At 42.7% G+C, this 63,583-nt stretch overlaps 2 protein-coding genes and 1 long non-coding RNA gene across 4 annotated transcripts; 1 reads left to right on the top strand and 2 right to left on the bottom strand.

Annotated features, from left to right (window-relative positions):
• Positions 1-804: 804 nt before the first annotated feature.
• On the bottom strand, positions 805-4,906 carry LOC139536957 (ubiquitin-conjugating enzyme E2 D2). The gene is made up of 7 exons (XM_071337723.1): positions 4,594-4,906; positions 3,351-3,414; positions 3,041-3,072; positions 2,870-2,947; positions 2,571-2,676; positions 2,281-2,374; positions 805-2,191 (listed from the first exon to the last, which is right to left on the bottom strand). Exons 1-7 carry the CDS (start codon positions 4,615-4,617, stop codon positions 2,146-2,148), a joined length of 444 nt encoding a protein of 147 aa, XP_071193824.1. The 5' UTR covers positions 4,618-4,906; the 3' UTR covers positions 805-2,145.
• A 2,727-nt stretch (positions 4,907-7,633) lies between these two features.
• On the top strand, positions 7,634-60,408 carry LOC139536958 (protein phosphatase 3 catalytic subunit alpha-like). 2 transcript variants are annotated; one of them, XM_071337724.1, is made up of 14 exons: positions 7,634-7,995; positions 31,778-31,978; positions 44,481-44,605; positions 46,029-46,140; positions 47,045-47,190; positions 47,416-47,555; positions 51,364-51,441; positions 51,567-51,661; positions 53,091-53,216; positions 53,621-53,704; positions 55,945-56,029; positions 56,148-56,245; positions 56,843-56,893; positions 58,475-60,408. In XM_071337724.1, exons 1-14 carry the CDS (start codon positions 7,941-7,943, stop codon positions 58,657-58,659), a joined length of 1,581 nt encoding a protein of 526 aa, XP_071193825.1. In that variant the 5' UTR covers positions 7,634-7,940; the 3' UTR covers positions 58,660-60,408. The 2 variants fall into 2 exon arrangements, with proteins under 2 accessions (XP_071193825.1, XP_071193826.1); XM_071337725.1 differs by lacking the exon at positions 56,843-56,893.
• LOC139536660 (uncharacterized) lies at positions 21,185-24,811 on the bottom strand. Its single transcript, XR_011667370.1, has 2 exons — positions 24,596-24,811; positions 21,185-21,425 (listed from the first exon to the last, which is right to left on the bottom strand). It is a non-coding gene; the product is annotated as an uncharacterized lncRNA (long non-coding RNA).
• Positions 60,409-63,583: the final 3,175 nt, after the last annotated feature.

The following is a 63,583-nucleotide window of genomic DNA, read 5'->3' on the forward strand; positions in this document are numbered from 1 at the left end:
AGTGGCTAGCTGATTGTGGCCCTCAAATGAATGGCACAAGCCGTTAAACCTACATTATGAAAAATCGAACTAACATTAGAGCCAAAACCAATGATAGAGCGCCATCTAGTGGGAGAATAAAAATAATCTAAAATAGACACCTTTATTTGTATATTGTACACAAGGTCTAACCCCTCCTAAATACATACTATAATTGAGCATCATGGTGAGACAGCTGAATTGGTGTAAGTATATTATGCGGCTCTAGGCCCAGCTTTGTCCTTAAAATTCAGGACAGCGTTGTACAGTAGTCTCACAAATCAGACAGTTGTTTCTGAAATATTCCATACAACTTTTGGAGCAGCGTAGCACAAATATACAAGACTGGAATTCGGGTCCAGTGTAGTTGCAGGTCCTGTAACTTTGCTTCAAATAATGTCATAAGTAATTGATTGAATTGGCTGGCAGTAATAAGAAGAGCCAGGTCCCTAAATGTTCATGTAAAGTTTGCTGTAAAAGGGACCTGAGTGAGACAACATGATGGTGGGAATCAGGTGGAATAATAGGAAGGCAAAATGTTCCACAGTTGTATTAAAAAGGTTCATTTCGTAGGTTTCATTGTTGCTATCAAAACATCAGCAAAAACCTCAGACATGAATAGGGCACGTGAAAGACTCGCCTAGCTAAATAAAAGGTTCAATCAATAAAAAAAATACTAAAACAAACCGTACAAGACATTCATCTTTTCAAATTGACAAAGCATTCAGATAAAATTGTAAAAGCACACATTTGAGCAAGGATATGAAATAAAACAGTGAAACCCACAACTTTAATAATCATGTTTATTACACAGTTTAATTAACACAAGCTCCATGAGCTCCCGGGTAATTAAATATACAGAAGTTTGTCGGTCTGGAACTCAAGTCCTTGAGTCCAGGGTTCTGAGATCCAGCCAATGAGTCATTGGAGCTAAGTCAACAATGGCAGCTCAAATATATAAAGTGTGAATACAGAATAATGAGTTCACTTTGTTTGTTTTTCTATGAAAATAACTGAAAATACACCCCAATCAGATCGTTTCCTTCAACTTAGCCCACTTGAGGGTAGACCGTTCAACTCTTACCATATTCGTCTAGTCTAGTGCTACTGTTGCTTAAAACATTTTAGAGCGTGTCTTGTGAAGTTGCCTTCAAACATGATTTATTACTAATGTCAAAACTTTGTCCTTTCAGGCTAGATCAAATGGACGATCAAGCTGGATTAATACCATTTCAGTCACAAACTACTTGTACCCCCAACTTATCTGCCTAACATTGGCTGTTTCCAAATCAGACCTACACCAAAAAGAAAGATTTGCCACCATTGAGAGAAAAATTATATAATGAAGGCTCAAAGGGCAATCTAAAAGGGTACTATTTTTATTCTTTAGCAAAAACAACAAGGAGTATACCATTTGACTAAGTTGAGGGAAAACAGTAATTTGGAAGTTATATTCAGATATTCCTATCAATAGATCGCTGTCTCATTATTCTATTTTCCCACTTCATACAGTGCGGATGGGTCCACGGGTACTTAACTATCATCTTAATGACAGTGATTAATATTGTGGTGGGGCTGAGGCAGGCTCCTGGGCATACCGTAGCCAAACAGAAAAAGTCCCCTAGAGGTTTCCAGAACCATAGTGACAGATTGAAAGCCATTTCTTATCATAGCCAAAAACACTCTCCGAGTCCCATCTCTCCCCACCCATACCATCATCTCACAGGATAGCTGGAAGCACAGAGGGAGGAAAAAATAATAAAAAATAAAAAGACAAAAAGACAAAAATCCCTCAACCTTGGGAAAGCAAACCTTGGGTTCATAGAAAATGATAAGGAATGCTTCTTGGAATCAAATAAGAGTGGTCCTACATGGGTGCCGGTGGACATAGTGGCAGAAACAGACAGCGGGGTATACAATATGCAATCTGAAATATGTACAACACCGCAGCTGGACAGGTTTTGAAGGGGGTGAGGCAGGAGGATGGAGGTGAAGTGCGTAGGGAGAGGGAGGGTGTGGCTCAAAGAAATCACTCCAATGGAAACCAACAAGACTTTTTTCCTCTTTTCGTTCAAAGCTCCATGCCTTCGAATATAAAGGCAGATTCTCTGCTGTTATGCCTTGCGACTACATTGCATATTTCTGTGTCCATTCCCGGGCTATTCTGTTGTATCTGGAATGACAGGAGGATACAAATCACTTTCCTTGTAGCAGACAGGTTATACAAAAATGTGTTGAATGTTGAAAATGTGTAAGACCTACTTTTCCCTGTCTGTCTTGTAGATGCGGGCGATCTCAGGAACTAGTGGGTCGTCTGGGTTTGGGTCACAGAGAAGTGAGCAGATGGACAGGAGGACTGTAGGACGACCAACAACAAGAGTCACCACAGTTCTGACAATCAACGTAAATCTCGGACCTCTTCCTGAGCATAATTCGGGACATACTTACCAGAATCTGTTGTGAAAACTCAAACCATACTGGTTCAAGCCAACCAAAACAAATGATCTAGACCCACACACAAACATAAACCAAGAGCGCAATTTTGGATTTACCTTTGGAGATGGTGAGTGCTGGCGACCACTGCGACCTCAGGATGTCCAAGCAGATGCTGCCATTGCTGTTGATGTTTGGGTGGTAGATTCTTGTGGTGAATGCAACCTATAGAGAGGACATGTTTTTTTTCCTGTATCTTGCAAATGTATTACATTTACACCATCTCCTTTACCGCAATGACGAGACGTTGCATGCACTGAAACCAAACAGTCATGCGTGACGGAATTTTATGATCAATGTAGATCTAGCTCATAGCTACATTAAAAGTCTGCCCACAAGTTCCAGGATACGTCCTTACCTTTGGTGGTTTGAAGGGATAGTCAGTGGGGAAGTGAATGGTCAAGAAGAACACGCCACCCTGATACGGACTGTCATTCTGCAGAAAGGAAAATAGATGGTTACTATATGACCCAGAGTAAAGGCTGTGAACCCCTAAACTTTAAAGAGCAGAACAGGGGGGTATACTTACAGGTCCCATTATTGTAGCCTGCCAGTGAAACACTAGGTAAGAGAGGAGAAAACTGTTTTAATACACTAAGAGCACCATTACAAGTAAATAGTGTTTCAATTAGATTTCCGTGCCAATATACAAATGACAACTGGTGTCATTGATGAATACCAGCATCAATCTTTATTGGCTCCCATCTATAGGCTACATTTCATCAACAGTAATCTTGGAGTCAAATACTGTTTTCTGTGATTAAAGATATGAACCATTAAGAATATTGACTGAAATTTGCAGGTGGTGGTGTTGTGTGATAGAGGTTGAGGTGACTTACTGTCATCTCCCACTGGTCCTGCGGAGCACTGTGCTGGAGGGTCACGAGCCAAATCATTTAACTCCTAGGAGAAAAAATAAAAAAATAAAATAGAGTTCTGATTTCTTCCAAAAAGTATAATAGTTCCATGAACAATGCCTGTATTGTATTAGTAATTCAGTTAAACTGCATACAATGTCTCCAATGCTGAATGTGGGCTGGTATGTAGTAGACTAGGCTCAGATTTGTTGCCAGAAGATAAAGACCTATCAAAATGTGACTCATTTCAAGGACTACAAACAACATTGTGGTCAGACCTGTCCTGTACGGGTTAGCGGGATTCATGTTTACTACTGAGCATCGTTTCCGCCACAGCCATAACTGAAAGTAAGTCAGTTAAATGTCCTCAATGAAACAGAAATAGTACTAGATTTAGAATTGCATGGACGGATAAATATTTTCCTTTCAAAGTCTAACAATCTGTCAACTTCAATCGTTTTCATGAATCATTGATCAGCCAGTGTCAGATGAAGGCAACAGAGCAACTTCATTTTGATACTGAAGACAATGCTGGTAAAACTATTTTATAGCTAATTACAGTAACTAACTGGTTTGTTCAAGTCAAGTTGCTTAAGTAACTACTGGCATTAGACAGGTCAGGACCATGGGAGTTATGCCAAACGTGATTTTTGTTGGGGTGTAAACGATACCAGCAGCTGATGTTCATTTGTTTACTACAAGGAAGTAACGTTAGTAGGTAGTACTAACTAGGAAGGACTTTCCCGAAAAACGTTAGCTAACGTTAGCTAGTTACACTTGGCAAGCTATGATTAAAGCTAGCTAACTATTTAGCCAAACTAACTAGCTACCACTGCCAGTATGCCAACTACCTAATTAACTAACTAACTAGCTAGCTAATCAAATTAGTTAACGTCGTTGCCTAGCTAGCTAGTAGCCAATAACTCATAGTTAACGTTAGTTACCTTGTTAGCTAGCATAGCGCACTGTTATCGATGTCATCTGCCGCTAAACTGTGCTAGCTAACTGCCTAGTAGCCAGCTAGCTAACGCTAGTTAATAACAAAAGCAAATTAATCTGATCAGAAGTTAGCCACTGACCAGACGGCAGATGAGGAAAGCGGTCTAAATGTGGGCTAGCAAGCCGTTTTGCTTTAGTAGCCTAGCTCGTAATTGTGCCAAAAAGCGAAGGCCAAAAGGGGCTAGCTATTAGCTAGCACGGAAGTAAGATAACGTTACTTCCTTACCTTATGAATTCTTTTCAGGGCCATTGTTGTGTTCGTGCCGCTGTCAATGTATGGTCGGTTTACTTCTGCGAAACAACGATTATTGCCTCTCCACACAGATTTTACCCCCCGAGTTAAAATGATCTAGCTACGTTTTTTAATTGTTGTCTTACAGTACAATGCGGCGACTGACTATCGGAGTAGCCTAGCGAAACTGAAATACAGTGCGCTTCACCCGGCTCCTCCTAGCAGCTGTGGGCAGTGGGCACCGCATCACTTCTCGGTAGACTGTGACGCAATCGTCTGCTTGCGACACGCTACATCCGCTGGAAACCGTGGGACAGGTTAGAGCTATGCAACTGACATAAGTCTTTAGGCTACATAACTCCACTAGTTCCTCCCATATGACTCCATGATTTTATTAATTTGTGCTATATTTTCTAATGATTAGCTAGATGTATAAATAGGGTAGCCCACTTGTATCCATAATTAGGCCTACCCATGTCATGGTCAACTTTATATTCATATACAATAACTTTGGAACCATATGTGTAAGAGATGGACCTGCAACCTCATAGCTGTCAAAATGAAATAGGCCTACAGAGATTGTTTCACTGTTTTCAGAGCTTTATTTTGTTCATGTAATATGCATAAGGTTACATCATAGAACATTTAGCCAAGCACACACATTTCTACAGTCATCACAAAGTCCAAGCCCCGTCATGCCTACAAAATTCAGATGAAGAGAAGACCCACCAATCCGCGACTTCTATTGTAGCCATAGGTCTACATGGGAATGAGCGGTGGTGGAAAAAGTACCCAATCGTCATACTTGAGTAAAAGTAAAGATACCTTAATAGAAAAGGCCTCAAGTAAAAGTTAAAGTCACAGAGTAAAATACTACCTTTGTAAAAGTATTTGGTGTGAAATATACTTAAGTATCAAAAGTTAAAGTATAAATAATTTCAAATTCCTTATATTAAACAAACCAGACAGCACAATTTTCTTGTTTTTTAACAAATGTACTGATACCCACGGGCACACTCCAAAACTCAGACCTCATTTACAAACGAAGCATTTGTGTTTAGTGAGTCCACCAGATCAGACGCATTAGGGGAGATGACCAGGTTCGTTCTATTGATAAGTGCATGAATTTGAGAATTTTCCTGCCCTGCTAAGCATTCAAAATGTAACGGCTACATTTGGGTGTCATGGAAAATGTATGCAGTAAAAAGAAAAGTATTCTCTTTAGGAATGTAGCGAAGTAAAAGTTGTGAAAAATATATAAATAGTTAAGTACAGATACCCCCCCCAAAACGACTTAAGTAGTACTTTAAAGTAGTCGTGCTTTTAAGTACTTTATACGTAAGTACTTTACCCCACTGGGAATGAGTAAGGCATCCCAGCCTAGTTGTTTGAGCTAAGTCATCAAAATTCGTTTCATTAGATGGATTCTTATGAGTTACAAATTGTAGAAATTACTAGAACAAAAATAAAATGTCATGGCCAATTAGGCCACATTATAGGCTGCACTGTATGTCTACCACCTGCCTATAATGTAAATTGTAAATGGTATTGTAAAGCGTATCCCCAATATACAGGTAGGTCTCTATAGGCTAAATTAAGATAGACCTACAATGTTCATGATCGCATCATAAGCTACCTGTTTTTGGCCTGCTAAAAAGATACATAAAAATAGTCTTCCAAGTGCTTGTGACACCACAGCACAGTATGTTGTTGAGGTGGCAAAACAAGTTGTCTGTAACTTACATTTTAGAATCCGCAGTGAATCTAGCCTACGGGAAGATGCCCTACCTGCGCGCAAACATTCAGCACTACGCACAGCGCTGCGATGAGCGCGGACTGACTGGTCGCTGGTTTCAGAACCACGGACACTGAACAGCGCCGCGTTCTGGCAGTTCATATAATGAGAATATTCATTCAAAGCACCTGTTATGGGCCTGTGGCTGTGTAACGGATGTGAAATGGCTAGCTAGTTAGCGGGTACGCGCTAGTAGCATTTCAATCAGTTACGTCACTTGCTCTGAAACCAATATGTAGTGTTGCCCCTTGCTCTGCAAGGGCCGCGGCTTTTGTGGAGCGATGGGTAACGATGCTTCGTGGGTGTCAGTTGTTGATGTGTGCAGAGGGTCCCTGGTTCGCGCCCGTGTAGGGGCGAGGGGACGTACTAAAGTTATACTGTTACATTGATGCTGTTGACCCGGATCACTGGTTGCTGCGGAAAAGGAGGAGGTTGAAAGGGGGGTGAGTGTAACGGATGTGAAATGGCTAGCTAGTTAGCGGGTACGCGCTAGTAGCATTTCAATCAGTTACGTCACTTGCTCTGAAACCAATATGTAGTGTTGCCCCTTGCTCTGCAAGGGCCGCGGCTTTTGTGGAGCGATGGGTAACGATGCTTCGTGGGTGTCAGTTGTTGATGTGTGCAGAGGGTCCCTGGTTCGCGCCCGTGTCGGGGCGAGGGGACGTACTAAAGTTATACTGTTACAGCTGCAGGAAAACCTTCTGCTGTTAAGACTTCCACTTTCCTCTAATAGGCCTACTGATCCAAGATGGCTTTGGCATCCAGACACATTTGGTCTGAGAGGCAGAACAGTTTGCGCAACCACATGCCGTGGTTATTTGAACATTTCCAGGAAATGTGCTGTGTTGATTGGTTAGGTATTCAATGTGTTCTTGTCACACACACACACACACACACACACATATTTTGGCCTTGTCATCTCCTCTACGGATGCCACTTGTTCTCCCATAGGTCTCTCTGAATATTTGAAAATGTTGGAGAAATAACAAAAAATCAATGGCACAATGTTTTACCCCAGGAACCTTCACTGATACAACCATACTAAATACAGTAGGCGACAGACCTATGCGTCTCAGGCCACATCCCCACCCCATTCAGCAAGCGCATAGAATACAAAAACATGGCGCGTGCGTGTTTTTGGGAAACCCCGGCTTTGCCTCCACCTGATGGCAGCATCAGGCAGCCCCGTGAAACATTTGCGTAGGAGTTCCCCTCAACGCCATGTCGGGGTGGTGCAGCGCGCAGTGAGGATCTCCTGAGCAGAGCTCTCTCTCTCCCACTCTCTCTCTCTCTCTTCCACCCCCTCCTAATTCGTTCCCTCCATCCTCCCCCACACGACAGCTTAGCACAGCACCCTCCTCAGCAGCATCCACCCTAACTGGGTAGCAGTAGTCATCCCCAGCGCAGGCAGTGATACACTGAGGGACGTATCCAAGTGATGCCACTGCACCAACCAAATCTCGCAACCGCGAAAACACACCGAGAATAAACAGTCACTTCCGCAAGGAGGACTAAAAACGAGTTTGCCTCAAGAGCGCAACTGCCCATGAAGATGTCTAACGTTGACATGGTCTTAAACGCCACCGATCGGGTAGTAAAAAGTGAGTGCATTTTCTTTGTTTTTTAAATTATTTTATAGGCTATTAAGAGCTATACGCTATTAATTGTGAGCCGTTTAAGATCTCGTTTAGGGTTGGGTATTGCGTCATGTGGATGTCTGATGTGCTATATAAATAATTGTATTTTGCTCGGGACCTGTGATGTTGATAAACAGTGAAAGGCAGTGACTGTGTTTAAAGCTATAGCCTACAGACTGTGTGTGTGTGTGGGGGGGGGGGGGGGGACTCTTCCTAATCGTGTCACGGCAATATGTTTTCACTGTCCCAATGTGATTGAATTTAGTCATGGACAGGCAGAAGAAGAGACTAAATGAGGCCGTGTTGCCGTGGAGGTCTTTGCTGTTGAGGCAGTGATGCAGCATGATTTCGCTGGCGCTGTGATAGAGGGCGCTTGGTGAATACGTGGATCTACGTACTCACTTGGGGGATGGGGTGGGTTGTAATCTATATTGGAATTGTATGTGGCAGTTTTCACTGTCGATGAGTAAAACATATAGGTTATCTTTGCTTGGATCTTGAGTTTGGAACTACGCACTCGTTTCGATTAGGCCTATATTCACGTTTCTTTGGCACGTGTGCCAATAACGTCAATGCTGCTATGATGTAGGCTATTAGTATGCATATCATAGAAAATATAACATAATGTAGACCTGTAGTCTTTTCTTTCAATAGCCCTATTGTCTCTGCAATATCATTTTCTGGCGTCAAAAGTGCTGTAGTCTGCAATGATGTATAGGGGCTATGCCACAAGTAAAATAGTGTCGACTGAGCTTCAATAATACGTCACTGTCTTTGCCGTCTCGTTCATGTTAAATGGCGTTTTATTATAAATGTGCCATCCCGTGGGATTTATGACAGTTTTAGTCATTTTACGGTGGTGCGTCAGGGCTCCTCCTTGGGGTTGCCGCTTTCCAATATTGGAATAGTTTATTTCTGACGCATTTTATTTACAATTCGTGTCTCAATTGCACCCTCAACCCCGTGGCACTTGTCTGCAATCATATTGCACTTGTCTGCAATCGCATGTTTAATCTAATGTAAACCCGAGTTCGGTACTGCAGCTATCCAGGCCCGGACAGCAGCATTGTGATATATTGAATATGCATTGTTTAAAATAAAAATACTATAGCACTTGATTGAAAATAGGGCTATACATCTACTCTTCGGTTTATCGTAATGTAAGGGTGGGAACCTTATGTGGTCCGTGTTTCATAGGGGACTCTAATCTCTTGCAGAACATGTGCAAAGTATCAAATCAAGACGATCACTGCCTGCTAGACCCACCAAGCCCCTGACAACTGTCACATACAGGTCGCGTGCACCTGCTCAGAAGTTGCATGCATCAACCAATGGCTGGGTGTCACGTCATCGACTGTTCTGCCAGGCACCAGATTGCTATAACATGTGGTTAGTTTATAAGTAAAATAACTATCTGGCATGCACTAATCTGTTGTGGAAAGATTCTGTTTGTAAACCAAGATAATCTGTTTGGATTTAATGGGATGCTAGGATAAGGAGCAGCACTAGTTCCCGTGTTTTGCTTGTCTTCACTGGTTATTTGGACAAATCACGATTTCGAAGGTGATACAGCCTGACTACACCGCTCGCGTGTGCGAGCGTTGCAAAAGAAATGTAGAAATCAATATTATTCAATTATTGCACCCACACTGCTCGCGCGCACCAACGAGCGTTTGCGTTGCCAAGGGCTAAAATAGAAGTCAGTTCTATTTGTGACGCAGATCGCCCTGCCTCTCCCATCTCCTCATTGGTTTATAGAAGCAGGTACCCACGTGCCTGCCTCTCCCATCTCCTCATTGGTTATACGCACGTGGGTGACTGAAAGACGAACGAGGTCAGTGGTGGTAATGCACTTAATTTATGAAAGTTGCCAATCGCAATATAAAGTCAAGAGAAGAAAAAGCCTGGAAGGAAGAGAGACTAGAAACGATTCGGTTGACCGTTTTATTTGTGGATTAATTGGCGGTGTAGAGGACCTTGTGCATTTCAGGTAAAATAACTCAATGTTTATATCCCAGGACAAATTAGCAACAGCAATCTAGCTAAATAGGACAAATTAGCTAGCAAGTGCAAGCTAACTAGCTAAATTGCCATAAATGTTTAATGCTTTTCGACCTGTCCCCAAATTAATATAATTGGTTCAGATTTGTTTTGATATTTTAACCTGCGTGTCGTGATCGCGTTTGGTGTGGGGGGACAAAATACATTTATGCACGATGGAGCACGCGCGCAACCGGTTTGGGTTCCGTGTTAGCATCTTTCGAAATTTGGGAAGGGGAGGTGGCGCATAACTTGCAAAGAGAGAAGGTGGAGCTCCTCATTCTAACATTTCTTCATCTCTTCTCTTAACATGTATGGACTTCTTTTTTTCAAAAGGGGTGGATCAGCTTAATATTGCGGAAAGATTGTTGCTTCCATCAATGTAATTGTCTGCATCATTTCCAATCCCCCATATGTATACATATACACATATATACATACACATACCTATATAGACATACTTTTTTTTTTAGAATATACTTTTATTATTCCCCGCAAACCCTACCACCCTTCCCCCAATTGGAGTAAACCAATAAACAACAACACTTAGGCTTCTACCTTCAGTCCATACATCTTATACACATTTTACAGACAATCTATTTTACAACAGTTATATCTTGTTTGTTTTTAGTCCTTCCTCTCTTTCTGATATCCATCCGGTTTGATTTCTATTTGTAACTGTGCTATTTCACAACATTTCTGAACCCATATACATTTTACAGACCCCGTATGTTTTACATTGGTTATCTTGATATTAGTCCCACCCTTCAGCTCCATTCAACCCCTCCCATCTCTCTCTCAACACCATCCATTTTGGATTTCTATTTGCCATATATTTTTCAACTGTGCTGTGATGCTTCACAAAAGTACTGGACCTTCCTATTCTCATAGCTTCTACAGATTGTAAATTAAAAATAAACATTTTTGCTAAAATAATTATTATATTACTGATTGATTGACTATGACTTTTCAAATCATCCAGTATTGCTATCTGCAGCGTTAGTTCTAGGAAAATGTTGCAATTCTTCAGCCATTCCTGGACCTGTGACCAAAAACGAGCTACATATGGACAATACCAAAATAAATGATCTAATGACTCTGCCTCCTCACAGCAAATCTTCAGAGCTGGGAAGATTGTATCCCCCATATATATAACATTCTATTGGTTGCAAGAATTTTGTATAGTAATTTAAATTGAAAAATTAGAAGTTTTGAATCCGGTGTTGTTTTGCGTATCAGTTCATAAACCATGTGCCATGGAATGAATACATCAAAAATATCTTCCCAACTATTTTGCAATTTATATGGCACAACTGTCAGTTTTTGGTCCTTAAATGAAATTGGTATATGTTTTTATTTATCACACTTTCTTTAACCATTTATGTTCTTTAATACAGGGCCGACATACAAGTTCCTTACTTTTTCCCCTTCTACTTGCCTCTTCCATTTTTGTGGTAATGCTGCAATTAGTTGGTTGTAATTTTGGGTAGAGCAGACATTTCCATATGTCTGTGTTAGCTGCATGTGTGACATAACTCCACCAGTCCTATTTATGATATCATTCACAAAAATTATACTTAAAAAAAAAAAAAAAATCTTCAAAAAATATGTTTTTTTAATCAATTAGTATATTTGAGTTTAACCACAATATTTGTTGTATTATTTGTTCTGTCTTTTCAGGTGGATTAAACTGAAATTGCAACCAACTCTCTAAGGCTTGTTTAAAAAATAACGATATTTTGGAGATTGTCAAGATTTCCGTTGGAAGCATACTCGGACCAACGCGCAGCGTGATATGGGTTCACATGTTTATTGAATGAAACGCACAAAAACAATAAAGAACGAACGAAACCTGAAGCTCATGCAGTGCTCACAGGCAACTACACAGAAACAAGATCCCACAAAACACAGTGGGGAAATGGCTGCCTAAATATGATCCCCAATCAGGGACAATGATAAACAGCTGCCTCTGATTGGGAACCATACCAGGCCAACATAAAAATTAACTACCTAGATAGGAACACCCCCCCTAGTCACACCCCGACCTAACCCAAAATAGAGAATAAAAAGGCTCTCTATGGTCAGGGCGTGACAATTATTTCCTTTTCAAACAACCGAAAGTGAGCAGGTGTAATCTGAATAAAGGGAAAAAGGCCATTCTTGAACATAGGATGAGACATTCCTACCAATTTACTAGAGAACCAGTTTAGATTTAAGCATAACTTTTGTATGACTGATGCCTTTAGTGAGAGGTCTTATGTTTTAATATTTAATCATTTCTGCCCTCCGAATTCATATTCGTTATATAAATAGGCCCTTTTAATTTTGTCTGGCTTGCCATTCCAAATAAAATTGAATATTTTTTGTTCATATAATTTAAATAGCAGGTCACTAGGTGTAGGCAAAACCATAAGCAAATAGGTCAACTGTGATATGACTAAAGAGTTAATCAAGGTGATTTTTCCACAAATAGACAGGTATTTTCCTTTCCATGGTAGCAAGATCTTATCTATTTTGCTAACTTTCTATAAACATTTATTGGAGTGAGATCATTTCTTTCTTTTGGGATTTGTATACCGAGTATGTCCACATCTCCGTCAGACCATTTAATTGGTAAACTACACAGTAATGTAAAATGTGAATTTTTTAGTGATTCAATATTGAATATAGTAAGTACACTTATCATAATTTGGTTTTAATCCAGAGAGGATAGCAAAAGTATCTAGATCCTCTAAAAGGCCGTGGATAGATTCTAATTGTGGTTTTAAAAGAAAACATGAATCATCAGCTTACAATGACACCTTAGTTTTTAAGCCACGGATTTCTAATTCCTTAATATTATTGTTTGATCTAATTTTAACAGCTAACATTTCGATGGCAATAATAAATAGATATATTCTAGGCATTTATATATAAACTCCAGTCGTACTTTTTCAAAAGCCTTTTCAAAATCAGCTATGAAAACCAGGCCTTGTTTCCCCGATATTTCATAGTATTCTATTGTTTCCAGTACTTGTCTTATATTATCTCCAATGTATCGTCCATGTAAAAAACCTGTCTGATTAGGATGAATAATATCTGACAATACTTTAATTCTATGCACCAAGCATTTTGCTAGGATTTTTGCATCACAACACTGAAGTGTAAGAGGTCTCCAATTTTTTTTATGGACTAGATCTTTATATATATATATACACACACTCATACATACATCACTTGGGTTCTGTTTCAGTAATAATGATATCAGAGCTTCTTGTTGCATGTCTGATAATCTACCATTTATATAGGAGTGGTTAAAACATGCTAATAATGGTCCTCTGAGTATATAAAAAAAAGTTACTTCCACAGGTATGCCATCCAGCCTTGGAGTTCCCAGCCTTAAAGGATTTAATTGCATCAAGAAGTTCCTCTGTAATTTGGCCTTCACATGAGTCTTTCTGTACAGATGTTAATTTTACATTATTAGGAGAGAAAAAAATCCATACAATTAGTTTCAGTTAGTGGAGATGAAGACTGAAACGAAAACATTCTTAAAGTACTTTACTTCCCCTTTCAAAATATCATTCGGTGATTCATGCGTGACTACATTTGTAACAAGTTATCACATTTTTGGTAGCTTTTCTATATTGAAGATTGAAAAAGAATTTGGTGCATTTTTCCCCATATTCCATCCAATTCGCTTTATTTTTATAATATATTACACTGGGTCTTTCTTGAATAAGTTCCTCCATTTCTTTGTTTTTCCTCTAACGTATTCAGTGCCTCTATGGTACAGCTTAAGTTCTGGACTCAGAACTTAAGCAGCTGACCAATTACATGAGACTTTAGTTCTGGGTTAACCGAGAGTACATAAAAACCAGAGGCTGGTGGGAGGAGCTATAGGAGGACAGGCTCATTGTAATGGCTGTACTGGATTAAATAGAACTGTATCAAACATATTGAAACCACATTTGACTCAGTTCCATAAATTACATTCCAGCCATTACAATGAGCCCGTTCTGCTATAGCTTCTCCCACCAGCCTCCTCTGATATAAACTGATAGGCCTATACAACATGGGAATATTTTACAGTCTTGGATCTCGCCTCGGTTTGCTCTCCTAATGCAGGATTGGTAGGCGTAGGGTTTCGATTTGTTTCAGAATGAGCGAGCTCTTCAAATTGTCCCAGTGCGCCTACAGTACTACGATGGGCAGGGCAACATGATTTGATGATGCTATGGTGGGACCATCCCCACATCCAATAGGTCAAAGCTACAAGAACACAGATGGAGCCTATAATATGTCATACAGGCTCAGGCCTATACAGTTTAGATCGCTCCCACACATTAATATTGCCTACAGGTACTTGGGAAAAAATTGCATATATCATGACACAAGGTGAGACCCAGATGCAGATGGTTGGAGTCTTAATGTTTATTTATCCAAAAGGAGTAGGCAAGAGAATGGTCGTGGACAGGCAAAAGGTCAAAACTAGATCAGAGTCCAGGAGGTATAGAGTGGCAGACAGGCTTGTGGTCAAGACAGGCACAGAGTCCAGAAACAGGCAAGGGTCAAAACTGGGAAGACTAGAAAAAGGAGAATAGCAAAAAGCAGGAAAACGGGAAAACCACTGTCTGACTTGGCACATACAAGACAAACTGGCACAGAGACAGGAAACACAGGGGTAAATACACTGGGGAAAACAAGCGACACCTGGAGGGGGTGGAGACAATAGCGAGGACAGGTGAAACTGATCAGGGTGTTACACATATATGACTGGTATTGGATATATCAACTTTTAGGGTGAATATGCATAGGCTGTCTTCTTGTAATGTGTTCCTGCATACTATCTAACTTCTTGTTAGTACAGTAAGTAACCAGTTCCATTGAAGACATCATTTATTTGTCATATGTTTAATCTTTTTGGGGCTATAGCCAATAGGGGAATTTAATAATAATCGCTTCAGAAGCAGAGCATATTTAAGTTGTAATGAGTTAGCAAAAGAATGTGCTGCAGGATCGTAAGTCAGCAAGCATTGCAAGGATGGATCCCTTCGTACTCAATTCCATTCTGAGAGGCCCTAGCTACATAGTTTTGGAAAGGGACTGTTTTGAACAGGTGACAATACAGAGACAGCAGACAGCTGTGTGTTTTCTGTGCTGCATCTCAACGAGTTTCTGCAGAGAGGACGAAGGGTTGACAGTGGAATGGGTTCACTCAAAGTTGACTGTAGTTGTTAATACAGAGCACAATTCTCTCCAAGGAACATCCCGTCTTCTGTGGGTCAGTTGCATCGTAAGGGAGGAGGGATATGCTGGATGAACCACTGCAACTGTGTATTGAATGTGAAGGGATTTCAGGATGACCACACCCAGATCAATGCCTGTGCCATCCCTGGCAGGACTGGTAAATGCAGCAATCTCATAGCACTAGAAATTCATTAACCGATCAATCAATTTGAGTAATATCTTCATGCTGCTCACAAAAACATCTCTTTTGAGGTGGTTGAAGATTGATGAATTGTGGTACTACTTGGTGCTTGTTTAGAGATCCTAATACTCTACACAGCTACAGCTGTGGCAAATACAGTACCAGTCAAAAGTTTGGCCGCACCTACTCATTTTATATTTGAGATTCGTGTGTCTCTTGTAGATTATTCTGACGTTTTTCATATGATGTACCCAATGACTAATGAACTTGCTATGTCCTCATTGAGATTATACAGAAGTGTTCAATACGCCTTATTTATACACTTTTGTAATATTTATGAAATGCACATTGTTATATTTGGTAGCACTTATTTATTTTCCTTTGCCTCCAACCCCCTTCGATGTGTAGAACGGATGTGGGTGGGGCCAGGTCTACATAAGGGTGCAACTTTCAAAAAATCCCAAAAGCTCTGACGAAGGCCGTGTGGCCGATACGTAAGCTTATTAAATATCGGTGATACTATCAAGAGCAGGGTGCGGTTTCCTTTTTCCTTCATATTTGAGATTCTTCAAAGTAGCCACCCTTTGCCTTGATGACAGCTTTGCACACTCTTGGCATTCTCTCAAACAGCTTCATGAGGTAGTCACCTGGAATGCATTTCAATTAACAGGTATGCCCTGTGAAATAGTGGAATTTCTTTCCTTCTTAATGCGTTTGAGCCAATCAGTTGTGTTGTGACAAGGTAGGGGTGGTAAAAGACCAAGTCCACATTATGGCAAGAACAGCTGAAATAAGCAAAGAGAAACGACAGTCCATCATAAATGTTCCTGATTGACTGACCTTCAGTCAATCAGGAAAATGTCAAGTAACAGACACATCTCAACATCAATTGTTCAGAGGAGACTGTGTAAATTAGGCCTTCATGGTCGAATTGGTGCAAATAAACAACTACTAAAGGACACCAATAATAATAAGAGACTTGCTTGGGCCAAGAAACATGTGCGTGGAACATTAGACTCATGGAAATCTGTCCTTTGGTCTGATGAGTCCAAATTTGAGATTTTTGGTTCCAACCGCCGGGTCTTTGTGAGACGCAGAGTAGGTGAACGGATGATCTCCGCATGTGTGGTTCCCATCGTGAAGCATGGAGGAGGAGGTGTGATGGTGTGGGGGCGCTTTGCTGGTAACACTGTCAGTGATTTATTTAGAATTCAAGTCACACTTAACCAGCATGGCTACCACAGCATTCTGCAGCGATACGCCATCCCATCTGGTTTGCGCTTAGTGGGACTATCATTTGTTTTTCAACAGGACAATGACCCAACACACACCTCCAGACTGTGTAAGGGCTATTTGACCAAAAAGGAGAGTGATGGAGTGCTGCATCAGATGACCTGGCATCCACAATCGCCCGACCTCAACCCAATTGAGATGGTTTGGGATGAGTTGGACCGCAGAGTAAAGGAAAAGCAGCCAACAAGTGCTCAGCATATGTGGGAACTCCTTCAAGACTGTTGGAAAATAATTCCAGGTGATGCTGGTTGAGAGAATGCCAAGAGTGTGCAAAGCTGTCATCAAGGCAAAGGGTGGCTACTTTGAAGAATCTAAAGTATAAAATTTATTTTGATTTGTTTAACACTTTTTTTTGGTTACTACATGATTCCATATGTGTTATTTCATAGTTTTGATGTCTTCACTATTATTCTACAAATAAAGAAAAGCTTACTTCATTGTTTTATTTTTATTATTTTCACTGCATCAGGGATAGCGTGCAGGGTGCTGATTTCACACTAGAGTAGAGTACAGTATAATTGACGGTATTGTACTTTACTGTATTTTATACTGTACTGAACTATACTCTATTGTACTTTATCTACTGTATACTGTGCTGTACTGTGATGTCCAAACTTGTGAAACATAGATGTCTATGATTGGTAAAGAGTTGGTCCACTCCGGACCAACCAAATCTTGATTTGATCTGGTCTTGTTTGGGTGGGGAGCTCATTAGAATAATAGCCAGTGTGTAAAAATAATATCCAAACACTTATTGTAGTACAATAACCAAAACAGATTTTTTTTTTAAAGTCACGATGTCATAGCTGACACCCCATTCTTTCTACTGACATCTTGGAATCTTAATTCGGAGTAGATATTTAACAAAGTTTTTGAAAAACACAGTCGCATAAAAATCGGAGGATAATTTGATTGTCATTCTGTTACCGAACCTTACATCTGCAGGTTCTCCTAGTAAATGTGTTTTAAAATTTTCGGGGGAAATTGTTCAAAGTAGTTCTTGTGCGTAGAGTTGTATGGTTCGTTTAACTTTGCAACCAATGGTTTTTGTGTGGCAAAGTGTTAAAGTGAAAAATGGGAGTCTGCGTCATTCAGTTAACATGGAATTGCCCTGAAGCAAAGCTTAGCACACAGCTAAACATACTGGCCTATAAATGACTCACCTGTGTTTAAGCGTTTGTTTTCCTGTTTGATTTTACTCAGCGTTTATTTTTACAATGTCAAACTTACTCTTATGTTCTCTTACGGTTAGTTATATTTCAGGTGGTTAGATGTTAACCTCTGATTTTGTCACATAATTTCACTCTGGTACTCAGTGATGGATACTATCATATGTCCACTTGCTACATCCTCCCACGTAACAGGACAGCGTCACAATGGCATGTGCTACATTCACAGTGGCATGAGTACTGTTTCATTGGTTCAAGGAGAGCCCTCTATTTACAAGTAGGGTCTCGGGAGTGTGTATTGACCTCGCTCTTCAGCACTGTGATACATGATTGGCCCACACAGGAAATGTAACAGAGGGAAGAGGGTTCATTGAAAAAGCTGTCCTAGGTGCTGTTCTTCTGTCAATCAGCTGGACTACTGTATCTTCTCTGTGTCGGAGGGTGGGTGGCCACCAGGGATCATGGTGATTTTAGTCTTGGTATAGAGGAATGAGGATATTAGTGATGCCTATGAGTAGGGTTGTTGTGACCAGGACATGAACTGGCTATTGGAGGAGAGGAGACTGTCTGTCTGCCACTTGGCCTGGTCCCATGTCAGGGCATGTCTGGAGAGTGTGAACAAGCTAGGCTCAGAGCGGCCTACTTTCTCATAGAGTGATTCTAGGACATTATAGGTGTTAGTTCTGGTGGGGCTCGGTAAATCACTGTGGATTTTAAATCACGAATGCCTTTTGTCTGAGAGCGGGAACCCTCACAATACCAGATTTATTTTCAGAACAAAACGGAGACAATCATGGAAAGGGCTGACCTATCAGTAGAGGCACTTCTGGATTTAGACAGCCAGTCAGTAAGCACACAGGGGGAATCTCTCTTCTGAAATATGATTATGACATATGCAGTCGCTCAGTTTTTCTCTCCCAAAGCTTAGGCTGGATGGAGATCTTTCTAAAAATGGTGACCATCCTTTGGACATCCATATTTACAATAAACATTCAGCTGTTTCTGATCCGTTTCTCTACACCCACAATTAGATTTCTGACATTCACTGTGAAAATGCACAGCTAGTTGTTGTGTGTTTTGTGTTCCCACTGTTTGTGAAAGTAGTGGGATAGTGTGTTTTGGGTCAGATCGGGTTCACGTATAAGGGTCTGTGGGAGACGAGGCCATTCACCATTCTGCTATGCCTATGCTTGAGAAATGAGATTCACTTTTAGATGTCGTATAATGTTGGTATGATTCTGCTAGGTGTCTGTATCCATGGAAATGTGTCACTCTTTGTTGAATTACTTTCTGTGGATTTATTAATATTTATTTTGGTGACGTGTCCTGTTCTCATAAGCGTTTGTGTGTTTTATTACTATCATGGTGTCACGCCCTGGCCTTAGTTATCTTTGTTTTCTTTATTATTTTAGTTAGGTCAGGGTGTGACATGGGGGAAGTATGTGTTTTGTATTGTCTAGGGTTTTTTGTATGTTTATGGGGCAGTGTTTAGTCTAGGTGTATGTATGTCTATGGTTGCCTAGATTGGTTCTCAATTAGAGACAGCTGTCTATTGTTGTCTCTGATTGGGAGCCATATTTAGGCAACCATAGTCATTAGGTAGTTTGTGGGTGATTGTCTATGTGTAAGTTGCCTGTGTCTGCACTTGTCATTATATAGCTTCACGTTTGTCGTTTTGTTGAGTTTGTAAGTGTTCTTCGTCTTCGTTGATTAAATATGTGTTCATTTCACGCTGCGCCTTGGTCCTCCTCTCTTTCACGTAACGACGATCGTGACACATGGATGCTATATAAGAGGGTGTGTGTGCGTTTTGTTTGTTTTTGAGAACAATATCAGTGACATGGTGGCTCATTGGCCAGACAGCGTAGAGCCCACCCCCTGAGATGTGTGGGCGTGGACGTGGTGGATCTTGATGGTGTGATACCCTGCGCCCAGCTCGCCCCCCTCGGAAGGCTATCTGCATGCACGATACTCACAAGCTTTATTTGGCAGTGTGGGTGAATTATTTAAGGATTGGTTTGCAGCAGTGTTTTACTGCACACAGGCCTCTTACATAATGAAACTTCCCTGAGGTCTAGCAATGAGAGGGGGTAGAGGAGGGAGATGGAGTCAGAGAGAGTAGTGTAGTGGAGAGGACAAATCTAAAGGATAGAGTAGGGGGGGGGGGTTGGAGGAGAGACACTCGCACATGATTGCACACACGCATGAGAGCTCTTACAGTAGCAACAGTCATCAACAAGTTTATTTTATTTTATCCATCAGATATTGACTGAATTATGGCACATAAAACATTTTACTGGCACGTACAAATAATGAATGGAGTTAAAGGATTTTGGTGGGAATTTAGGTGTTCAATTTCCTGTCAAATTTCACTTTTGTTCATAGAATGTACTTATATAAGGTTTATATAAGATATACGTTGTGTCGTTTGTTTTAGATTTTGTGTTAAAATAAAGAAAATTATATGTTCTTAATTTGCATAAATATACGGTGTGTATTTGCATATACTGTATGAATTCATTAACGTAAAGGGGTGGAACATGGCTGCAAACACCAAAAATTGGGTAGGTGCACCCGATTCAGCTGCCCTGCACACGCCGGGTAGGCGACGTGTTCCCATTTTGAACCATTTAATACCTTCTTTTTTTTTCACCCCAATTTCGTGATATTCAATTGGTAGTTACAGTCTTGTCCCATCGCTGCAACTGCCGTATGGACTTGGGAGAGGTGAATGTCGAGAGTCATGCGTAGGTCAAGAGTCAACACGACCCCGCCAAGCCGCACTGCTTCTTGACACACTGCTCGCTTAACCCGGAAGCCAGCCACACCAATGTGTCAGAGGAAACACCATACAGCTTGGCGACCGAAGTCAGCGTGCATGTGCCCAGGAGCAAATAAAATGCACTGTAGGCCTACCAATGGACAATCGGATGGCTCAGATTACCGTGTCTGCAGTAACGTAGCAGGCGTAAAAGAAAGCTACAGCACAATTGAGACTGAAATTTCTAAACTTTTAAAATCATGACTAAGAAGAGACTGTTAACGAATACAGCAAAGAGCTGCCATAAAATGTGCGTTCTACCTACTTCCACTCATGCTACAACCAGCAGTGAAGTTGCACTGAATGAGTAGGAACGTGTATGGATAGGTTTACCTTGTTATTATTGGGTCTTTTTTTAATACTTTGGAATATTTCACTTTGTCAAGGCTCAGGCTAAGATCCAGATGCAGACACAGGAGGTGGATAATATGAGTCTCAGACTTTATTACAGTACAAGGGGCAGGCAATCGGTAGGTCAAGGCAGGCAAAGAGTCGTAATCCAAATCAGAGTCAGGCAGGTACAGGATGGCAGGCAGGGTCAGGACAGGCAGAAAGGTCCCAACTGGGAAGACTAGAAAAAGCAAAAACTAAAGCACAGGAAACACGGGATCACGCTGGTAGGACTTGGCGGGACAAGCCCGAAAACGGTAATGGGAGACACCTGGTGGGGGTTGGAGACAATCACAAGACAGGTGAAATAGATCAGGGTGTGACATTCTCTGGTCATATCAGTAACAACATGAATTTGTGCACGAGGCAGAAATTGCGGTGTGTCTCGAGTTTCGCCATCAGCTTGAAGACGGTGTCCCTTTTTGGTCAGTGTCAGTGGAGGAAAGGGAGAGCAGAGGGACGTTGAGAGGCGGACCCTCAGTCTGCTCCCCATGAAGAGTTCAATTGGGGCCTGCAATTCGGCGGCGTTCCTGCATGTGGGTGTTCCTGCATCTCCGCTAACCCCTCTTTATACTTCTATTGGTAACTTTTTAAACTAGGACAGGCAGGAGGTGGTGGTGCTCCAGTACAGTAGGTGGCGTCAATGCACAATAATGTTGGATGCCAGTCGCCAATAAACCCACAGAAGCAGAAGGAGCGAGGGCGACAACGGTACTTGGCTAGCTGTACACCAGTACTGTTTTTTAGCTAGCTGTCAGGCTCTGTTTTCCGGCAGTTCTGGTAATGATGGCGATGGCAGGTGGGAGCGAAGGACACTATGTTCTAGCTTAGCCAGCCAGTCCGATACACACCAGGCGGGAGGCGTGGCGACACCGGGTACTGGCTAGATTGCTAGTTTGCACACGGTGTCCCTAACTAGCAAGTTAGCTAGCACACAGTGTCTCCCCATCCTCCCACCTGCTGTGCTACCGGTAGGCAGGGGCGACACCGGTAGACCGTGTCCTTTGCCCCACCTGTCAGGCACTGTTTTCCCACAGTTCTAGTAATGACGGTAAGTGCGGGTGTCCCGCTAGGTAGCAAGGAGGACTCCGGCAGGCGGGATCGAAAAACTCATGCAGGAACCAATGGGATGCTCGGGGGGGGTTCATGAAGGAACCAATGGGATGCTCGGGGAGGGGTTCATGAAGGAACCAATGGGATGCATGCAGGAACACCCCGAATTGCAGACTGCAGTTGCACACTATTGCTGCCCTCTCCCTCCACTGAGACAGACCATCAGATGCAGACTCCATCAGCCCAGTAAGATTTTTAAAAAGCTAATTATTAACATTTCTTCTCACTCAGCTGTGCCCGACAAGTAATACAGCAACTGGTGTGATCATGTAGCTTACCTCAAATATTGAAATGTATACAGTACCAGTCAAAGGTTGACACACCTACTCATTCAAGGGTTTTTCTTTGTTTATATTATTTTATACATTGTAGAATAGTGAAGACATCAAAACTATGAAAAAACACATATGGAATCACGTAGTAACCAAAAAAAGTGTTAAACAAATCAAAATAGATTTAATATTTGAGATTCTTCAAAGTAGCCACCCTTTGCCTTGATGACAGCTTTGCACACTATTGGTATTCTCTCATCCAGCTTGACCTGGAATGCTTTTCCAACATTCTTGAAGGAGTTCCCACATATGCTGAGCACTTGTTGGCTGCTTTTCCTTCACTCTGCGGTCCAACTCATCCCAAACCATCTTAATTGGATTGAGGTTGGGTGATTGTGGAGGCAGGTCATCTGATGCAGCACTCCATCACTCCCCTTCTTGGTCAAATAGCCCTTACACAGCCTGGAGGTGTGTTGGGTCATTGTCCTGTTGAGAAACAAATGATAGTCCCACTAAGCGCAAACCAGATGGGATGGCATATCGCTGCAGAATGCTGTGGTAGCCATGCTGGTTAAGTGTGCCTTGAATTCTAAATAAATCCCAGACAATGTCACCAGCAAAGCACCATCACACCTCCTCCATGCTTCACAGTGGGAACCACGCATGCGGAGATCGAATTGCAGCAATTCGACCATGAAGGCCTGATTCACTCAGTCTCCTCTGAACAGTTGATGTTGAGATGTGTCTGTTACTTGAACTCTGTGAAGCATTTATTTGGGCTGCAATATATGAGGCTGGTAACTCGAATAACTCATCCTCTGCAGCAGAGGTAACTCTGGGTCTTCCATTCCTGTGGCAGTCCTCATGAGAGCCAGTTTCATCATAGTGAGTGATGGTTTTTGCGACTCCACTTGAAGAAACTTTCAAAGTTCTTGAAATGTTCCTGATTGACTGACCTTCATATCTTAAAGTAATGATGGACTGTCGTTTCTCTTTGCTTATTTGAGCTGTTCTTGCCATAATATGGACTTGTCTTTTACCAAATAGGGCTATCTTCTGTATACCACCCCTACCTTGTCACAACACAACTGATTGGCTCAAACGCATTAAGAAGGAAAGAAATTGCACAAATTAACAAGGAACACCTGTTAATTTAAATGCATTCCAGGTGTCTAACTGATTGTGCAAAGCTGTCATCAAGGCAAAGGGTGTCTAGTTTGAAGAATCTCAACAACAACAAAAAATGTGGTTACTACATTTATTTAACCCTTATTTGACCAGGTAAGTTGACTGAGAACACTTTCTCATTTACAGCAACAACCTGGGGAATAGTTAGAAGGTAGAGGAGGGAGGATGAATGAAACAATTGTAAGCTGGGGATGATTAGGTGACCGTGATGGTATGAGGGCCAGCTTGGGAATTTAGCCAGGACACCAGGGTTAACACCCCTACTCTTATAATAAGTGCCATGGGATCTTTAATGACCACAGAGTCAGGACACCTATTTAAATTCCCATCTGAAAGACAGCACCCTACACAGGGCAATGTCCCCAACCACTGCCCGGGGGTATTGGGATATTTTTCTTTAGACCAGAGGAAAGGGTGCCTCCTACTGGCCATCCAACACCACTTCCAGCAGCATCTGGTCTCCGGTTGAGGGACCGACCAGGACCAACCCTGCTTAGATTCAGAAGCAAGCCAGCAGTAGGATTCCATATGTTATTTCATAGTTTATTCTACAATGTAGAAAATAGTAAAAATAAAGAAAAACCTTGGAATGAGTAGGTGTGTTCAAACTTTTGACTGGTACTGTATATTTTGAAATGGTCTGAGATTTAACAACAATGCATTGGCAGGGCGATTCAAGCACAGCCAATATGTGGTGATAATGGACATACCTCATTACTACAGAACTGTTTTTAATAGATTCATGTTGCATATGCTAATATTTTTTAAGTCATGTAAAAAAAAATCTGAACAATAGATATCGCTTGCATTTTGAAAGTCCTCTTGACTCAGAAACGGTTGGTGTCCATTGATCTAGAGCTAGGCCTACCTGTGTCATGTAAAAAATCTTCCCAGCGTGAAATAATTCCACGTCGTTCTGATCGTTCGGTGTTCTGGTTGTGACGTCATGCTGTAAAACTTCTCCCAGCGTGAATATGTTCCCAGTTCAATAATTGGACGCGCAGCTCTTTATGTGGATGGCTGAGCTCGTGCGGATTTTTCTCGCACACCCTCCTTCGACCTAGGAAAATTGTTCTGTGGCCATGCGCATTTGCTTCACACGTCTGCCAATTAATGGTGGCCAGGAGTATTGACTCTGACCAATCAGAAGCTTGTTGAGGCATGAGGTCAGCATATAAATACCCAGACTCGCGCGTCGAAGTGCAGAGGGTTGATGTGAATGATTGTAAAGATATGGGCGTTTACGATTGATTGACTGTGTGTGTGTGTGTGTGTGTGTGTGTGTGTGTGTGTGTGTGTGTGTGTGTGTGTGTGTGTGTGTGTGTGTGTGTGTATATATATATGAGGTATGTGCATTATCACCACATATTGGCTGTGCTTGAATTGCCCTGCCAATGCATTGTTGTTAAATCTCAGACCATTTCAAAATATACAGTACCAGTCAAAAGTTTGGACACACATATATATATATATATGAATGAATAAAATGTTTGTTAGCTATCCAAACAAGTTAAAATTGCACACTTCTGAGAACAAGCCATTAAGACCAGTTTACAGCTAATTATGCTAGTTAGCTAGCAAGGGCGAGGGGGTGTGAGAAAAACATCTGCACGAGCTCAGCCATCCACACAAACGCGCGTGCAATTATTTTCACGCTGTGAAAATGTTTACAACATGACGTCACAATCAGAACAATTGGTAACTATTTCACACCGGGAAGATATTAACAGGACAACCTGCCCTCACCTGCGCTGTCTAGACTGCTGCATTAATTACTGTTGTTGTCACGTTCTGTTGCATTATTCAACAAGTGTGTCAATAGCAGGATACCCTCGGATTAAAAATCAACAATCTTGGCTCCAGATTACACCTATCTATACATACTTTACATTGTTTGTAAAATCACACATAATATCACTATAATCCAAGTGTTCCTTTTGGGAGGTTGCTTTCATTTCAGCGCATCTCATTTGGAAACATTTAAACTGTATTATATATATATTTTGCACAAAAAATGAACATCCCAAATAATCTTTCTTTCTTGTGATGCAAGAGTCGAGACAATACGTTACACCCCCGACAAAGTGTTAGCATTCTTATAAATGTAACGGAAAAACAACGTATTTAATTGAGCCCATTTCAGCCATTACCAGGATGTGTTTGATAAGCATTTCCACGGTCGCAATGTTTATTTAAAAAATGGCAGGCACAAGCAAGAGTATGAAAGAGTCTCAGGAGTAAAATCAAAGCAATCAATCCAGTGAAATGTAAGTGACAAGTGGACCCCTCAAACACAGGAAATAGATGGCTGAAATGTGCTACTTAAAGTATACAGTTTGGAGGGGGAGACAGCCTACCCTACGTGGTTTAGTAGGGGACAGAACACTAACGGAACACCTAGAACATAGCACCTAGAACATAGCACCTAGAAGATGGGTCATAGAACCAACTCCTATAACCATTACGGGGTGTTGACAAAAAGAGACATGAACCGATGACTGAGTTCTGCCATTTTGTGAATGTCCAAATGTATGCTCTGTGCATAATTGAGCTGAGTTTACCTGTTGTGGTTTTGGGACATTATCATCAGTATTGTAGACTGGTCAAACAAACACTGCCTAGTGTCTACCCTGGCTGCTCTGTTCAGATCCCCGCTAACATGGCTTCCTCCTTGGCTCCTTCTCTTCCCAGTCTTTAGCATATTGGGTTTTCATGCATGGGCTGATCTGTGGGCCGCCAGCTGCCATACGGCCTGGCAGACTCCGTGCATGCAGGCGGAATGCACTTTAGGGCTCTGCACATTTGGGGTTTTGCACAGGAAAGAAACCGGGTCAACGTAGGTCCAATCAGTGAACACACTCATTTAGACATTTCAAACATTCGCATCACAGGCTTTTGAGTGCTATGATAACAAACCCTTCAGTTATCCCAACAGCACACAGTCCCAATTATATGGAGTACGGTGATGATCACAACAATAATAACAGACTAAACAAAATAGATGGAACGTCAACATTGGTATTGAATGGACTCTTTAAAGGTCAGAGTTATTCACAGTGCACACAGGTACCGAACGCAACATCTTGTCACCCAAGTGATCAGGCAACATTGTTTGCCATGTTATTTACAATATCTCCACGTGTCTCTAGTCTTGTCTATTGAGTCAAATACAAGCTTGCTGGCAACACTGCATATGGCTTCGGCAGGAATCTGTACTTAGGTAGTAAATTCTACTCTTAGTTATGTGCAATGTCCCTTTACAAAGTTAGGATGACATAAACCACAAGAGCCCGAGTCCTGGAGCAACTTCCCTCCCTGCCGCATATTCCTGTGTGGTAATGAAGACAGTCACAGGCCCAGATAGAGGGGGGACAGCAGGTTTGGTAGAAGCAGGGCTGAGACAAGTGACCGGTGCAGCTAGCTAACACAAACCTGGGCGAGAGACCTGACAGACAGACAGACAGACAGACAGACAGACAGACAGACAGACAGACAGACAGGTGCACATAGATCCAGATGGACAGTAGCTACACACCTAGAGGATGAGTAGTGTGCTGTACGTGTGGACAGATTGACAGGATGCCAGGGCTGGATGGAGAGTATTCAGTGCTGCTGTTGTATTAGTTAGGTAGAAACCTGGGCAGTGTTCGACCAACAGTTCCCCCGTCTCTCTCTCTGCAGCATCCAGCCTGGCAATGTTTCATGACAGCTGGACAGGTTGGTATACAGTAGTGGCTGTTAAAAAAGGACCTAGGCAATAAGGCATACATTACCATTTATTAATGAAGGTACAGTACATGTGTCTGGTGGTAATTAGTGTAGGCTGTGCAATGATGATAAGTCCATGGAATAGCAGAATGGGTGAAAAGCTATATGTGTTTTGTCAGTCTCCTGTTTATTGAAATCCTTCCTCAATTATTAAGCTCCCTGCCCTTTCTGCATTGTCTTGGGGAAATTGTGCTTCATAAAAGGAGAGAACGAGAGAACGTCTCTGATCCTCCCATGCAAATCGCAGTATTTCGCGCTGACACTGGCTGTACTCCAAAAGTTAGCTGCTGTTGCCCGGCAACATACACCACAGTTCAACTTAGCTTGGGCGCCCAGTCGAAGTGAGCTGTCTCCCATCTGAACCCCCCCTCTCTCTTTCTCTCTTGTGTGTTTTCACCATGCCTGGTGCTCTCTCCCTCTAAATCCTCCCTCCTTTTTTCTGTTTCGTTATCTCTTGCTCCCTTCTACACTCTCATCTCTCTCCCTCTCGCCCTCTTTCTCGCCCCCTCTCTAATGTCCACCAGTAATCTCCCTGACTTCTCAGTCTTTTAGCGTTGGAGAGTATTAGAAGGACAGTACTGTCTGTTGTGTAAAAAAACACACTGAAGGAAATGATGCACACTCTCAAACACATACAGCCATGTCTACAAACATACAGGACATGCAGTATCTCTAGTCTCTTTATTAGGCACAGTACCTACCACTGCAGTTCTACCATTTAGGGCTGTTTTGAGTGTATTATAGTGGCTGTTTAGTGACGTCTGTAGGTAAGACTGAGATATAAACACACCAGACAGGCCACTGAGATTGTGACACGTTCTTTTGATCACCCAGCTCTGCCTCATCTCGCTCCTGCGATCTGTGACAACACAATCTGGTTTATAGCGTTGAGGGGGGAACTTTATTTGCTCCGAGTAGTTGCACAAACTCGTACATACACCGAGTGTACAAAACATTAAGAACACCTTCCTAATATTGAGTTGCACCCCCCTTATGCCCTCAGAACAGCCTCAATTCGTCGGGGCATGGACTCTACATGGTGTCGAAAGCATTCCACAGGGATGCTGGCCCATGTTGAATGATTCCCACAGTTGTGTCAAGTTGGCTGGATGTCCTTTGGGTGGTGAACCATTCTTGATATACACGGGAAAGTATTGAGTGTGAAGAACCCAGCAGCGTTGCAGTTCTTGACACACTCAAACCGGTGCGCCTGGCATCTACTACAGTACCATACCCCGTTCAAAGGCACTTAAATATTTTGTCTTGCCCATTCACACATACACAATCCATGTCTCTGTTGTCTCAAGGCTTAAAAATCCTTCTTTAACCTGTCTCCTCCCCTTCATCTACACTGACTGAAGTGGATTCAACAAGTGACATCAATAAGGGATCATAACTTTCACCTGGTCAATCTAGGTCATCGAGTGTTTTGTACACTCAGTGTATATTTGGAAACACAATACAGTCAGGTATACACACCTACTGTATATGTAAGCACAGAGACAAGCACGTTAACATGCACCGTTCAGGCAAATACACAAGCCCAAAACATACGCACATAGACATATACTAACATGGACTTTCACACACAGACACATGCACAGATAAAACACAAACACACTGTTGAATGGGATTAATTTAACCTCAGTGAAAATCTCATGCCAGGCCTGGGCTCATTATCCCAGCAGCAGGAACATGAGATTTCTCTCTTTTCCCCCTCTAGTCAAGCATCCATTATTTAACAGCATGTTGATCACGTTGAGCCTCAGCTCGGAGAGCTCTCTGCTCTCCTATTCCCCCAGTGCTCCGCTCAGCAGCTCCCCATCGCCACATGCACTGAGCAACACAACTCTCTAGCCGACAAACTTGGCCATATTGCTATATTGCTCTGTGTGCGTGCGTGTGTGCGTGTTTGCACGTCTCAGACAACCATATTGCAGGGGCTGGAGCACCACTCTGCTTTATGTCATGGTATCAGCTGGTTTTTATTATGACTTTTCAGTCAGCAACAGGTTTAGAGCTGAGACACTGGTGAGGGAATCACTATCCAATCAAATACTTTTTTGTAGGTTTTTACAGTAGTGTTATTGGCCGATGGAAACAATCAAGACCCCCAGGCCTATATAGTTGTGAGTTCACAGGTGCATTGTCCTGTGGGTCAAAGGACCTGCCTGATGTGTGCTGTTTTCATTCTAACTGGTCTGTCACGTTCTGACCTTAGTTCCTTTGTTTTGTCTTTTGTTTTTGTTGGTCAGGGCGTGAGTTGGGTGGGTAATCTATGTTTTCTATTTCTGTGTTGGTTTTCTGTGTTTGGCCTGATATGGTTCTCAATCAGAGGCAGCTGTCAATCGTTGTCCCTGATTGGGAACCATATTTAGGTAGCCTGTTTTCTGTTGGGTTTTGTGGGTGGTTGTTTTCAGTCTTTGTGTGTCTGCACCAGATAGAACTGTTTCGGTTTTCACTTTTGTTGTTTTGTATTTGAAGTGTTCTGTTTTTTTTTGGATTTATTATTAAATTAAGATGAACACTAATCACGCTGCGCTTTGGTCCTCTCCTTCCACCGACGAAAGCCGTTACATGGTCTGTGATATAAGAGCACAATGGTGTTGGATTTAGTATCCAATCTGAATCAAACATAATTGTCCATGACCGGTTGATTGGAATGCAAACCTGCTTTCATAGTAAGGCCACAGGTCCAGCAGTGAGAAAGGCTGCTGCATCAGTAAGCGTGGCTACATGACCTTTTTGTATTATGCAGCACGCAAAGCCAACACCAAAGTCTTTCGACCACTGACACAGATAGATTAGCTTCAGTGCAGAAAATTCCCTTTGTTGCTCCCAAAGCAATGGGTGTGATGTTGGATGGGATGTTTTCAGAGGATGTCTGGCAGACAGGCGCTGTCTTATTCATGGGTTTAGATTTGTATTAACGACCCAGTGAAGTTATTCCTTCAGACTAAAGTTTTGTTCCCTGTCGTATTACAGTATTATTGGCTTTCTCATCAGGAATGACTGCACCCCCTGGTTGGAACACAACACAATCAGTTCTCTCTTTTTAAGGATCGGAGATACATACAGTAATTACTCGGATAGAGGGCTTCATTTGCCACCGCTATGTTCAGCAGACTTTTGTTAAGCTGTTTATACATACTGGATTGTTGACTCTCACTAAAAAAGAGGTTGTGTTATCTGGGGAAAATCACGTGGATATTTTTATTCCACACATCCGATTGTACATTTACAGCGATTCATAAATTTATAATATACTGTGGAAGCATCCATAATTAAAGTAGGCCACATTTTGGAAGAATTTGTTGACAGAACTTTTCCCCTCTGCAATTTCTGCATAAAGAAAAAAAAGTTTGACTTTCTTTTAGGTGTCTTGAAGGGCGGGGTTAGCTTTATGCATATAAGCACCATAATTGAACTGGCTGAGCAGTTTTAACCAAAGTATTGGAGGATAGAGTATCTGTTTTAGGCATTAGTTGTAACATGAATTGTAGAAGCCGGTACAATGAAGACATCTAACTAGCCTGCGGCAATCCCTTGTTGTGTCCTTATAGTGGTACACAAACGTTCAGCACCAGCACGAACTAAAACAAGAGGGGCTGGTCGCCGATTCAGCACCACGGCCGTTAAACAGCGCCAGGCAGCTCATAATGAAATGTTTCAACGCACCTGTGTTGTGCTCTGTGCAGGTCTGCTGATAGACACTCTGCGACGCTTTTATTGCCATACTGCTCTCAGACTATTTGGAATCCGGCATCTGAGGATGTCTAGCGGTTTCCCCCTGTGAGCTGGCTGTACAACTGATGCTCTGTGTTCAACTGATATACAGTGTGAGGGTCTCTAAGTGGAGTGGTCTTTGTTCCCTGTCTCATGATGGTTTGATGGGTCTGTTTCCTCTTCTCATTGGCTCTCATCTGCCCCGCCCCCTATATCTGGGGCCCTCAGCGATTGGATTGTACATGAAGTCATGTTCCCTGGTACAATACATCCCGCAGAGGGAACTAATGTCATAGGAAGGACAAGCTAGCCAATGTAGAATAAACCTCTGCACCATCAATCTGGCCCAGAGTTAAAGTAGCTTGCAAACATTATCACAAAGTAATTGGCCAGCTATTATTATAAACAAAACATTATGCGATTAGAATTCTCTGGGATCTTTCCCCCGTGCTTAACTTTAAGTCTGAAGTATTTGTGTCCTAGTCTCAGAGCAGGTGATCACGGACTGTCTTGACGTCCCATTGGGGTGTGTTGTCTCACTGTGTTGTCTCCACAGCCGTGCCCTTCCCCCTGAGTCATCGCCTCACATTGAAGGAGGTTTTTGACAGTGAGGGGAAGCCCAGGGTGGACCTGCTCAAAGCCCACCTCACCAAGGAGGGCCGCGTGGAGGAAGCCGTGGCACTACGCATCGTCAACGAGGGCGCCGCCATCTTGCGCCAGGAGAAAACCATGCTGGACATAGAAGCACCAGTCACAGGTGAGGAAAAGAGATCACCTTTACCTTTTTGACTTTGGTGAAACAAACGTTGACTAACATTCACAGCGTTCATATCACGGTCCAACAGGAAGGAAGGAAGGGAGTCATATCAAAATGTTGAAGACAGACCTGTCAGAATAGATATGATTTCTTCTGGTCATTTGATCCAGTGGCGAGTGAGAAAGAGTATTATGAGTGACTAGGTTGCTGTGAGAGTGGGTCTGTGGGTCTAAAGTGCTTCAGACTGAGGGACTCTTTTATAAGCAGGTTAGCGTGAGAGTGAGTCTGAGCTCTGGAGTAAACCTGCACTGTAGAGAAGTTGGTATTTTGGCTATCTTGGAGAATGTACTTTCGTTTGATGTATAAATGTATGTGTGTGAAGGTGTCTTACTGTACTATGTCTGTAAGCAAATATTTGTGGGCAAGTAGAGTGTTTGAAAGTGAAACAGGAAGACAAGCATAGAGAGACTGGGAGTGAGTGTGCAAATTAATGACCTGAAATACAAAAATAAACTCCAAAGCACCTGACTGGAGTTGAAATGAAGATGAAAAGTAGAGACAGCAAAGCAGGACTCTCTATATGCAGAGTCCCATAGCAGGTAGCTGTCACTTTCAAGTATTATAGTCATGTAAGAATAATATATTTCTCAAGCGCTCTGTATCTCTCTTTATCTTTCTTTTCAAGTATCAGAGCATCAATGTTGAGTGTTGTTTGAAGATACCTCTCAGACAGGCACTTATACATGATGAGGACCAGAGTATACTGAGGCTTGTTCAACCAATCATAGAAGTACAGCGGTTTGTCACCTCACCTGCATATAAAGGGTTTGATTCCAAAACGCAATAAACACACATTTTTCAAATTTAGCATTTTTTAAAATCTGAAATGAATTGTCCCTTTCTATGAACATTTACTTTAGATGTGCTTTAGAATGTGTTTTGTTGCAAAACGCAATATCGGACACTATGCGCTGTGCCCTGAGCCATGTGTTTAGACAGTTGGGACATTGAGGTTTCTGCATTATGATGCATTTACATGACACTACAACATTCTATGGCAGCCATGTTAGCTCCCGTTAACAGAATGAGAATTATGATGCCTTTAGCCTACATGACACTTCAAACACTTCAGCCATGGTAGCGCCCCGTTAACATCACACATGGAGTTTAGTAAAAAAACAAAAACAACATTACAACAATATTACGAATTCAAAAAGTTGGCCAAACTCTCTAAATATATAGCTCTGGCTATATCCACTGTCCAGATGCATGGAACATTCCATATGTTTCTTGTCACTAGCGTAAAAGTTAATCATTTAGCGAATAATTTCCATTATATTTGTCTGTTCAGTCATAAGTTAGTTTTCTTTAAATATCTTTTCCACACTTAGGAACGTAATCGTATGACAGTTTTTTATTTATTTTTACAATCGCTAGGACCCAGTTCTCAATACTTAGGTCACTTTTTCAAAACTCTTCACACAGTTCTCCTAACCAACTTTCAGTTGGCACAGCAGTTAATTTCACACCCAAAATGCACTAAAACTACCAAAACACTTCATACATGTCTCAAATCAACTCATTCTTCCATAACACCAGCAAAGGTTGTCACCCAACAAGCACACTGTCACTCATAAAACAACGACCTAAAAAACACTAACAACAGGTCGCATTACACAATGTTTTCTTTTGTCAAATTTCTTTACAAAACAAGAATGACACCTCTCCACTGTTTAGAATTCATTGCAGTATATGTTACAGGAATGAATCAGACATGATGCAATATGTTATGTCATTATTTGGCATTGAGTGATTCCAAAATACAAGATTTTGTATATACACCATCTACCGGATACAGTAGCAATGCTGGTCAACCCAGTCTTCTGCATTTGGCCACAGGTTCTCATCCACATCACATCTTATGTCATCTTGGGCAATACACCTAGGAAAGAATATTTTGGCATGCCTGGTCCATCCCTGGCAATCTTCCTCTGTCAGCCACTTCTCTATCCCCGGCTGGGTCCATGTTTACATTACAGTACAGCATTATTCCTAACATGTTCCCTTTTGTCTAGATGGTAATGAAATTGAAAGACAAACACCTGTGTAGGTGTTCAGCTACAATGGGAATCAGCTGTGGTTGGTCTAATTGATTTTATAGTATTTCATTTTTTATATGTGGAATATATTTCAATACAGTATTGAAATATAGAAATAGAAATGTAGAAATGTAGCAAATTGCTGTCTTATTCAATGTTGTGTTATGTTAGGTTTTGAACTTAAGTTTAACAGTTTTGAAAAGAGTATGTAAAAATGTGCAAATTGGCCTGTAGGTACATAGAGTTTTGGTGGTGCTCGTGAGGGAGAAAATAATTCATGAAATTTGAAAGATGTAGTCATTGAATGCATTTTGTGCCAAAGCAATGAACAACGATCGACAGTTTAGCCCACATAGACTGCTGTTGTACTCACTGTGTGAAGAGTTTTGAAAAAGTGACCTAAGTATTGAGAAATGGGTCCTAGTGATTATTAAAAAGCAAACAAATTTAGGCTAACCACTGGCTTAGTCATCCAGATGCGGCGATAGACAGCTGTCACTCTCAGCTGTTAGCCAGCTGGCTACCTAGCATTACATTAGCTTTCAGCTCTTCGCTTTGCTCACACTTTCGCTGCTATTGCAGTCGGTGCACACCAGAGATTGTTTCACGTTCATAGATCTGAAGGATGCGTATTTTCATGTGGCTATACATCCTCCCCACAGAAAGTTTCGGGGGTTTCATTTCAAAGGTGTGGCCAACGAGTTTCTGGTCCTGGCTTTCGGGCTCTCCCTATCACCCCGCACCTTTTCTATGGTAGTGGAGGTGGCTTTGACACCGGTGCGGTGACAGGGGATCAGCGTATTGGCCTATCTGGAGCTCCACACTGCTGCGGTGATTTCCCAAATTAAGTCTCAGAGGTTCATAGCGAATCAAGAGAAAAGTTGTTAGACTCTGGCTCAGCACTTTCAGTTTCTGGGTCTCATTCTGGACTCGGTTCTGAATCATGTGTTTTTGTCCCAACAGAGGAGAGTTGCATACTGGCTCTATCTGGCACGGTTTCAGCTGGGGCTTTTCACTTGTGCCAGTGATTATTGGGTCTGATGGCCAGTATGATAGCTGTGGTGCCTCTGGGACAGCTGTTGATGCGTCTGTGTCAGCGCTGGGTGATTGCTATGCATCTCGACAGAGCCATCGGCTGCTCAACGTATCCCTGTCTTGTCTAAGGGTGTTGACTCCTTGGAAGGACCCGTGTTGGTGGTGGCGTGCATCAACAGGTAGGGACGGATGCGGTCTAAGGTCTTCACGTTTTCCACAGACGCGAAATTCAGAGATCTGACCTGGGATCCGGGTCCTATATTCAGACTTTTGTCTCGGATCTGGGTCAGGTCTGAGTCTCGGGCATGTGCAATTAATATTGATTTACCGACTGGACCCGATTGGAACTGTCCTCTGTTAATTTTGTGTGTTGAGAACTGCGCAAATGTGTTATCTGTGTCAGCCAATTGAAACTCAATAAAACGTATAGCTTATGTCCAGCTGAAACTGGTTCCGGCTGCTCATCTCACTTACGCCTGCTGCTGAAGAGATAGAGCGAGAGAGAAGGTGTGTAAAAAGAGCCTTGGTCTAGGCTACTGTTGATTGTGAAGATGGAGTCCTTTTTTGTTGAAGTTAAACAGAAGTTAGAGGAGAAAGAGTATAGTGAAAAGATGCCGAGTAGGAGAATGTTTTTATATTGTAGTGGACAAAGATGAGAAGAACGTTGGAGCGGCCAAATGGACTGTGTGCAACTCACTATTGAGGTTGGAAGCAATTTTCTACTTATTTTCGTATTTGTTATCAATTCTTTAGTCATTATTATCATTGTAATTATTATTGTAGGCCTATTTAATCATCTAAACCAGTTATTTAAATAGCCTGTGCAAAAAGTGTTTTGTTTGATTTTGTTGAGACATTTTTCTTGGCTAAATTAAGTTCCAAAGGCAGTGCGCACCGGCACACAAAACATTTTTTGATCATTTGTTTTTGTTTTTAAGGACACGTAACTGTGGATCATTTGGCCAATATCGCTTGTTAATTGATGGCGCTGGCAGGGCCCAGTTGTAGTTTTACAGTTGTTGTTTTTCTCCTCTCGGATCTGAACCAGACCCAAACGGGTCTGTTTGGGTCTGTTTTCCACGGTCCTTGTTGGAACGGGGCTGACTGTCCTGGGGTCTATTTGGAACGTGTCTATGTTTTATTTTATTTTTTTAATCTATGCATATGGGGGATCCATTTCCATCTTTTTAGACCCGTGAAGACCTCTAACTGGTATCTCTCTCTCCTAAACCTGGCCCATTATCTGCTCGCATGGAGCAGTGCGCATTTCCTATCTCTCAGGTTGACGTATCTTCCCAGGTCTCTCAACATGGATGCAGATATACGTTCCGGGGGGCATTGTCATGCTAAAAGAGGAAAGGGCCTTCCCCAAACTGTTGCCACAACGTTGGAAGCATAGAATCGTCTAGAATGTCATTGTATGCTGTAGCGTTACGATTTCCCTTCACTGGAACTAAGGGGCCAAGCCCGAACCATGAAAAACAGCCCCAGATCATTATTCCTCCTCCACCAAACTTTACAGTATGCACTATGCATTCGGGCAGGTAGCGTTCTCCTGGCATCCACCAAACCCAGATTCATCTGTCGGACTGCCAGGTGGTGAAGCGTGATTCATCACTCCAGAGAACGCGTTTCTACTGATCCAGAGTCCAATGGCGGCGAGCTTTACACCACTCCAGCCGACGCTTGGCATTGCACATGGTGATCTTAGGCTTGTGTGCGGTTGCTCGGCCATGGAAACCCATTTCATAAAGACATTGCTTCCAGAGGCAGTTTGGAAATCGGTAGTGAGTGTTGCAACCGAGAACAGACCATTTTTAGGCTCTACGCACTTGAGCACTCAGCGGTCCGTTCTGTGAGCTTGTGTTGCCTACGACTATGCGGCTGAACCATTGTTGCTCCTAGACGTTTCCACTTCACAATAACAGCACTTTCAGTTGACCGGGGTAGCTCTAGCAGGGCAGAACTTTGACGAACTGACTTGTTGGAAAGGTGGCATCTTATAACTGTTCCACGTTGAAAGTCACTGAGCTCTTCAGTAAGGCCATTCTACTGCCAATGTTTGTCTATGGAGATTGCATGGCTGTATACACCTGTCAGCAACGGGTGTGACTGAAATAGCCGAATCCACTCATTTGAAGGGGGTGTCCACATACTGTTGTGTATATATAGTGTATACGGATAGGACCAAGGATATCTGCATTGTGAGCAGCTTTTGTATTTCTTTTTTTCTAATCCAGCTCGGTGTAGGGCGCTTTCTAAGCCGCGTCTCTCTCATTGCATCGTGGAGGCTATGTCCCTGGCATATGACACCAAAGAATAATGGTTGCCTAGCGATATGCATACTCACTGACAGCTCCTTGGGCATTGTTCAGGAGCATGACAATTGGTGATACCTGTGCTGCAGCAAGTTGGGGTTCCCCACATACCTTTTGTGAGGTTTTATCACTTGGATGTAACTGCTCCTAGTGTGGATCATAGTGTTCTTATGGCTGGGTCTGGGAGTGGGTGTTAGGCAGCGCGCAGGTTGTGCATTTCTCTGGGTTACCACAGTTTCCTATGTGTTTGAGCCTTGGGCTGCCTGTGGGAGCGGCAGCGTGTAAATTGCGCATTATCAGGGTTACCACAGTTTCCTTTGGGATTGCGCCTTGAGCTGCCGTGGCAGTGCGCGAGTATACAAGTTACTGCAGGTTTCCTGTGGGCTTGAGCCTCCAGCTGCCGTGGTTCATCGGCTCTGGTCGATGCTAGGCAGAGCACGTGTGCGCTATACCGAGTCACGACAGGTGTTCTGTTTTTTTGGGACTTGCGATTCCTTGTACGAGTTCTGACATTTCAGGCTCACAAGGTAAGTATTGTTCTTGGAACCGTGGGGTCTGTGGACTTAGGCTGTAGTGGCAGCGTGTCAGTACACATAGCCAAGTTGCAGCAGGTTCTTGTTCCCTATATGGGGCTCTGACAGTTCAGTCCTCATCAGGCTCTGACAGTTCAGGCTTCTCCGGTAAGTATTAGGGAAAAGGGTGGCTTCCGTAACCCCTTTTTGGAGTTGGTGAAACGTGTGTGTGCTTGGGCTGCCATGGGCCTCCTAGTTTGGTACCATCTGAGCCGGCTTGTGGCGTGATTGTATATCCCTTAGTATGTTATTCCGAGTGACCGATTGAAAGGGAACGTACGGTTATGAATATAATTACTGTTCCCTGAAGGAGGGAACGAGGTATAACATATGTTGGTCCAACATATTTGGGGTCACTGAATTGAGGAAATGAACGGCAGCCCCAGTATTATAGACAGGAAGGCGGGGCTTCCGAGGGCGGGCTCAGCATCCATTGGTCCGTTGGGCGTGATTTCAGTTTTCTTCAGGTGAAAATGATTGGTCGTTGTTTTTCCATAGTATGTTATACCTCGTTCCCTCCTTCAGGGAACAATAGTTATATTCATAAGTGTTCATTCTCTTGTACAGTGACTCCACTCAGCCCACAGCGATGGTAGAGCTGGACAGTCCAGACAAATCCACAGCACTGAGCATGAGCACATCCCAGCGAAAGCTGCTTGGCTGCTAGAGCACCCAGGTGGTTCAAATGGACTAAGATACCCTTTCAAAACACTAGGCACCTTTTGGATATTGTAAATATGAGAAGCAATTGCGAGAGACGGAGAGCGTTTACGTGAGTGTGCATGCCTGTGTTTGTTGTAGATAGATATGTGAAATAGCTTTCTGGTAGTACTGGAGAACAATAATACAAGTAATAGTATTGACCATTACGTCTAATCACATAGCATATAATGTATACCTATTTACCATTACGTCTAATCACATAGCAGGTCGACCTATTTACCATTACATCTAATCACATAGCATATAATGTAGACCTATTTACCATTACATCTAATCACATAGCATATAATGTATACCTATTTACCATTACGTCTAATCACATAGCATATAATGTATACCTATTTACCATTACATCTAATCACATAGCAGGTAGACCTATTTACCATTACATCTAATCACATAGCATATAATGTATACCTATTTACCATTACATCTAATCACATAGTATATAATGTATACCTATTTACCATTACGTCTAATCACATAGCATATAATGTATACCTATTTACCATTACATCTAATCACATAGCAGGTAGACCTATTTACCATTACATCTAATCACATAGCATATAATGTATACCTATTTACCATTACGTCTAATCACATAGCATATAATGTATACCTAATTACAATTACGTCTAATCACATAGCAGGTAGACCTATTTACCATTACGTCTAATCACATATCAAGTAGACCTATTTACCATCAAATCAAATTTATTTATATAGCCCTTCGTACATCAGCTGATATCTCAAAGTGCTGTACAGAAACCCAGCCTAAAACCCCAAACAGCAAGCAATGCAGGTGTAGAAGCACGGAGGCTAGGAAAAACTCCCTAGAAAGGCCAAAACCTAGGAAGAAACCTAGAGAGGAACCAGGCTATGAGGGGTGGGCCAGTCCTCTTCTGGCTGTGCCGGGTGGAGATTATAACAGAACATGGCCAAGATGTTCAAATGTTCATAAATGACCAGCATGGTCAAATAATAATAATCACAGTAGTTGTCGAGGGTGCAGCAAGTCAGCACCTCAGTAGTAAATGTCAGTTGGCTTTACCATGACATCTAATCACATAGCATATAATGTATACCTATTTACCATTACTTCTAACCACATAGCAGGTAGACCTATTTACCATTACATCTAATCACATAACATATAATGTAGACCTCTTTACCATTACATCTAATCACATAGCATATAATGTATACCTATTTACCATTACATATAATCACATAGCATATAATGTAGACCTATTTACCATTACATCTAATCACATAGCATATAATGTATACCTATTTACCATTACATCTAATCACATAGCATATATTGTATACCTATTTACCATTACATCTAATCACATAGCATATAATGTATACCTATTTACCATTACATCTAATCACACAGCATATAATGTATACCTATTTACCATTACGTCTAATCACATAGCATATAATGTAGACCTATTTACCATTACATCTAATCACATAGCAGGTAGACCTATTTACCATTACATCTAATCACATAGCATATAATGTATACCTATTTACCATTACTTCTAATCACATAGCATATAATGTATACCTATTTACCATTACTTCTAATCACATAGCAGGTATACCTATTTACCATTACGTCTAATCACATAGCAGGTAGACCTATTTACCATTACATCTAATCACATAGCATATAATGTATACCTATTTACCATTACTTCTAATCACATAGCAGGTAGACCTATTTACCATTACATCTAATCACATAGCATATAATGTATACCTATTTACCATGACTTCTAATCACATAGCAGGTAGACCTATTTACCATTACATCTAATCACATAGCAAGTAGACCTATTTAACATTACGTCTAATCACATAGCAAGTAGACCTATTTACCATTACATCTAATCACATAGCAAGTAGACCTATTTACCATTACATCTAATGACATAGCAAGTAGACCTATTTACCATTACATCTAATCACATAGCAAGTAGACCTATTTACCATTACGTCTAATCACATAGCAAGTAGACCTATTTACCATTACATATAATCACATAGCAAGTAGACCTATTTATCATTACGTCTAATCACATAGCAGGTAGACCTATCTACCATAAGCATTCTCAAAGCTACTTGTTTATTTGATACGGACTTGACATTAATAATAGACCATTTTCACGCATACTTTATTCATCTTCGTTTTGGCTTATCTTACCAAGTCATTATGAACAGATAGGGTTATACTAACTCACAACACGTGCACAAAAACAACCAGCACACAAAGCCGCTTACTGTACAAACACTCCCATATGCACGAGTCTCACGCACGCACGCATACACAAACCTGCAAACACAACAGCACAGCAAAAGCACACTCACACTCATTGGACATTGCTGGTTCACTCATATACACATCCATATCGGATTTAGTCTGGCCTCTGTCATTAAGACCAGCATTCATGGGATGCTAGATGCAGACTAACTTACATAATACTTCCTCAGCGAGAGAGAGAGACGAGGTTATCTTCTGTACACATCAGCCTTTTCTACTCTTCCCCCATGTCTGAATCCCCCGTCATACTATGGCCATGGAGGGAGAGGAAGGCTGGAGTGAGGCAGTAGAGGACACAGGAACTCACAGTGTACCGTATTACATCAGCAGCTGGTGTCCACTTAGACTGGGCTGTAATGTGAGTCCCGACCCATTTGCTTTGTCAGATAACTGCCTATTTATCCTGTGTTTATACAGGTGATTACATTGAGATTAGAAATCTATTTGTACGGGGGTGCCTGCCTGTCCTTGTTCGTGTGCTATAATTGAGTTAAAAATAGGCACACTGTGTGTCACCGACATTAGGGGCCATAGGTTCTTCTAATTCTAGTTATTTCATTTGGTATTAGTACCCATTTTCATTTCATTCCTGCTCTGAAAAAGGCATTGGTTACCATTGTGCAGCATGTGTTACCAAGGTATACTAGGAGTTGTGAACATGATGAATAGACATAGCCCAATGTACAGATGGCTCCTCCCCTGGCACTGAGTGATTGATTGGTGGGAGATGGTAAATGGAGACGGGATACCTTAGTTACAGTACAGGGGTAGTCCTTCGACCCTCTGGTGAACAAGCGCCACAAACATGAGGGTCATATGCTTCATTTGTTGAGCATGAAATTTGGATGATGTGTGTATCAGTGCAAAGACATTCTTAAGAATAGAGTTGCAAGTGTGGATCTCTATGTAAGACGACTGTATTCTTGCTGTTGCTAGCACTGTCTTTGGATGTCTGTGCTTAGTCTTACGTTTGTGTGTGTGTGTATTTATGCATTCATGTACTACTGTATGTGCGGTGTGCATATGCTATTTGTGCGTGTGCGTGCAAGCATGTGTGCGTGTGTTGATTGCTTTACTCACACAAGCAGAGGCTTCCAGCTTTGAGTGGACAAAAGGCCACAGTGGAGCTGATAGAGGGAGACCGAGGCAGACAGAAGGAGGAGAGGGAGGGTGAGTGGGAGTGAGAGAGTGGTGATGATGAAAGAGAGGAGACGGGGAAAGATGACGAAATGAGATGGAGGTTTAGGCTGTAAAGCCACAGTGTTGAGTACCCAGAGTCCAGTTGTTATTGTCTCCAGGGGATTGGAGTCCCAGCCTCCCACAGTCCCAGCCTCCCAGGCTCCCTACCCAGGCCCAGGGTCCCTGAGCCACACCCACCTCCTACTGGGGGTAGAAAGAGAAAGGCCTCTGGGGGCAAACACCCAGGCAGCATCTCCATGCCAACACCATGCGAGGGCGAGATAAATAAAAACTCCCATTTATTTCATTATTTATTCTCATAAAAATCATATCACCATGGCAACAGGAGTTTGCAACTTCTCTCATCTCTCGCTCTCACACACCCTCTCTCTCTCTCACACTCTGAGAAAATCACTGAGCTGAGAAACAGCATGAATCTTCTACAGTCTAATTTACACAGGAAAAGCATGCATCACACAGGCACTCTCTTTTTCTCAGTACCACACACGCAGACTTACAAGAATGCAGACACACGCACACACACACACATACATACATACACACACACTTTATCATACAATTGAAGTCGGAAGTTTGCATACACCTTAACCAAATACATTTAAACTCAGTTTTTCACAATTCCTGACATTTCATCCAGGTAAAAATTCCCTGTCTTAGGTCAGTTAGGATCACCACTTTATTTTAAGAATGTGAAATGTCAGAATAATAGTAGAGAGAATGATTTATTTTAGCTTTTATTTCTTTCATCACATTACCAGTGGGTCAGAAGTTTACATACACTCAATTAGTATTTGGTAGCATTGTCTTTAAATTGTTTAACTTGGGTCAAACATTTCGGTTAGCCTTCCACAAGCTACCACAATAAGTTGGGTGAGTTTTGGCCCATTCCTCCTGACAGAGCTGGTGTAACTGAGTCAGGTTTGTAGGCCTCCTTGCTCGCACATGCTTTTTCAGTTCTGCCCACACATTTTCTATGGGATTGAGGTCAGGGCTTTGTGATGGCCACTCCAATACCTTGACTTTGTTGTCCTTAAGCCATTTTGCCACAACTTTGGAAGTATGCTTGGGTCATTGTCCATTTGAAAGACCCATTTGCGACCAAGCTTCAACCTCCTGACTGATGTCTTGAGATGTTGCTTCAATATATCCACAAAATTTAGCTTCCTCATGATGCCATCTATTTTGTGAAGTGCACCAGTCCCTCCTGCAGCAAAGTACCCCCACAACATGATGCTGCTACTCCTGTGCTTCACGGTTGGAATGGTGTTCTTCGTCTTGCAAGCATCCCCCTTTTTACTCCAAACATAACGATGGTCATTATGGCCAAACAGTTCTATTTTTGTTTCATCAGACCACAGGACATTTCTCCAAAAAGTACGACCTTTGTCCCCATGTGCAGTTGCAAACTGTAGTCTGGCTTTTTTATGGCGGTTTTGGAGCAGTGGCTTCTTCCTTGCAGAGCGGCTTTTCAGGTGATGCCGATATAGGACTCGTTTTACTGTGGATATAGATACTTTTGTACCTGTTTCCTCCAGCATCTTCACAAGGTCCGTTGCTGTTCCTGAGCGGTATGACAGCTGCGTGGTCCCATGGTGTTTATACTTGTGTACTATTGTTTGTACAAATGAACGTGGTACCTTCAGGCATTTGGAAATTGCTCCCAAGGATGAACCAGACTTGTGGAGGTCTACAATTTGTTTTCTGAGGTCTTGGCTGATTTATTTAGATTTTCCCATGATGTCAAGCAAAGAGGCACTGAGTTTGAAGGTAGCCCTTGAAATACATCCACAGGTACACCTCCAATTGACTCAAATGATGTCAATTAGCCTATCAGAAGCTTCTAAAGCCATGACATTTTCTAGAATTTTCCAAGCTGTTAAAGGCACAGTCAATTTAGTGTATGCAAACTTCTGACCCACTGGAATTGTGATACAGTGAATTATAGATGAAATAATCTGTCTGTAAACAATTGTTGGGAAAAATTACTTCTGTCATGCACAAAGTAGATGTCCTAACCGACTTGCCAAAACTATAGTTTGTTAACAAGAAATTTGTGGAGTGGTTGAAAAACGAGTTTTAATGACTCCAACCTAAGTGCATGTAAACTTCCGACTTCAACTGTATATAAAATGCCCGCTGTGTACTGTATGTAGTGCTAACAGATCCAGTAATAATGTGCTCATCTTTTCTCATGCTGTGGGATTTGATGTTTTGCAGTGTGCGGGGACATCCATGGGCAGTTCTTTGACCTTATGAAGCTGTTTGAGGTGGGTGGCTCGCCGGCCACGACGCGTTACCTCTTCCTGGGAGACTATGTGGACCGGGGATACTTCAGTATCGAGGTAAGAGACCTTTAGACTGGGAGGCATTCCTGTCGTTTCCACATGGAATGAGAGACAAATGGCATCTCTGTCCTGCTGCCTCCCTCCCTGTGCCACTCCGTGTGCTATGCTGCAGCCCGCGCTGCTATAGTGGAGGAGCTATAGTGCACTGAAGCACCGCAAAAACACCAGAGCTGCACTCGATGTCAAGCGGCCAGCTTCCCCCGGAATCTTCCGTGAGGAGGAAGGAGGAATCATCCAATCACATGCAATCGATGCTGACAAGTTGCATTTGCATAAAGGAAGGCTCTCCCGCTGGCCTGAGGGGTTGATTATCCGCAAACAGACTGGCTCCACCAATTCTCATGATTAGCACACTATCTTTATCAGCTGTAAGCAAATCAATGGCTGGGAGTCCTCATCTGATATACACTGAACAAAAATATAAACCTAACATGTAAAGTGTTGATCCCATGTTTCATGAGCTGAAATAAAAGATCCAAGAAATGTTCCATACGCACATGTTTACATCGCTGTTAGTGAGCATTTCTCCTTTGCCAAGATAATCCATTCACCTGACAGGTGTGGCATAGCAAGAAGCTGATTAAACAGCATGATCATTACACAGGTGCACCTTGTGCTGGGGACAATAAAAGGCTACTCTAAAATGTGCAGTTTTGTCACGCAATGCCACAGATGTCTCAAGTTTTGAGGGAGCGTGCAATTGGCATGTTGATAGCAGGAATGTCCACCAGAGCTGTTGGCAGAGAATTTAATGTTCATTAATCTACCATAAGCCGCCTCCAACGTCATTTTAGAGAATTTGGCAGTACGCCGAACCGGCCTCACAACCCACAGATCATGTCTAACCACACCAGCCCAGGACCTCCACATCCGGCTTTTTCAATTAGGGGATCGTCTGAGACCAGACAGCCGATAAATCTGAGGAGTATTTCTGTCTGTAATAAAGCCCTTTTGTGGGGAAAAACTCATTCTGATTGGCTAGGCCTGGCTCCCCAGTGGGTTGGGTTGGCTCCAAGTGGGTGGGCCTATGCCCTCCCATGCCCACCCATGGCTGCGCCCCTGCCTAGTCATGTGAAATCAATAGATTAGGGCCTAATGAATTGTATTTCAATTGACTGGTTTACTTATATGAACTGTAACTCAGTAAAATCGTTGAATTTGTTGCTTGTTGCGTTTTATATATTTTAAATAAAGGTCAATTTTCAGGCCCTTTCTGGTTTGAGCTCAAGGCAGTCATTGATCGTGATACGGTCTGATTTTATATATCCAATGTCATGTTATATAACGTTGACGTTGTTATGGCCAAGCTGCAGCCTGATGCAGGCCTTTTTTCTTAGGTCCCGAACAGTGTATCATATCATTCCGTTTTTTTGTGTGTATGTAAACTGATCTAATAACCCTTTATCTACTCTCTTGACAGTGTGTTTTGTACCTTTGGTCGCTGAAAATCCTCTACCCAAAGACGCTATATTTACTGCGAGGAAACCACGAATGTAGACATTTGACAGAATACTTCACCTTCAAACAAGAATGTGAGTACTCTCCAGAGATGTTCTATTTCTCTGTCATCTCGTGCATTGTTCCCTGAGAGGCTATGAAAGGATTCTTGAAAATGAACGCGTGCAACATTAGAGAGAAGTAGTGGATGGATGGTTCGAGCGGAGGTATCCCATGAGGAGAAGCAGGCAGGAGGCTACAAGTACAGGTAGACCTGGAACCTATTTCCGTATCTTCTCCGGTGGCAGATCACCGTGGTTACCGATGCTGTGAAAGGTTGGGGATTAGAAGTTAATGAAAAAAGACTGCCATGGCATACAGACACACACAAACAAAGATGAAATCGGGCGAGCCTGGGGAGAAGTGTGAGAAGGTGTTGTGATGAATATCCGAGATCCCTTAGCTGGGAAGGAATATGACAGAAGGTAGAGAGGTTCTCTGGGTCTTAGGTGATTTACCCAATAAATTACTGGGAGTTTATATATGAAGTGTGCGACTCTTTATTTTTATAGTTCTCTGGGCCTCTAACATCCATGGAGAAGTGCATGACGGGAGTCATCTTGTTCTTCTCTGCTCTGTCGGATCACACAATACAGTATCTCTTCTTGAGAGAGGATGGTTGGATGTTATTACAAAAAAAACGTATGCACTCACTACTGTAAGTTGCTCTGGCTAAGAGTGCCTGCTAAATGACTCAAACGTAAATGCTTTTGACTGTGAGATATTGTGTCTGCTCTTACTCGGACTGTCTATTCCAGGCTGAAATCTCTCTTGAGCGTGAATCATGCATTAATGTCAATGGACAGCTTATGTAACAGTCAAAGTTATTAGCCCGTATCTCACATCAGGATTCCACCTCGATGGATGACTTGCGTGGTCCCTGTCTGTATCGTTGCACTGATCCAGTTGTCTCTGTCTGTCGCTCTCTGTGGTGGACAGGTAAAATCAAGTACTCGGAGCAGGTGTATGACTCATGCATGGACGCTTTTGACTGCCTTCCCCTGGCTGCCCTCATGAACCAGCAGTTCCTGTGTGTCCATGGAGGACTCTCACCAGAAATACACAACTTAGATGACATAAAGAAGGTATTGAACTACCACCGTGGCACTGACAAGCCATGCATAGGAATATCAAGTTAACTGTGTTTCACGTCTTTGCATACTTCAGTACAGCACTCGTGCATTTTGTGTATGTATTTTGTGTGTGAGTGCATGCGTGAGTACCTGTGTACGTGCGAGAGTGTTGTTTTTGTGTTTGAATATTTGCGTATTTGCTCCGGTTTGAATTCAGTATGTTTTTCTCTGCTGTAGATAGACCGGTTCAAGGAGCCTCCAGCGTTTGGGCCCATGTGTGACCTACTGTGGTCTGACCCTCTGGAGGACTTTGGCAATGAGAAAACCCAGGAGTACTTCAGCCACAACACAGTCCGAGGCTGCTCCTACTTCTACAGGTCAGCTCTCTCTCGCTCCACCTCAACACTTTCTTTCTTTCATAACTAGTCCTCGTGTTTTTGAGATGTCAATTATCCCACTCTGGATCTGTCGACCAAACAATTACCTCCAAACCAAACAGCACGGATCCTATCTCAAATTGTACACACACGGGGAAATACAGCACATACACAGCCCCGATGTGCATCTGTGTTGCCGTGGTTCTGTATCCTGTCAGCCATAGTGTGTGCCGTTTGTATGTCATGTCTGTGTGAGATGCAGCCGCTGCACTGACCTACATTCTGTGTGCCGAGGGTATTTGGGCGGAAAGCCTGGGATGTATAGGGGCTGCATTCGGTAGGCTCTCAGTAGGTGCTCAGAGCACGGCCGTTATTCGTTTCTTTTCTTTCCTGCCCAAAATCTTTGAACACTTAAATATTTCACACGCCGATGACAACTTAGATGGGGCGTGGCTGTAGGGAGGGGTAGAGGGGATGGTGGTGGTAGGATGGGATGGATGGAGATTTTGGTACAATACATGGCTGTGGTAGGTGAACACATCCTCATAAGAGGCTTTTTTTTTTACACACATAAGCAAGTGCACACCTCAGGTCATTGGTCAGTCAGTTTGAGAGGGGGCATATGGGATCCCTGGGGATTAGTAGGTGTTATTGGTGAATCTCAGCTGGCTTATGTCCATATTGTAAAGGCTTTGTGTCCTTTTGTGGACTGTATCATTCTGACTGACCACAGCAATACATTAAGGGAACTATCAGACAGCCACATAACACTGTATGTAGTCCCACCCGGCATCCTTGTTGTTAGGTGGTGGACTGTGCTTTTGATATGATGAGGTGAAAGACCTACGGTCTGGTTTGTCAGTGAGGAGTTACAATAGTGTCTCTGGGGGAACAGTTCAGTAGTGCTTCTCATCTGTCACTCTGTAACCCGACGCCTTCAGCACCTGAAGGTTTCAGCACTACAGTGGTCCAGAGAAACGCCTCAGGAGCCAAATCTGACACAGACACGAGAGACCGACCTTCTCTGACCAACTGAGCCATGGATTTAAAAAACTGCAGCACATTTGGGTACAAATGCACAATCAATATGCAGGCTTGAGTCATCAGTATGTGCATAAACATTGTTTATAACCATGGTGAAAGTAATCTCCTGTTATTTTCAGATGTTTCTATCATTTACCACAGCAATTTGCAGGTTCTATTCATGCTGATTGTAGTCTCTCTTTTTTTATGTTCATGATCTCATTGTATATAGTGAAAGTAGCATAGGGAAGCACTGTCATAATTAGTCCGAGAGCTAGCTAGCAACCAGGGGCAGATTAAGAAATCATAGGCCCTGGGGCTTTGTTTTTTTTTTATAACCTTTCCACCCTAACCGGCCCACCATCATTTTCTGTAAACAAATCCCTGCGCCAAGATGCAATTGGATGCGTGGTAAATTTACTGTTGAAGAGAAGAAAAAAAACGTTATAATAAAACCATAATTGTTTTTTTTATTTTTTAACTAGGCAAGTCAGTTAAGAACAAATTCTTACTTACAATGACAGCCTATGAACAGTGGGTTAACTGCCTTGTTAAGGGGCAGAACAACAGATTTTTCACCTTGTCAGCTCAGGGATTTGATCTGGCAACCTTTTGGTTACTGGCCCAACGCCCAACCCACTAGGCTAACTGCCATGACACAGATAGGTTACAGTTGAGCAGAGGCATATTTAGGATCCCCCCCCCCCCAAAAAAATCTGCCTTTTATAAACGCATTTCATGCAGTTCTAAGTAATGTACATGACAGAAGACATTAGCGAAATCTTTTCTAATACCACACATATGACCGAAATAACTGGCTACACTGACACTGACAGACTGAGATCAATATGGTCTTGAATTTAACAAACAATAGCCCAGGCCAATGAAGCGACACACAGAATGTACAATATTAGGAGGCAATATATACTGTATATACAGTATATATTGGCTACTAAATCAAAATTCCAGTTGTACGCTGACTCCCAAGTGGCGTAGCGGTCACTGCAAGGCACTGCATCTCAGTGCAAGAGGCCTCACTACAGACCCTGGTTCGAATCCAGGCTGTATCATATCCGGCCTTGATTGGGAGTGCCATAGGGCGGCGTACAATTGGTCCGGTGTTTGGCCATCATTGTAAATAATGTGTTCTTAACTGACTTGCCTGGTTAAATAAATAACATTTAAATAACCTATGATGAAGATATAGGCTATTCACGGTGATGGGCCTAAGTGCTCGTTGTGGCAATAGCCAATCTCAAGATGAGCTACTTTGAAAAACAGTGTTGCTGTTAGCTACAAAATAAGTTATATTGGTTCTACAGACAGATTAGTCTTCTCTTTTCAGCAGTAGGCATTTGCTTTCCAAACTTGACGTTTTTCCTGATTTGTATTTTGAAATCTGCAAAAGGTAAACCGGTTTTTGCTTTGTCATTATGGGGTATTGTGTGTAGATTGACGAGGGAAAAATGCATCTGATAAGTTTTAGAATAAGGCTGTAACGTAACAAAATGTGGAAAAAGCCAAGGGGTCTGAATACTTTCTGATGGCACTGTATATAATATATACTGTATATCGTTCCTTCATCAGCCCCAGTAAGCCCCTACGTTAATCTTGCCCTGCTAACATCCACCACTGTTGTTTCCAAAATTGCCACCTTCGTTGGTCCTTTCAATCCCTGTGAATATGCCTGCAGAAGAAACACACCGACACACACTATGATTTTTAACCATATACACATCCTGGCTTCTTAACGTCTGTTAAGCTCATAGATTGAGAGGTAAAATTGGAGCTTCAGGAACTGGAATGGAATGGAGCTGAATCTCTATCAGCATCTCGGTCTGTCTGGATCAGCAGGATGGGGTGAGATACAGAGGGGGGTGGATATATTAGATACTGCTAGTGGGGAATCAACTCCACTAGCAACTGCTGTTGTGAGGTTAAAGGAGAGGAATGTAGAGGAGATGAGAGGGGGAGTAGGCGAGTACACGGGGATCTCCTACTCCACACCAGGCGGTTGAAATGCACCGTGGGTGAGGCGGAGTCGAGCGTGGAATAAAAGAAGGGCCAGTATCAACTCAACACTGCCGTCTATCCCACAATCCCCCTGGGGCTCTGCAATGAGCTGTTGCTATGACAACTCACTCCTCCAGCCCAAACCGGAGCGAGTGATAGGAAGAGGGAGAGCTACAAGGGAAGGAGTGATCTGTGAAGAGGGAGAGAGGCGGAGGACCAATGCTGTCAAGCAGGCCGTCTCGTTAACAGTACGCCTAAAGGATGGTGGAAAATGTCCTAATCCTCACGACTTCCTGTCGGGTAGAACTGACAGCCAGTTAGCCGTCAAATGAGAGCTGACATGATGGTTTGTTGTGTTTTTTAAGGCCCAGTGAGTGGCATTAAGTTGCTTTGGGCGACCTGTGAGCCATGTGCTGGGCTGGGATGGGCTGTTACATCTCGCATCATGCTGAGCAGTGATCTGATAACAGCACACTGACGACTGCTGATGCTCTGCTCTATTTTCTTTTAGGACAATGTCGATGTTCTACTCTGTGGCTGGACCAGGGGTGTCATGCTCGTGTCATGCTCGTTTCGTGAATGTAATATGCAGAAAATAATGTTTTGTATTCAGTTGAATGTAATGTGTATGCTCTGTCACACAATACTTCTGCATTCGGCACGCTGTTCAATTCCATAGGTCAGGCTGTGTTGCACTGCGATGTGTGTCAAACAGTGTGAATGTATATATGACATCCCTAAACCCTCTATCTCTCTCGTTTCTGCCTTGCAGTTATCCAGCTGTATGTGAGTTCCTACAGAACAATAACTTATTATCAGTCATCCGAGCACATGAAGCACAAGATGCTGGGTAAGTACCCACACACACCTCTCTCTCTCTCACACACACACTTTTCAGTAGCTTTTATACAATTGATGATTCATCCAGATTATTAACCTGGAAACACCTCCCACTCTCTCTGTGGTGTCCAATAGCTACCGGATGTACCGAAAGAGCCAAACCACCGGCTTCCCTTCCCTCATCACCATCTTCTCAGCGCCAAACTACCTTGATGTTTACAACAACAAAGGTCAGTCTATCTGCTCCATGTATTTGTGGTGCTACTTTACGAATCTCTGTGAACCAGTAAATATTTGTAGGGAATGTATGCTGGAGCAAGTGTTGGCTGGTGGGTGGTGTTCAATGTGTGGCTGGTGGAGATGGATAGTGGGACATGGGGAGAGCGTGGGAGGGACTGTCGGTATGACTGACTGTCTCCATGTGGCTTTATCTCTCCTGATGGAACTGTAACGGCATTTCTGGGGCTCAAGAGGGGCACCTAGTGGTTGATCATCGCATCTCATCTCTCTCTATGGGTCTCTGCCTGTCTCTTTCTTCCTGTGCCTCTGTTTCTCTCTCACTCTGTCTCTGTGTTTCTGTGTCTGTCTCTCTCTCACACGCAAACACATATCAAGATGTGCACCCCCATAAGACTAAGAATGTTGCTACACGGCATTTTTGGGGCTCAAGAGGGGCACCTAGTGGTTGATCTCATCTCATCTCTCTCTATGGGTCTCTGTCTGCCTCTGTTTCCCTCTCACTGTCTCTTTCTGTGTCTGTCTTTGTCTGTTTCTGTGTCTCTCTGCCTCTGTTTCCCTCTCACTCTGCCTCTGTCTGTCTCTGCCTCTGTGTCTCTGTGTCTCTGTGTTTCTGTGTCTGTCTGTCCCTGAGTGTCTGTGTCCGTCTCTCTCTCACACGCAAACACATATCAAGATGTGCACCCCCATAAGACTAAGAATGTTGCTCCTAGTATCTCCTTGCCACTCTGAAGAGCCAGTGTGTTATACGAGCTCTACTCTTGGTTTCATTTTTTGATTATTAGATGTCTTTCATTGTGGTGGTGTTTTATACAGTCATTCAAAGAACGTGTGTTTTTCGATGTCATGGATTGTGTTACAATTTTTTGTAAAAAGGATCCTTCCTAAAGCATATATTTGTCAAGAGACGAAACTCCTATATCAAGCTTATACAGTATATAGTGGGAGTAGCATTGTCATAATTATCCTAGTGCTAGCTAGCATCAGCCGCTGCTGCTGTTTCAAATACATGCAACAACAACAAAACATCAAAAAATCAATCTCTGTGAATATCCCTGGGGAAGAAGCACATCAGATGCTTTGTGTTCTGTCTGCAACTGAAGGCATTAAACGTTGGTGTGAGAGGGGTGAAAAAACCATGGCGTCTTGGGACTTGACAGGATTTCGAACGCATTTCCATGCATACGCTCGCAGCAAAATAAACCATGCTGCGTCATTGACATAGGAGGGGGCTCCAAATGGAGAATGTGATATTGAACCGTGAGCTGGAAGACATACAGGGCTTTAATAATGTATCACTCAACACACTGATGGTCATTTGTACTGTATTGTTTCTGTACATCTATGTTTTGTGTAGTATGTGTGTGTCCATGTAGAAATGTTTATGTTACCGTGACCCCCTCAGTTGTTCTCCCTCCACAGCTGCAGTGCTGAAGTATGAGAACAACGTGATGAACATCAGGCAGTTCAACTGCTCTCCTCATCCCTACTGGCTGCCCAACTTCATGGACGTGTTCACCTGGTCCCTGCCCTTTGTGGGGGAGAAAGGTACCACCACCACCCGCTCTTATTCATGAGTAGCGCATTTATCTGTGTAATGACTAATGAGTACAGTGGTGTTTTAATACTGGTTCATCACACTGCGCTAAGTTAGGGGTTCCCAAACCTTTTCTGCACACAACCCCAAATTGACACACAAAAAAATGCAGGGGATCACTTTTGGAAATGTTTTATTTATTTTCCTGACGCCAAGTTTGTGTTAAAAATCATCTTAATTTGATAGTATAGACTATGTTTGTATAGACTAACATTCAGCGCAACATATGCAGGCTCTTAGACTGCTACGATATGCAATGACTGTGTCCTTCCTCTATTGACCCTCTTACTACATTTGATCATAAACAAATATGTACGGCAGCACCCTCATCTGAGAACCTTTGACCCTTGTCCAGTCACAGAGATGCTGGTGAACGTGTTGAGCATCTGCTCTGACGACGAACTCATGAATGACGGAGACGACCAAGAGATCCTTGATGGTGAGTCACTCATATACTGTACTGTTAAGAGTCCAATGCAGCCATTAAAAAAAAAAAATATCAATATCAAAGCATTTCTGGGTAACAATGAAGTACCTTACTGGTCAAAAAGAAACAAAAAATGCTTCTTAGCAAAGAGCAATTTCTCAAGCAATACTTTTGCTAGGACTGTCGGAGTGGTCTGAGTGGGGAGGGGAAAACTGAGAACTAGCTGTTATTGGCAGAGAGGTTTGGAACTCTTTCTTATTGGTCTATTAATGAATTTAATTGAATTCAGGTGGTCTTTTCATACAGCTCTTACACTGAAAGGGCATTGTCATAATTTTCACAGTATTATTATCCAACCTCAGAGTGTGGAAATATATACACTACCGTTCAAATGTTTGGTCACTAAGAAATGTCCTTGTTTTTGAAAGAAAAGCAATTTTTTTGTCCATTAAAATATCATATTGATCAGAAATACAGTGTAGACATTGTTAATGTTGTAAATGACTATTGTACCTGTAAATGGCTCATTTCTTTTTTTAATAGAATATCTACATAGGCGTACAGAGGCCCATTATCAGCAACCATCACTCCTGTGATCCAATGGCACGTTGTGTTAGCTAATCCAAGTTTATCATTTTAAAAGGCTAATTGATCACTAGAAAATCCTTTTGCGATTATGTTAGCACAGCTGAAAACTGTTGTGCTGATTAAAGAATCAATAAAACTGGCCTTCTTTAGACTAGTTGAGTATCTGGAGCATCAGCGTTTGTAGGTTCGATTACAGGCTCAAAATGGCCAGAAACAAAGACCTTTCTTCTGAAACTAGTCAGTCTATTCTTGTTCTGAGAAATTAAGGCTATTAAATGTGAGAAATTGCCAAGAAACTGAAGATCTCGTACAACGCTGTGTACTACTCCCTTCACAGAACAGCTCAAACTGTCTCTAATCGAAATAGAAAGAGGAGTGGGAGGCCCCGGTGCACAACTGAGCTAGAGGACAAGTACATTAGAGTGTCTAGTTTGAGAAACAGACGCCTCACAAGTCCTCAACTGGCAGCTTCATTAAATAGTACCTGCAAAACACCAGTCTCAACGTCAACAGTGAAGAGGCGACTCCGGGATGCTGGCCTTCTAGGCAGAGTTGCAAAGAAAAAGCCATATCTCAGACTGGATAGTAAAAAGAAAAGATTAAGATGGGCAAAAGAACACAGACATTGGACAGAGGAACTCTGCCAAGAAGGCCAGCATCCCGGAGTCGCCTCTTCACTGTTGACATTGAGACTGGTGTTTTGCGGGTACTATTTAATGAAGCTGCTAGTTGAGGACTTGTGAGGCGTCTGTTTCTCAAACTAGACACTCTAATGCACTTGTCCTCTTGCTCAGTTGTTCCCCGGGGTCTCCCAATCCACTTTCTATTCTGGTTAGAGACAGTTTGCGCTTTTCTGTGAAGGGAGTAGTATACAGCGTTGTACGAGATCTTCAGTTTCTTGGCAATTTCTCACATGGAATAGCCTTCATTTCTCACAACAAGAATAGACTGACGAGTTCAGAAGAAAGGTCTTTGTTTATAGCCATTTTGAGCCTGTAATCGAACCCAAATGCTGATGCTCCAGATACGCAACTAGTCTAAAGCAGGCCAGTTTTATTGCTTCTTTAATCAACACAACAGTTGTCAGCTGTGCTAACATAATTGCAAAAGGGTTTTCTAATGATCAATTATCCTTTTAAAATTATAAACGTGGATTAGCTAACACAACATGCCATTGAAACACAGGAGTGATGGTTGCTGATAATGGGCCTCTGTACGCCTATGTATTCCATTTAAAATCAGCCGTTTCCAGCTACAATAGTCATTTACAACATTAGCAATGTCTACACTGTATTTCTGATCAATTTGACGTTATTTTAATGGACCAAAAAAAATGTGCTTTTCTTTCAAAAACAAGGACATTTTTAAGTGATCCCAAACTTTTGAACGATAGAGTATATAATACACAGGACAAATCAAGTTTTTGACTGCACTAGGCCTTTAAGAATCCATTCGTGCTGTAGTGTATCACATTCCCCTCCCTGGCATAGATCCTGATAAACAATTTAAATACAATGTATGTGTACAGTATATTAAATGGCTTCTGGGTATTTGTTTGTTATGAGGGGCTCTTTGAATTACCTGTAAAGAATAGAAATGGATCACTTCAATGTGGCCCATAGACTCACTCCTGAGATCTGAAAATGAGTGTTCTCTCTTTCTAGCCAACGCAGCTGCAGCTCGGAAGGAGGTCATCAGGAACAAGATCCGCGCCATCGGGAAAATGGCCACGATGTTCAAAGTGCTTCGGTGAGAATGTTCTTCACCTCACTTCACATGAGCTGGTACACATCTCTAATGCGGAATATGGATGCTCTTTGTGGATGCCCTCTGACCTGTGTGTGGTGATGTGTGTGTCGTCCTGCAGGGAGGAGAGTGAGAACGTGTTGACGCTGAAGGGCCTGACGCCTACTGGCATGCTGCCCAGTGGGGTGCTCTCTGGGGGAAAACAGACTCTGCAGAGTGGTGAGGACCAGGCCCAAGCCAGGCCATGGCTTTTCTATCCTCCCTCCCCCCGTCCCGCCTGCCCTCTCCTCGTCTCCCACCCTGTCTATCCGTTCCTCTTTCTATCACTGTGACTCTTACTCTCTTTCTGTCACAGTCTCCGTCGCTCTCCATCTCTCCCTGGGTCTTTGTCTTCGTATCCGTCCTCTGGTCCCTTTGTTTCTGACCCAGGTTTGTGCAGCCACCCGTGACTCTGGAGGACTGCAGATTCTGCCCTCTTTAGCTATAGCTCGACACTAGAGAGAGAGAGACAGTCATCTCACCTGTATTCACTCCCATCGAGTTGCTCTTTGAAAAGCTGGGTGAGGTGTCTGTGGGCCTCCAGAGTCACTCTAGCCCAGCCCTGGGGTGTTCCCCAGTCCTTTGGTCACTCAGTCTGTTGTGTTCTACAGAGACTGGAGTGGGCTGCTGATCCAGCCTGCCTGGCTGTGTTGCTGGGTTACATGTGTGTCTCGCTGGTCTCTGGCCAGCTGCCTACCTACCGCCGGGGGGCTGCATTCTACATTTGCATGGCTTTGTCAGAAGTAACTCGCTACCCTCCTTTCCCCCTCCCCCCAGCCACCACCGAGGCCATCGAAGCCATCGACACAGAAACTGAGGACGGAGAAGGTAAAGCTGCGTCCCCCACCCCACCCCTTTCAGCAGGACATGCACTGGGTCAACTACCCATCAGTGACAATAGCCGTTCATATTCAGCCTGCGTCGAACATCTCAGGGGGACAGTTGGTTTAGAGTGGGTAGCACGGAACTTTGCAGTACCTTGATTACCAGATATGTCAACTATATCAGTTATGATATAAGGGTCAGGATATATAACAATAATTACATGGTGTGCTCATGAAAAACAACGCTTTTTCACAACTTTGATACCTTCCATAAAAATACAAATGCACATATATTAACAAATATACCGGTACATATAAACACATGGATTTGTATGGAAGTAATTTAAGCCATGCAAAGTGAGGTGCTACCAAGAGATGCATGATGGTTTCGGGTGCCTTTTTATGCTCAGGCATGATTCCTTCTTTTATTTTGGGGATTTGGCTTATCTCCCGCCCCCATCTGGTTGAAAGATGCATCGCATGCAGGGAGAACAGGACACAGGTGAGAGCGCTAAGGTGAAATACAGTATCCATCATGATGTCAACCGAATGATATCATGAGCGTGATGCTATCTGTGTGAACCATCGAGTCCCTGGACACTTAGTACCCATTTGACAGCTGCAGTTAAACAACTGCCTGCATCACGACAGGGTTGTGATGAACTAACACACTATCAGGACTACGTATGTAGCAGCGGAGGCTGCTGAGGGGAGGATGGCTCATAATAATGTGTAGAATGGAGTCAATGGAGTGGTATCAACCACATGGAAACCAAGTCTTTGATGTGATTGATACTATTCCATTGACTCCATTCCAGACATTATTATGGGCCGTCCTCCCCTCACCAGCCTCCACTGGTATGTAGTATGACATGCTTATGCCATGTAGCTGGTACTGTAATGTCACGTTGGCTTCATGATGCATAATAATAACAACCGTAAAAGAAGGGTGCCCTTCAGGTAAAGGAGGGTGCTATTGTGGTAAACAAGGCTCCCATTTTAGTAAAGGAGGGTGCCATTCTAATAAACTAATGTGCTATTCTAGTAAACGAGGGTGCCATTTGAGTAAAGGAGGGTGCTGGGTGCTATTGTAGTAAACAAGGGTGTCATTCTAGTACAGGACACGAGGGTGCTATTATAGCCATGGTTGTTTCTCTGAGTGGCTGGGTGAGTCGTTGACTCATTATCTCAGATGTTTCTCTTAGAAGAGCCTGTGAACACCCCACGGGTTCTGATATCACTCTGTCCACAATTAAATCTTATTCAAATCGTCTTCGTCTTACTCAAAGCTGTGTTCAGACGTTCTCTCTAGACGCGTGTCAAATGATGTTTGAAATCACAATGCTAGCTTGTACTGCTGTGTGACACGAGAACGCTATGTTTAAGGGACTGAAATACTGTAATGTTCTATTATGTTCAGGCCCAGTGTGGTACTTCCCAATAATATTTGTATCATATGAGCGTGCACCAAGAGGAATTTCAAAGGATTTCAAATCCAGGCTTATTATTTATGAATGCTGTCATGAGACAGTGATTCTGATCCCCTGTGTGTCCCCTCTCTCCTCCCACCTGTCCCTCCCCTCAGCCATCCGTGGGTTCTCTCCCCAGCATAAGATCGCCAGCTTCGCGGAAGCTAAGGGGCTAGACCGTATCAACGAGCGCATGCCACCCCGCAGAGTCGGGGTCAACCACGTGGGACAGTCCATGGGGAAGATGAACATGTCCGAGGCCAACGGCACCGACGACAACGACAATGGCAATGTCCAGTGATGCTGAGGCCCGCCCCAGAGCTCATGCTACTGCTGCGCCGTGCGACAAGACATCGCCAAAATCGTGATATCAGAACTCAGAATAAAGATACAACAAAACACAGACACAACACATCTGCATCTACCGCTGCTGCGCCTACATCCAATTAGAGAAACGAATCAAATGTTAAAGTCTCTTGTACAAATGGGTAAGGTGGTATATTTTTTGACGCCAGGTCACCACATGGGGGAACTGAGCTCAGAAGGGGAGGTTTTCCCGCTCTGTGGTCTGTGGATTGGGAGGGGGTAGTGGGGTCAGAGATTAGGGAAGGGACATGGAGAAGAGGCGAGCGGGGCGGGATGCAGGGGAACTTGTTGGGATGAAGGCCAGGGGGTATGGTCCTGTGGGTGTGTCTGCTGTTCCCTTTCTCAGTCCAATCGCAGACCGAGTAGGCAGGGTTTAGAGTCCCGAACTCTCTCCCATGTCCGCTACATCCTCAAAGGGTCTGATACGAGACACTCATGTACAGTACCCATGCCACACACACATTTTACTATTTTGATTAAGAGTTTCACTCATGAACTCATCTCATACAGAAATAATCTCGCTACTCAACATGTTTTGCTACTAGTAGTAATAAAAACAAATACAAAAAGACAAAATGTTATTTGTAAGAAAGGGCATTTGAGAAGAAAAATATGTACATTTTACTACTTGCAATGCAATCTTACCTGAGAACTTTTCTTTCTTGATTTATTTTGTGGTAAGACGCCATGAGCCTGCAGAGGGTAGGGGTGGAACGTGGGCTTGACTGTGGCCGCTCCACCAACCAAAGCCACAGTCTGTCATGTTTAGGGGCTGCAGTTCCAGCTACCTTCTACCTACCTTCTACCTGATTGTTTTTCACTTGCCTGTAACTAAAGAGAGAGAATGCATATGGTATGTCAAATCTGCTGTCGCAGTAAAAAAAAAAATCTTATATCTATATATATAATTCATTATAAAGATGGACAATAACAAAGATAATGATTTTTAACAGCATCTACGTTATGGAACGCATCAATGCATGCAATTAAGTTCCTTATTGATATGTACAATTTTTATTGTGATGTGTTTCAATAGAGTAGACTTGAATTATTTCCCTCTTCAACGATATTTTTTTATTTTTTATATATCATTTTTCATTCTTGGTTCCTTTTGATTTGTTTTTGTACATTTTTTCATCAATATTATTTTTAATTTTATTACTGTTTTGTATTTTTATATTGTTTCGCTCTACAGGCACAGATGCTCTCTTTTTAAGGTGTGAAGCCTTGTTTTTTTTCTGTTCTGTTGGTGTACAGAAGTTATTCAATCGTTTGAATGAACATATTACTCCGTGATAAGCAACATTCAGGCTACCAAAGCATGCTCGCATGGTTTGTTCAAATGTAAACAAATTGGACATAATGAAAATCCTGTGTCTCACTTTCTTTTAAAAGGAAAAAATATATATTCTCATTATAGTTCTTGATGATATTCTTATGATTCTAACGATTAAGCTTACAGTTTTTTTCCCCCCTTCCACTGTTTTCTGACCCTTGATTGGTCTAGACATGGTTTATTTCAAAGAAGGAATTTCATGGATTTTAACTTGTGACAATTTTTCTTGTAATTTTCTCTGGAACTAATTTTTGGCATTTGAATTCCTAAACGATACACATATTGTAAGCATGCCCTATGGGACAAATCACATTTTTTACTCTTGAATAAAATATGCATGACCCAATAGTGTGGCTTCCAGTTTCTTATCAATAGATAGGAAATGTGTGCAACATGATGTAAATAGGATGCCTTTTCACAATTTATGCGAAGCCTAAACAGCATGCTCTGCGTGATGAAGTGTGTGTGTCTGCTGCGCATATTTCAACTTCTGCTTTTAAAAATCCACCTCTAAAAACAAGTCTCTCACCGTTGCCGCCTGCTATAGACCACCATCTGCCCCCAGCTGTGCTCTGGACACCATATGTGAACTGATTTCCCCCCATCTATCTTCAGAGCTCGTGCTGCTAGGTGATCTAAACTGGGACATGCTTAACACCCCAGCCATCCTACAATCTAAGGTTGAAGCCCTCAATCTCACACAAATTATCAATGAACCTACCAGGTACCACCCCAAAGCCGTAAACACGGGCACCCTCATAGATATCATCCTAACCAACTTGCCCTCTAAATACACCTCTGCTGTTTTCAACCAAGATCTCAGCGATCACTGCCTCATTGCCTGCATCCGTAATGGGACAGCGGTCAAACGACCTCCAATCATCACTGTCATACGCTCCCTGAAACACTTCAGCGAGCAGGCCTTTCTAATCGACCTGGCCCGGGTATCCTGGAAGGATATTGACCTCATCCCGTCAGTAGAGGATACCTGTTTTTATTTTTTTTTAAATGCCTTCCTCACCATTTTAATAAGCATGCCCCATTCAAGAAATTTAGAACCAGGAACAGATATAGCCCTTGGTTCTCTCCAGACCTGACTGCCCTTAACCAACACAAAAACATCCTATGGCGTTCTGCATTAGCATCGAACAGCCCCCGTGATATGCAACTTTTCAGGGAAGTTAGAAACCAATATACACAGGCAGTTAGAAAAGCCAAGGCTAGCTTTTTCAAGCAGAAATTTGCTTCCTGCAACACAGACTCAGTGTCCCAGAAAGTTCTGGGACACTGTAAAGTCCATGGAGAATATGAACACCTCCTCCCAGCTGCCCACTGCACTGAGGATAGGAAACTGTCACCACCGATAAATCCACTATAATTGAGAATTTCAATAAGCATTTTTCTACGGCTGGCCATGCTTTCCACCTGGCTACCCCTACCCCGGTCAACAGCACTGCACCCCCCACAGCAACTCGCCCAAGCCTTCCCCATTTCTCCTTCTCCCAAATCCAGTCAGCTGATGTTCTGAAAGAGCTGCAAAATCTGGACCCCTACAAATCAGCTGGGCTAGACAATCTGGACCCTTTCTTTCTAAAATGATCTGCCAAAATTGTTGCAACCCCTATTACTAGCCTGTTCAACCTCTCTTTCGTTTCGTCTTAGATTCCCAAAGATTGGAAAGCAGCTGCGGTCATCCCCCTCTTCAAAGGGGGGAACACTCTTGACCCAAACTGCTACAGACCTATATCTATCCTACCCTGCCTTTCTAAGGTCTTCGAAAGCCAAGTCAACAAACAGATTACCGACCATTTCGAATCCCACCGCACCTTCTCCGCTATGCAATCTGGTTTCAGAGCTGGTCATGGGTGCACCTCAGCCACGCTCAAGGTCCTAAACGATATCTTAACCGCCATCGATAAGAAACAATACTGTGCAGCCGTATTCATTGACCTGGCCAAGGCTTTCGACTCTGTCAATCACCACATCCTCATCGGCAGACTCGATAGCCTTGGTTTCTCAAATGATTGCCTCGCCTGGTTCACCAACTACTTCTCTGATAGAGTTCAGTGTGTCAAATCGGAGGGCCTGTTGTCCGGGCCTCTGGCAGTGTCTATGGGGGTGCCACAGGGTTCAATTCTTGGACCGACTCTCTTCTCTGTATACATCAATGATGTCGCTCTTGCTGCTGGTGATTCTCTGATCCACCTCTACGCAGACGACACTATTCTGTATACTTCTGGCCCTTCTTTTGACACTGTGTTAACAACCCTCCAGGCGAGCTTCAATGCCATACAACTCTCCTTCCGTGGCCTCCAATTGCTCTTAAATACAAGTAAAACTAAATGCATGCTCTTCAACCGATCGCTGCCTGCACCTGCCCGCCTGTCCAACATCACTACTCTGGACGGCTCTGACTTAGAATATGTGGACAACTACAAATACCTAGGTGTCTGGTTAGAATGTAAACTCTCCTTCCAGACTCACATCAAACATCTCCAATCCAAAGTTAAATCTAGAATTGGCTTCCTATTCCGCAACAAAGCATCCTTCACTCATGCTGCCAAACATACCCTTGTAAAACTGACCATCCTACCAATCCTCGACTTCGGTGATGTCATTTACAAAATAGCCTCCAAAACCCTACTCAATAAATTGGATGCAGTCTATCACAGTGCCATCCGTTTTGTCACCAAAGCCCCATATACTACCCACCACTGCGACCTGTACACTCTCGTTGGCTGGCCCTCGCTTCATACTCGTCGCCAAACCCACTGGCTCCAGTTCATCTACAAGACCCTGCTAGGTAAAGTCCCCCCTTATCTCAGCTCGCTGGTCACCATAGCAGCACCTACCTGTAGCACGCGCTCCAGCAGGTATATCTCTCTGGTCACCCCCAAAACCAATTCTTCCTTTGGCCGCCTCTCCTTCCAGTTCTCTGCTGCCAATGACTGGAACGAACTACAAAAATCTCTGAAACTGGAAACACTTATCTCCCTCACTAGCTTTAAGCACCAGCTGTCAGAGCAGCTCATAGATTACTGCACCTGTACATAGCCCATCTATAATTTAGCCCAAACAACTACCTCTTTACCTACTGTATTTATTTATTTATTTTGCTCCTTTGCACCCCATTATTTCTATCTCTACTTTACAATTTCTTCCACTGCAAACCAACCATTCCAGTGTTTTTATTTTATTTTTTACTTGCTATATTGTATTTACTTCGCCACCATGGCCTTTTTATATTTTTATTTATTTATATATATATTTTGTTTGCCTTCACCTCCCTTATCTCACCTCACTTGCTCACATTGTATATAGACTTATTTTTCACTGTATTATTGACTGTATGTTTGTTTTACTCCATGTGTAACTATGTTTTGTTGTATGTGTCGAACTGCTTTGCTTTATCTTGGCCAGGTCGCAATTGTAAATGACAACGTGTTCTCAATTTGCCTACCTGGTTAAATAAAGGTGAAATAAAAAAATAGAGACTATATTTTTTGTAAATATTAATATCATA

The sequence above is a fragment of the Salvelinus alpinus genome, chromosome 13 (genome assembly GCF_045679555.1).
Source record: "Salvelinus alpinus chromosome 13, SLU_Salpinus.1, whole genome shotgun sequence".
In the NCBI taxonomy this organism is placed as follows: Eukaryota; Metazoa; Chordata; class Actinopteri; order Salmoniformes; family Salmonidae; genus Salvelinus; species Salvelinus alpinus.

Excerpts from the sequence above, each read along its gene's own strand:
- LOC139536957 (XM_071337723.1), bottom strand. The coding sequence starts at position 4,617 with ATGGCCCTGAAAAGAATTCATAAG. Across the intron at positions 3,415-4,593 it reads CCCTGAAAAGAATTCATAAG|GAGTTAAATGATTTGGCTCG; the intron begins GTAAGGAAGTAA and ends TTTTTCTCCTAG. Across the intron at positions 2,192-2,280 it reads TACAAGACAGACAGGGAAAA|ATACAACAGAATAGCCCGGG; the intron begins GTAGGTCTTACA and ends CTGTCATTCCAG.
- LOC139536958 (XM_071337724.1), top strand. The coding sequence starts at position 7,941 with ATGAAGATGTCTAACGTTGACATGGTCTTAAACGCCACCGATCGGGTA. Across the intron at positions 7,996-31,777 it reads CACCGATCGGGTAGTAAAAA|CCGTGCCCTTCCCCCTGAGT; the intron begins GTGAGTGCATTT and ends TTGTCTCCACAG. Across the intron at positions 56,246-56,842 it reads AAAACAGACTCTGCAGAGTG|CCACCACCGAGGCCATCGAA; the intron begins GTGAGGACCAGG and ends CCCTCCCCCCAG.